Source organism: Nothobranchius furzeri, chromosome 6 (assembly GCF_043380555.1).
Source record: "Nothobranchius furzeri strain GRZ-AD chromosome 6, NfurGRZ-RIMD1, whole genome shotgun sequence".
NCBI lineage: Eukaryota > Metazoa > Chordata > Actinopteri > Cyprinodontiformes > Nothobranchiidae > Nothobranchius > Nothobranchius furzeri.
Genome location: NC_091746.1, coordinates 25,658,350 through 25,730,145, shown reverse-complemented (window position 1 = coordinate 25,730,145; position 71,796 = coordinate 25,658,350). Strand labels below are relative to the sequence as shown.

Below are 71,796 nucleotides of genomic sequence, written 5' to 3'. Positions count from 1 at the left end.
CACACTCACACACTTACTCACTCACTCACTCACTCACTTACTCACACTCACTCACTTACTCACACTCACTCACACTCACTCATTCACTCACTCACTCACTGTGAACTTGGTCCTTTGACCAGGTCTCACATACAATCTGACTGGGATATTTTGATGGCAGCATGAATCAATAGTAGAAATGTCGCTGCCCTGCTTGTCTGATGAGTTATTGGAACAACATTTCCCAGGTGCCCGGAGCGTTTAGCGCAAGCCCGAAGAGCTTGTTCAATTATTCAGCCTTTGTTATAATCATTTCATTTTTCCTTCCTTTCTCCAACAGAACTTGAGTTCATAGAAATAAATATTTGACCAAGTACAGTTTGAATTACAAGTTACTGTTCAGCAATTATGAAGAATTAACCTTTGTAAGAATTATTCACAAATGCAAATAACTTCCAGGAAAATCTCACACAGCCATTTGCAATTAAACACCGTGTTGTTAAAAATGATAAGTTTTTAAGCGCCTTCCATCCTTCGAGTTTCATTTGGAAAACTTTGATTTCTTTTAAATTTCAGTAGCAATCGTTGACAGTTTTTTAGTGTAAATGATCCTGGTGTTCATTTTCAGTCTGTTCACAAAAATCCCATTGAAGGCATTGAATATCGGGGTTCTATGTAATTTTTTATGGAGGGTATGGAGATGTTCACCATGTATTCATGCACAGATAAATACCTGTATGCCATAATTCATGCTGAATGCTGAATCTGGTTCCATTGTCTTTGTGAGTGAGTTTGGATCATCTTGACAGAGCAGGTGGTGAGAGGACATTTGAGTTTGCACTTAAAACAGGAGATAGGGTACTTGTGGAGGCCTATGAGACAGGAAACGTGAGAAAGAAGCTTGTTTGTGAATAACATGTGTAGCTACGTGTAGCTAGCCAGCTAACAGAATGTAGCTAACCAACAGAGTGTAGCTACGTGTAGCTAGCCAGCTAACAGAATGTAGCTAACAGAGTGTAGCTAGGTGTATCTAGCCAGCTAACAGCACATATCTATGTATAGTTAGCCAGCTAACAGAATGTAGCTAGGTGTAGCTAGCCAGCTAACAAACGACTAAAACTAAAACAAGAATCTTGCTTTTCTTATCTGTAGATCTTTATAAATGTTTTATCACCATGGCTGCAACAAACAGAAAAAGAAAAAAGACATTACTAACTAATACACGCGTCTTAGCATCAGGTTTAGGGGGAACGAGATTCAGCTGCGGTTGAAAATCTGCAGGATTTATTTGATGCATGAGGGGAAAGGCGTGTCCAGTAAGAAAAACCAGAAGCTGAGAGATGCAGTATGACTGTGGCGTCTGTTTTCCCTTCAAACAGCTCTCCTAAAAGGGAACAAGACCTCCCTGCCTGAGTCCTTTCTGGTTTCACTTCAACACACCAGCAGAACCTGCGAGGTAACAAGAGAAACCAGATTTTCCCTCTTATGTCTGTGGAGCCACTCCCGCAGGACTCAGAAAATAGATTTCTGTGGACAACGAGGCTCCTTGGAGGCCGGAGACATGCTGTGTCTGTGTGTTGCTGCTTACTTTGTGGTGTCAGTCCTGACTAACGCTCACTATTCACATTTGGCTCTGGTCAGTGGGAATGTCAGCCTCATATCAACGCTAAACACGCACTTATGGCTCAGAGCTGTATCTCCTCTGGAGCTGAAGAATGTCAACACCCGCACAAACCATCATATATGAGCCCAAGTGATCCTCATCCTTCCCTCTCCCACGCTCAGAATGGGCCGTTTGAGACCATCATGCTGCTAAGAACAGGTTAGCTACCTCTTTTGTCTTTCCCATTTCACCATCATCCATCTGGTTTCAGCTGATCTGTATTGTTACTCCTCCTCTCTCTGCACACAAAGCCGTGCCCTGAGGAAATAAATCTCCAAGCGAGGCTTTGCTTTCAAAATTAACGTCTTTTATTGAATCAAATGAAGCATAGACTCAGGGAGGATGGAAGGAAAGGTCAGCAGTCTGAGATTTAACAAATATTGAATGCACTGTTCCCTCTCACTTTTACACACACACACACACACACACACACACACACACACACACACACACACACACACACACACACTGAAGGCAGCAGATGTTTTAATCAGAAGAAATTTCCTCTCTCAGGATATGAGAATAGATAAAACCACTAATTGTGAGGCTGTAGTCGTTAAAACATCCACTTTTTTCCATTGAATGTTCCGTTTTCATCAGATTAATAAAATAGGTTGATCTAAAAGTGTAAAATATAAATGACATAATGTGTTAAGATAAATAAATAGATAAAGATAATGGAGTGGTGTGATTCAGCGTTATACCCAACACTGGCACTCCACAGGGATGGTTCCTGAGCCCCCCTCCTGTTCACATGACTCAAACCTAATTTATGCTTCTCAATCTGCAGGTTTACACACACACACACACACACACACACACACACATATACACAGAGATGTTTTTCTTTTCCGTTGGTGTGTCAGTGTTGTGAAGCAATTTTCCACCAGGACAGCAGAGGGCGTAGCGCTTTTCTAGGGTATCCTGCCATCAATGCAGTCATGTCTCTAGTGTGTTTATATATTTATTTATTTATGAGGCTTTTTAACTTGGACAAATTTGTCCCTCAATCTCCTCTATCTCTTCATGCAGTCACCACCTCCAAACCCACAGTTTTCTGTCTGTCTATGGTTGATGCTCTTTTCCGCTACCAGAGAGCTGTGAGATCTGCTTGAAATACCTATTTTTCAAACATCATCTCACAACACCATGGAGACCAGTCAAAACTGTATAGCAAAATTAATTCTGTACTATCTTTAACTGAGTCTTTTGGCCTTACTCCTACTGCTGAGTTATGCACTGACTTACAGATCTTTTTTTTTTAATAAGATCTGTGATATCAGACTCAGCCTCCAGCATCTAGGACAAATTGTCCGTGTAGATCCACCAAGTCCACCTAATTTCTCGGACTTTACTCCAGTTCAGCTTCCAGCCTTGGTGAAGTTAATCAGCTCCATGAAGCCAGCTGGCTCTCCGGTGGACTGCCTCCTGCCCAGATTGATACATGATTCAGTGTTTACACTGAGCCCAACTCTACTGAACATTTTTAATACTACTCTCAGTGCTGGAGTTTTTCCTACGGTTTTTAAAAATGCGGTTATACAGCCGATATTGAAGAAACCAGGTTTGGATCACTCCATTTACGATCATTTCCGTCCCATCTCGAAAGTCCCATTTCTTTCAAAGGTTTTGGAGAAAATTGTTCACATACAAATCTATGCTCACATGGACAGAAACTCATTGTTTGATTCAAATTCAATTCAAAATTAAAATTCAAAGATACTTTATTAATCCCAGAAGGAAATTTGAGTTTCAGTACACACAATTCAGAGATCAGACATACATGGGCAAGACACATGACAAGAATTGGTGACTGTGGTCATTCGCAACCCTGAGTCGCGCTACCTTAATAGAGATCAGAGGGTTACATCAGGATTGGTTCAGGTGGAGGGGGAAAAAGGCACTTCAGAGTTACCCTCCACCGGGAGGGCAGCTTTGCTGCTGAAAAAAAAAACACCTCAGACAGATATGCAACAGACTTCAGACATCACACAACATAAGTGTCCACTAGGTGGGGTGGTGGGTTTGGGACTATCCACACATCGGCTCCTGCAGCCACTACAAGCAGCGCATGTCACCTCAGTCTGAACAGGGGGAGGAGCATAGAGGGTTGGAGGGTTGCAGTGACCCTGCAACGTTTCAGCAGCCTTCCCGCAGTCCCGCCCAGGCTGGGATAGGAGACAGAGTTGAGCTGCCATAGCACGGCACATTCCACATATCTTCTGAGGGGGAAGTTTTCGTTGGAGCCTTGCAGGCTCAAGGGCACCAGATTCTGATTAGAAATTGTTTTGGGGCCAGACAGAGATAATTTCCTCTCTGTCTTACAGTTTGTTGGTCCTCAACCTCTCAAAATCCCAATAATGGGCATTAATCCATCCCAATCCGTGCTGATTTGTCCACTCTATCCTTGATGGCATCCATCTTTTGTGCCAAAGAATTAATCTCGGCCAAAGTTCCAAGCTTACGATTCATCTCAATAATTATGTGAGTCTGTGAATTCACAGCGCGGTGCAATCCATCTCTGAGCTCCGGGAGCAGGCCAATATTCCTCGACAGCTCGTTAATTTTCCGGTAAGCCAGGAAGCCTCCAAGGCCAATGAGCAGGAAACCCAACACCAACACCCAGAATATCCACACATCTTCAGAGTCCTCCACAGACAGCTGAGATAAACAAATCAAGTTCCACTGTTTCCAGGAGTCCATGATGTGTCCAACTGGGTCTGTCCCGAAGGGGCATCCGGGAGCCCATTCTCCTGTTCTCATCGTTGAAAAAATTGTATCAATCGCGTTGAGTGACCAACTGACGAGGTCCATTTTAATGATTTCAGTTTCCAGAAAAAATGCAGAAGCAGCTGTGCACCCAGCACACAGAGACAGACAAAGGGCCTTGAGGATAAGATATGGAGGAGAGGAGGAAAAAAGCGTCTGCACCCTCCGAGAGCCGGAAGAAAGGAAATGTGTTTCAGTCTGCTTTCAGACCACACCATAGTACTGAATCAGCCCTGATCAGGGTGCTAAATGATATCCTGGTGGCGTCAGACTCTGGGTCTAAGATATTACTGCTCTTGCTAGACCTTTCAGCAGCTTTTGATACTGTGGACCACCATATACTGCTGGACCGTCTTGAGTCTTGGGTTGGGGTAAAGGGGGTTGCACTTGAATGGTTTCACTCCTACTTATCCAACAGATCTATTGCTGTTCGGATTTGCGATTGTTATTCTTCCTCTCTCCCACTGCAATGGGGTGTACCGCAGGGCTCTGTTCTGGGGCCTCTTCTTTTTTTCTATATATCCCCTACCACTGGGCAAAATTCTAAATCGGCACAGTCTTAATTATCACATCTATGCTGACGATTGTCAAATTTACGTAGTACTAAAAAATGGAAATGTGGACTCTCGTCTTGCGGCATGTCTGGCAGACGTAAAGGGCTGGCTAGCGGCCAATTTCCTCAGGCTGAATGATTTAAAGACTGAGTCCATTGTCTTTGATACCCGCAATCCTTCTGGCTCTCATTCCACTTTTGATGGTTGAAACCCTAAGCAGTGTGTAAAAAGCATCGGGGTAAAAATGGATGTCAACCTCTCAATGACTCCACAGATTAACTCAGTGGTGAGGTCTTGTTTTTATCAGTTATGCCACCTATCTCGTTTAAGACCTATTTTAAAGAGGAAGCACTTGGAATCAGTCATCCGCGCTTTCGTCAACCCTCGTTTGGACTGCGCTAATGCACTATTAGTTGGAACTCCTGTCTCTGCCCTGAACCAGTCGCAGGTTGTCCACAATGCCGCTGCTAGGTTTTTAACAAACACAAGTCGACATTGCCATATTACACCAGTCCTAGAACGTCTTCACTGGCTCCCCATCACATTTCGTGTGCGTTTTAAGATCTTGATGTTTGTTTTTAAAGCCCTACACGACCTAGCTCCTCCTTATCTGTCTGACCTGCTGACTCCCTATGTACCTACTCATATGTTGAGGTCAGCTGGCCGTCCACTGCTTTGCTTTGCCTGGATGTCCGAGGTGAACGTGCGTTTGTCCATGCTGCCCCCATGCTCTGGAACTCATCGCCCATTACAGTTAGGCTGGCATCCTCTCTGCCTGTTTTTAAATCTCGTTTAAAAACCTACTTTTATGACTTGGCTTTTAGACAGTGATTAATGTTATCGTGTTATGATTTTGTAGATTAATTGTTGTGTTTTATCTTCTTATTGTTTTTACTTTTTTGTTTTAATTGATCCTGCCTGTCCAGCACTTTGGTCAGCTCTCACGCTGTGCCTTAAATTGTGCTATAGACATAAAGTTGGTATGGTATGGTAAAACTCTGCTGCGTTTCTTCGTACTCCTTCAGCCACGGGTGTATTAACGTTTATATCGTCTGACTTTGGTAAATGGCCTGTATTTGAAATAGCGCCTTCTCAAGTCCTGGAACCCCCCAAGGCGCTTTACAACACAATCAGTCATTCACCCATTCACACACACATTCACACGCTGGTGGTGATGAGCTACGATTTAGCCACAGCTGCCCTGAGGGCACACTGACAGAGGCGAGTCTGCCGTACACTGGCGCCACCGGTCCCTCCGAACGCCACCAGAAGGCAAGGTGGGTTAAGTGTCTTGCCCAAGGACATAACGACAGCAACAGACTGAGCGGAGCTCGAACCGGCAACCTTCCGATTATGGGGCAAGCACTTAACTCCTGTGCCACTGTCGCCCTTTTTCCGCTCAGGCCCACCCTACTGGCTGCACCAGAGAAGACCAATGTTCTTTAATGAGTCATATTAATGTTCACACAAACTATTAATTCTTAATATTTAATCTGACAGAAAGCCCAATAAGAAATATACAATTAAAGAGTAAAAAAGTAATGAGATTTTTAAGAAAGTATTTGTTTCTTCTGCTCACCAGTTTCAAAACAAAGGTTTAAATCTATAGTTTTTTTTAGATATTTTTAACAACATTCCAAAAAACAGTTTGAAATGTCTTTTTCTAAACAAAAATGTGTTCTCCAAATTTGAGATAAGCGTGTTGTTTTCTAATGAGAAAGAATAAAGGAGCATGCAATGCATTGCCACAGACGAGAGTTACCTAAATGTTCTCTGGCCCCATCTGGCTACCCCCCATGAAAATGATCTGGGGATGCCACTGCCGTCGTTTGTGATGGATATTTACAGAACAGGGCTGTACTTCGTCCGTCTTTGCATGCCTGTTGGAGAGCCCTTGCAACCACGGATAATGGCGTTGCGTATCTCAGCACTTCTGCAGACGGAGAAGTAGAGCACATGAACGATTCCTCTGCAATCCGTCCTGGTAGTCGTAGTGAAGTCGATGGATAGTGTGGCTACTGTTGGCTTCATCTCCAAAAGAGGGTCCAGAGGAGGGAGGTAGAGGAGCTGATTGATGCAAAGCTAAGCAGCAGAGAAAACAGGGATGATGGTGGACTCCAGAAACAGACAATCTTCCTCCCCTCATTGTTGGAAAACAGCACGTGACCTCTGACCCCCTGGGCCACTAACACCACCAGCATCATTAAAAGGAAGCTGTGAGGTGGAGCAAATCCTGATATCTTCTGTAATGAGCTGCAATGGCTGGGTGTCTATGATGTTTACATCAGCAGATGCAGAATCACAGCAAAGGTTGTTCTGATGGACCCAAGCGTCCAGCCACTGAACAACTCCAACCTCACAAACAGCTCAGCAAAGGATCCCATTTTCCTCAAAGACTGAGAAATGGATCTTAAACTCTGGAAACAAGTAAACAAAGATGCATTAAAAGTACTGTTAAATAAACAGTTGTTGGCTCTAATCGATTAACCACTAATTGAAATATTTCTCCAGGGCTTGTTGGTTTAATTGTGCCGGTTTGCGTTAGATAGAAAGTTACCAGGGTGAGCAACACACTAATTATCTCAGTTTCTGGTTTCTTGAACGTGTCCTACTGAACTCACTAAGGCACAGAGAAATGAAACCTCAGAGGTCAAAATCAGTAAAATAGTCAGAAGCAGGATATATTTTACCTTCTCCAATGTCAGATTTAGACTTCTCATATTAAAAAGTCAGATCTTTTTTATATCCATGCGACATCCGATACTGTTGCTAGGTGAAAACGTTGCTAGGTCAAAACACTAAAACTTTTTTGTTCAAAGAGGAATCAACTCGATCCAACCCGAACCCTCGTTTCACTAAAGACTTTTGCATTAATTAAAAATTTTACCTTTAATAAATAATCTAGTCTGACTCTAGATGACGTTTTAACATCTTGTTCTTTCTCCAGAGCTTTATTAACAGCTTTCTTTTGTCCCTGTTTTGTTTTCTGTTTGTTGCTGGGATTATTGCCTCTAGAGTGTGAAATCACACTCTTGTCTGTGGTCACTAGCTGGACATTTAAATGGTCCAAAAAACATAAATTGGCTCTACTTACTGCATTAAAAATTGGAATTGAGCTGCTGCAAAAGCTTTTGCCAATAATGATTTTTTTGCCCTTTACCTTGGCACACGTAAATGTCTGTTCGCGAGACACCGGAAACTAAGGTTGTCTTTCAAACGGTCTCTTCATGCAAATGGACAGCGCTACGACCAATCGGAACAACGAACGTGACGTATTCATCACTACAAATGTCAGTCGATATGGCAGTCCGCCATTCGCTGTCAAAGAAACAAATAAATCCTTTTCCTAAAGCAATAATTAAAGAGCAAGTCACCCCAAAATCAACTTTTTTTGCTGATAAACTAAGTAAATGTCTACTTCTGCTGTAGACAGGCGTAGTCAGTAAATTGACACTTTAGTGCATCTTAGTGAAAATTCAAATATTCAGTGTTGTGCTGTCTTCAGGTAAAAACTCTGCGCTGCATTTGAATTTAAATCTGCCATCGCTATTGGCTATGACGTTAGCTGGTACGATATGATGTCACAATGTCGTTGTAAGCCTGTGTGTGTGTGTATTTGTTAGCGGCTCCGCCTTCTTGGTCTGCCAGGCAACAGCGTTTGTTGCATTTTTCAAACAGGAAGTGGGAGTGGAGTAAGACTTTGATAGGGGGTGACTTGCTCTTTAAGTACCTCTATCTGCTCTTCATTCAACTCAAAAGAAAAGCCCAAGTCTAAATTATCCAAAGTTGATGTCAAAACCATTTCAAATCATTCCTGAGCCGACACCATATTTGTAGTTTTTTTCTATCACAGCTCTAGTGTTAAGTCCTCCATCTTGGAAAAGTCCTCCCACCCACCGCATTCCACTGTGGAGACCATGGACAGCTCCTTCGGAGGCAGACTGAGGGTGTTCCTCAATGCCAAGGAACCTTGCCTTGATGTCTTGGCCCCACCCCGGTTGCCTAGGAGATACGTCATCAGGAGCCGCCAAGACGTGTTCCAATGTCCATGTTCTACCGAGGCGTGTGTTCTCTGTTTATTAGCTGTTTAGCTAGCTGAGTGAGGATACACGGGAGGTGTCTTTTGGCCTAGCCTTGGTCAAAAATTACCCAGAATGCACCACAGTATTTTCAAAAGGACGGCGGATCAGAAGCCGGCAGCTACTTCAGGGACAAATTTCTAATTTAAAAGTAAGTCAGTTCTTTTTAAATGTTTTTTTTTAGATCCAAATAAGTTTTCTATGGTTGGTTAGTTGCTTAGTAGTTGCAGCTTCGTTGGCTAGCGGGTAGTAACTCACTTATATATTTAGTTTAATAAACATATACACAATTTAAAAAGTAAAAGGCTCATTATATATTTATATTGAAACTAATATGCATAAAATATAACGTTATCTCCCGTGTCATGTGACGTTACGTGACCGCCATGGAAGCCGCGGTCACTTGATGCGTCTGTTCCATTTAACCATTTTCTTTGACCAAGGAAGGACCGTGTCCTCGTAAGCAAGGCGCCTGGCCTTGCAAGACATCACCTCCCAAGGCCAGGCACCTTGACATTGAGAAACACACTGAGACATCCCAGATGTAAAACAGAACGCTACCGTAGGTCATTCATCCCCTCTGCAGTCAGAGGGTATAACTCCTCAGTTTAACTGGTACCAGCATTATCCTGGTACACAATAACATCAAAGCAATATTCAGTATTTGTTCAGTACTTGTACAATACCAGATGTACATTAGTATATCTGTGCTCCTTATGCTGCACAGCTCTGGAAACCCAAGTTTTCTTTTGTGCGTTGTTTTTAGTGGTCGAAGGTTACGATGATAGCTCACTGCCTTTTTTTAGTTTACCTGTTACTTTTGTTATTATTTTTCTTTTTCCTGTTTCTGCTGCTGTAGCAGGTGAATGTCCCCACTGTGGGATTAATGACGTCTATTCTATTCTGACAAACATAGAGCACAAAACTAACCAGACACAGAACCGTTTGGGCCAACGGTAGACCCGCTGCAGCTATGGAGCGTGGCTAGACCCACCTGCAGAGCTAAATGTTTTTCTACGGTCAGTCTAGTTTTCGAGGTTAGATTTTGTTTGCTTTTTTAAATTCTAAATGAGAAGAGGGGGGCTGCGCAGTGGCACAGTGGTTGGAGCTGTTGCCTTGCAGCAAGAAGGTCCTGGGTTCGCTTCCCAGCCTGTGATCTTTCTGCATGGAGCTTGCATGTTCTCCCTGTGCATGCGTGGGTTCTCTCCGGGTACTCCGGCTTCCTCCCACAGTCCAAAAACATGACTGTTAGGTTGACTGGTCTGTCTAAATGGTTCTTAGGTGTGTGTGTGTGTGTGTGTGTGTGTGTGTGTGTGTGTGTGTGTGTGTGTGTGTGTGTGTGTGTGTGTGTGTGTGTGTGTGTGTGTGTGTGTGTTGCTTTGCGATGGACTGGCTCTCTGTCCAGGGTGAACCCCCCCCCCCCACACACACACACACACACACACACCCCCGGCGCGACCCCAGGTGGACAAAGCGGGCTCGGACAATGGATGGATGGATGGATGGATGACGAGAGGGAATTAGGATTTTTACAGAAAATGGTGAGGATTTTTTTCCCCACAAATCACATTTGTTTTGTTTTAGCTGAAATATAGCTGGAACTGACCCATGCCATGGATGAATCAGAAAAACAACAGTTGGTGTTATATTCACTACTGCATAAATCTGTGAAAACAATCATGCAACTCAAAACGATTACAGAGAAAAGGTTAATTCAATTCAATTCAATTCAATTCAAAGATACTTTATTAATCCCAGAGGGAAATTAGAGTTTCAGTACCCACAATTCTGAGATCAGACATACATACATAGGCATAGACACATGACAAGAATTGGTGACTGTGGTCATTCGCAACCTGAGTCGCGCTACCTTAATAGAGATCAGAGGGTTTACATGAGGATTGGGTCAGGTAGAGGAAAAAAAAGTCACTTCAGAGTTACCCTCCACAGGGAGGGCAGCTTTGTTATGCAAAAAACACCTCAGACAGAAATGCACAGACTTCAGACATTACACAACATAAGTGTCCACTAGGTGGGGAGGTAGGGTTGGGGACTCTCCACACATCAGTGCATGCAGCCACGATAAGCAGCGCTCGTCACCTCCGTTTGGCCAGGGGAGGGAGGTAGTTGGGTTTAGAGAGCACAGTGACTCCTGGAAACGGTTTCACGGCATTCACCAGTCGCAGTCCCGCCCAGGCTGGGATAGGGAGACAGTGTTGCCATGGCGACAGCAGCATTCCACATTTTCCATTCCATTTATTTGATAGAGCACATTTAAAAACAGCATGTGAGCTGACCAAAGTGCTGTACAGGGTAAAAACATATAAGGTTAAAAGAATAATATAAAAGAATAAAACAGCTGGAGCATAGCACAAAGAACCACACAAGAGAAGTCAATAAACTCAGTAAAAGAACAGTGTAAATAAACCATTGATAAAATAGTTAGGCAGTAAAAGCAAGGGAATAAAAGTAAGTCTTTAAGTGAGACTTAAAACCCCCAATGGAGGGGCAGAGTCTGATATTCAGCGGGAGATCATTCCAGAGTTTCGGAGCGCAGACAGAAAAAGCTCGTTCACCACGGGTTTTGCAGCGTAGACGGGGAATCTAGTAGGTGTAGGTCACCTGAACGGAGAGTCCTGCCTGGCACATAAGGAGTGAGTAACTCAGATATGTAAGGTGGTGCTAAGCCATTCAAGGCCTTAAAAACAAACAATAAAATTTTAAAACATATACGATAGTGCACAGGAAGCCAGTGAAGTCTTGCTAAAATTGGAGTGATGTGCTGCCGACGGCCAGTATTAGTCAGAAATCTTGCTGTCGCATTTTGTATCAGCTGAAGGCGAGATAATGCGGCTTTTGAAATGCCAAACAGAATTGCATTGGGGTAATCCAACCTTGAGGTGATGAAAGCGTGAATGGTTGTCTCGAGGTGGCGCTGATTCAGAATGGGTTTTAGTTTGGAAAGACGTCTCAGCTGATAAAAACATGATTTAACCATGTGATTAACATGAGGGTCCATTTTTAGAGCCGCATCCATTTTAATTCCAAGATTAATAATTGTTTGACTAATTTTAAAAGGAAGAGCAGAAAAATCAGGAGCGGAGGAAGACGAGCCATTAGGAGTAAAAACAAACTCGGTTTTAAAACTATTCAGCAGCAGAAAATTTGCTGCCAGCCAGTCCTTAACCTCACTCAGGCAATCAAGGAGCGGCTGGATGGCGGTAAAAGTCTTCAATGGAACATAAATCTGGCAGTCGTCTGCATAAAGATGAAAGTTAATGTTAAACTTTCTAAAGATTAGTCCCAGTGGAAGAATATAAATGCTAAATAAAAGGGGGCCAAGGATAGAACCCTGTGGCACGCCTCAAAGAAGAGCAGCAGAGAGAGATGAACAGTCGTCCATTCTAACTCTAAAGCCCCCTTCAGACAGGCCATGAAAAACGGAAATGTTCCGGACTCTGTCCGTAAGACCTTTGTGTCTGAATACAAACATCCGGATAACGTGTTCCGGAATTTTACCGGACGAAGCCCCTAGTAACAGGTCCGGACTTGTTACGGACAGGGTGGCTGCTTCAGACTGGTGAGGGAAAGTTCCGGACAATGGGGAGGGGGAGGAGGAGGGGACCGGGGGACGCTGTGCGCACCCAGATAGCTCGCTGCTGTAGCATGCGAACCACGGCAGCTCGCCTCCTACGGTACCGCCTAGACGCGCGACGGAGCGCTTCACACCACTTCAGTGATTCCTTTAACCATTGAGCTTCATCATCCAGGTCTCTTATGCGTCTTCGTGTGCGCAGAATTATGCTTAAGCGCCTCGTGATTTTTATCTTGAGAGGCGCTATAGAAATGATATTTTCTTCTTCTTCTTCTTAACATGAGTCCGATCCTACACCCCACCCCACCCCCCGCCGCCGTCAGACATCTGGAACTTTTCCCTGCTGTGTGAACGCAGCCGAAAGGACAAGTTCCGGTACAAAAGTGGTGTGTCTGAAAACACAGTTCCGGTTAAAAACCGGATTGAATTGTCTGCAAATGTTCCAGAATGTCTGTCTGAAAAGGGTCTGTCTGAATAGACGTGTTGTCAAAGTAGGAGCAGAACCAGTCAAGCGCAGATCCCTTAATGCCGACCAAATTCTCAAGGCGGGACAATAAAATGTCATGGTCAACCGTGTCAAATGCAGCTGAGAGGTCCAACATCACCAGGGCAACATGGGAACCGGAATCAGTGGCTAAAATAATATCATTAAAAACCCTGATGTGAGCGGATTCTGTGCTGTGATATTGTCTAAAACCAGACTGAAATTTATCCAAGACCCCAAAATTGTTCAGATGTGGCATAATTTGATAATAAACAGCCTTTTTCCATCACTTTTGACAAGAAGGGGAGCTTTGAAATAGGGCGAAAGTTCCCGAGGACAGTTGGGTCTAGGCCAGATTTTTTCAGTAGTTGGTTCTTCTGAGGGGGAGTAATCACTTCAGCCTCACAGGCTCAAGGGCACCAGATTCAGATAAGAACTTGTTTTGGGGCCAGACAGAGATAATTTCCTCTCTGTCTTAAAGTTCTGTTGATCTCCAATCCCTCTGAATCCAATAATGGCGTAATTAATCTATCCCAATCAGTGCTGACCCGTCAACTCTATACTTGATGGCATCAACCTTCTGTGCTAGAGTCTAAATCTCAGCCAAAGTTCCAAGTATACGACTCATCTCGACAAGTACATGAGTTTGTGCATTCACAGTGCGGTGTATTCCATCCCTGAGCTCCGGGATTGAGCCAATATTCCTCGACAGCTCATTAATTTTCCGGTAAGCCAGGTAACCGCTCAGGCCAAACAGCACGAAACCTGACACCAACACCTCGAATATCCAGACGTCTTCAGAATCCTCTACAGACAGTTGAGAGAGGCAGATCAGGTTCCACTGTTTCCAGGAGTCCATGATATGCCCAACTGGATCTGTCCCAGAGGGGCACGCGGGAGCTCCTTCTCCCGTTCTCATTGTTGAAAAAATTGTGTCAATCGCGTTGAGAGACCAACTGACCAGGTCCATTTTAATAATTTCCAGTTTTCAGAAAAAATGCAGAAGCGCCGTACACCCAAAGACAGACAAAAAGCCTTGGGATAAGATAGGGAGGAGAGGAGGAAAAAAGTGTCTGCACTCTCCAAGAGCCGGAAGTCTGATGTTAAATGTCGGATGTTATAGCTTCATTAAGAAGGGGAAAGGCTCGGGTTAGAAGACATGTTGTCATTCGTGGACTCACTCATCTTGACTCAGAACGGGGAAGGCTGTTGTTGGTTTAGCACCCAGGAGCGAGTAGAGCACGTCTCGACTAACCTAAGCTAACAGTTAGCATTAGCAACTCCTCCACACAGCAGAACTCCTCCAGGCTTGTGTTATTTATGGAGATAAAACATCAACGTTGCAGAGCAAACAGAGTCAGTGGTAGAGTTGTGTTGCTGTTAGCCAATCAGAGGAGAGCTGTCCACATATCAGGAAAAAAAAGACTCCAAATCCTGTTGTCTGAAGCTCTCCTCTGATCTGGCAATCTTCTTGAATCCTAAAACAGGTGCACCTGGGCTTTTTGTACTTAGAGTATGACTTACAAGGCATTAGCTCCTACTAGAAACCACTGCTAATGTATTAAAAATATGAGTAAAGTACCTCTTTAATGGTTCATTGCAAATTACTACAGGCTCCTGGTTACATAAGTGACAAGTCAGGAGTGAGAACAGGTTATTGTGTTGTTTCCATAGTTACCTCACCCCGCAGCATACAGTATTCTGGGAAATCGTGGTCTTGTGAGAGCTGATGCAGGAATAGGGGGTGATTTGGCTTTACTCTTAGGGGAACACTAATGGTTTGCCTCCTGCTGTGATTTAGCAAAGGAACCAAATGTTACCAGCAAAGCTAATATCATCTCCCTTCATACATCTGTGCTCCGTAATGACATTACTCTGCTTCCTTCTTTGCTCCCATCATAATTACTGTCCCCATGAAGAAGCCTGAAAGCCTTTTTAAAAGCTTGATATGACTAGAAGTTTGGTTGCAGAGGGATGCGGTGAGTGAAAGCGTCCTTTTCTCCAACATGACAGACAAACACGTTACCAGCATCAAACCTCCATTTGCAATTAAAATGTTGCGATAAATGTTTCAGGAATTAATTTCCACATGTAGAACAGGTTGTATTTGTCACCATGTTTGGTCCTTTATCCCCTTCCTGATTTGATTAAAGCCAAGTATTTTTACATTTATTAATATTAACCACAGAGATGATCCCTGCCTGAAAAACGATCGTTTTAAGTTCCTCTAAACTGAAAAAAATTCATTTCACCTGACATTTCCGGCTAAACCCTCCATCAGAATGTCAAAACATCCCAGCAGATGGATTTAAAAAACCGGGAAAGTCATTTTGGCAAATATTAACCCGTAAAATGATCTAAACTTTTCCTTCCAGGATTTAAAGTACCATGAAATAGCTTTTGGGTGAATTTGATAAGTTTTATAAATCAGGAGCTAATCTGAGCCAGGATTGACTCTAAGTTAATGTGATTTCTGCTGCTGTTGTTCCCTACAATTGCATCAGCACGAATAATAAGATAATCGAAGCTGGTTTATTGCAATCACCTGGTCTTAATGACTGTGTTTGTTCGAGGTCAGTAATTGAATGAATCCTTCATTTCATTATGACTTTCCCAACACCCACGGGACAGCAAGTCCTCCAGATGAAACGAGCAGTTCCACTTTTCGTCCTCCTGTTGCAGCTCAACCCCAAAGTGATGCTGTTTTTAAATTTGGTTTGTGTCGGTTGTTCTAATCTAGTTACACAGCATGGTTAAGATGTTTCCCTGCTCACCTGATTTAAAGTGATGGCTAATTAACAGAACTTAATGAGATGTAATTAAATGAGGCGTGTTGGAGCTTCTGAAACATGCAGAATTGTGGGACCAGGGTGAGGAAGCAGTCAAGGTGGGCTTAGGTGACCTAATGCATTTTCATGTTATGAACAACGTGTCTCCCACCACTAGGGCTGGGCGATATGGACCAAAACTTATATCTCGATATCTTTAAGCTGAATTCCGATATACGATATATATCTCGATATTTTTATGTAATTATTCAGAGTCTCTGGTTGCTTTTTATGAGTGTTATTTTCGGGCTACTGTCGCCATAACCCACACCTTACAAACTCAACTTTTTCATCAGAATCACTCGTAACGGAGTATTTACTAGCATAGCAAACCAGAGCGGAGAAAAACGGAACCGGAACAACATTTCTCACCCGTTGAGTTCGCCTTCAAAATAAAACGGTAACCCTATAGTTTACTATTCAAACCCTTAAATATGTTTCAGGTCATTTGTCCACTCCGGCTTTCCGTTTCCTCATTACACAGGGGAGGGAGGCGTTTGGGCTCGTCTCTCCGCACAAGCAGGATGGAAAACAGAACTCCGTTGGCATTGAACGTCCCCAAATAATTAAAAACCAGGAGGCCAAATGCAAAGTTTAGATCAGTACATTTACCCAGAGGCTCTCAGACTGAGCAAACTTGTGAGAATACACGTAATAGCCGCTTAGAGACGGAGCAACATGTCGCTAGCATAGCGGCTAATCGCTAGCATAGCAGTTTGGCCAGTTATATCGATATAAAGATATAAAGTCATCTTATATCTTGTTTAAAAATTATACCGATATTTAAAGAATATCGATATATCGCCCAGCCCTACCCACCACCATGTGTTTTTGTAGCCCGAGTCTTTGGATTCAGGGTTTAAAGTCCCTCCTACTCAAACACATGAGGTCCCAAATCTTTGGTGTGAGTAAAACCAGGAACTGGATCTCACACCGGCTGATGGGAATTGTCTGGATCAACTGAAAATGTAGTAAAAATGTTCAAATTTAAAGAGCAAGTCACCCCCTAACAGAGTATTACTCCACTCCCACTTCCTGTTTGAAAAATGCAACAAATGCTGTTGCCTAGCTGACCGAGAGGGCGGAGCTGCTAACAAATAGACACACACACACACACACACACACACACACACACAGGCTCACAACGATATTGTGACATCATATGATACCAGCTAACGTTCTAGGGTACCTCTTAGCCAATAGCGATGGCGGATTTGAATTAAAATGCAGTGCAGAGTTTTTACCTGACAACGGCACAACACTGACAGTTTTAGGCAGAAAATTAAAATTTTAACTAAAATGCACTAAAGTGCTAAACTATTGACTACACGTGTCTGCAGCACGATTAGACTCGTGTTTATATAGTTTATCAGAAAAAAAGTTGATTTGGGAGTGACTTGCTTTTTCATAAGAAAATCCTTTCCTAGCCTGGCCAGCCAGCTCTTCTATTCAAATAACCCCGCCCACTGAGAATTCTAACCGAGCCAATCAGAGTGGAGCAGCGACATCACACACCACAACGCTCAGTTTCTCATAAACGGCAAAGTCGGCGTCTAGACGGCTCTTTCCCCTGTTCTAAATGACTTGGACACGTCTTTAAAACTACAAGAAGAAGCGCCAAAAGCCTTTTTTCTAAAGAAAGATGTTTGCAACGCTATTTTTGACTACAGCTAAAAAACTACTATGTCGCTCGGTACAGTTGGCATTTCCACCTGTTTTCCAATTGTTTGATTTGAGCTGGCTAGTCCCACCCCTCATGTGCCTCTCTGCCTGTGAGTAACCAGACAAGTTCTCTGTGTAGAATTAAACAGGACGAGTCTGAGGCCAGGCTAACCTTTCCCCAAGACAAATCTAAGATGTTTTGAGCTTTTTCTAGACATTTTCTAAACCAGTGTGGGGTGCAGTAAAGTTTAATCCCATGTAGACACAAAGTCCCATTGTAGTGAATTGGGGGGTTTAATTATGACCAATAAGACGTGATGGTTCTATATAAATATAGAATATCAACCTAATTGATCTTTGAATGTTTAACCAGAAGAATTTAGGATTGTTTGCTTATTCGGGGACCATAAACACACTTTGTATTAATTCAGACAGAGTCAAATATTTAATAAAAAATAAACTTTATTTTCTAGACTACGTAATTATAATACATGATAAGCTATGAATAATGATGTGTGGTGGAATGGTGATGTGTGATGATGGAATGTGATGTTTATCAGAACCTTTGTATCTGGAAGAAACTGTGAGTTCTGGGTGTAAAATAATTTGCTTTCTGCTATAAACTAGAGAGTTGATCATTTATAGACGGCATCAGACGTAATCTTTTTGCGTTTAAGAACCCTGATCAGAGACCCTCTTTTGGATCCGAGATGTCGGGGGGGTCGGGTGACCCCAAGGCATCGAAGTTCGTAGATTAACCGCAATGCGACCAGGTCAGTCCAGAGATGTCTCCAGGTCACAACAGACAGGTGGACTTGTTTTGCATCTCAAATAGATGGATTCTTAAGGAGTCATAGCTGTGCCAGCTTGCAGCGTGCAAACAGGTTTTGACTGTGTGTCAAAGAGATGTTTCAAAAGAGGCTGGTTCCGAATTGGCCACTTCGGAGTTCCGCTCGAAACTGAGTAACTCGGGAAGTCACTCTAGTTTTATAATCTAGAGTTTATCATTTCTGCAAATCAGAATTTGACATGTTACCAAACGTCCCTCAGAAAACCACACCTTCCAGATACAAGATGTTCTAGCTCAAATCAAATCAAATCAAATCAAAGATACTTTACTAATCCCAGAGGGAAATTAGAGTTTCAGTACACACAATTCAGAGATCAGACATACATGGGCAAGACACATGACAAGAATTGGTGACTGTGGTCATTTGCAACCCTGAGTCGCGCTACCTTAATGGAGATAAGATGGTTACATGAGGATTGGTTCAGGTGGAGGGAAAAAAAGGCACTTAAGAGTTACCCTCCACCAAGAGGGCAGCTTTGCTCTGCAAAAAACACCTCAGACAGATATGCAACAGACTTCAGACATCACACAACATAAGTGTCCACCAGTTCCTGCAGCCATGCTAAGCAGCGCATGTCACCTCAGTGTGGATAGGGGGAGGAGCATTGAGGGTTGGAGGGTTGCAGTGACCCTGGAACGTTTCAGCGGCCTTCCCACAGTCCCGCCCAGGCTGGGAAAGGAGACAGAGTTGAGTTGCCATAGCGACGGCGCATTCCATATATCTTCTGAAGGGGGAGTTTTTGTTGGAGCCTTGCAGGCTCAAGGGCGCCAGATTGTGATTAGGAATTGTTTTGGGGCCAGACAGAGATAATTTCCTCTCTGTCTTACAGTTTGTTGGTCCTCAACCTCTCAAAATCCCAATAATGGGCATTAATCTATCCCAATCCGTGCTGATTTGTCCACTCTATCCTCGATGGCATCCATCTTTTGTGCCAATGAATGAATCGCAGCCAAAGTCCCAAGCTTACGATTCATCTCGACAATTATGTGACTCTGTGAGCTCCAGGATCAGGCCAATATTCCTCGACATCTCATTAATTTTCCGGTAAGCCAGGTAGCCTCCAAGGCCAATGAGCAGGAAACCTGACACCAACACCACGAATATCCACACGTCTTCAGTGTCCTCCACAGACAGCTGAGTTAGACAAATCAAGTTCCACTGTTTCCAGGAGTCCATGATGTGTCCAACTGAGTCTGTCCCGGAGGGGCATCCGGGAGCCCCTTCTCCCGTTCTCCTCGTTGAAAATATTTTATCAATCGTGTTGAGAGACCAACTGACCGGGTCCATTTTAGTGATTTTCAGTTTCCAGAAAAATTCAAAGCAGCTGTGCACTCAGCACACACAGACAGACAAAGGCCTTGAGGATAAGATATGGAGGAGAGGAGGAAAAAAGTTTCTGCACCCTCCAAGAGCCTGAAAAAAGCTCAGTGGATAAAGAATCTTTAAACTTTATGTGAGATGGCCTTAACCTGAATTTGCATCTAATGAACATTGTGTATGAGTGTAGATAATGATTAACTTGTTAAATCAAACAGTCCTGATCATAAGGTATAAATAGATCATTGTAATAATAATATTCATTTAAACTTCTCTGAATTAGGCACAGATTATTCAAACATTATTATTATTATTATTATTATTATTATTATTATTATTATTATTATAACATCTGGTTCATTCAACCACATGATTATAAATGATTATTTAACTTATGAGTTGTAAAAATTCACTTTTCATTCAGAGTGTGGAATCCAGCAGTCTGAGATAAGTTCGACAATCTTGTCCTCATGGACTGTCAACAAGCACTGCAGAATATTCCGGGTGTTAGAAGATAGAGTAGCAGCTCCACCTAGACAGCGGAATTATGTCTGTAGGTGATCGGTCACTATGCAGGTCAATATATGGGTCAAAATTAGCCCTTTCCGGATGTTACACCATCAAATCACTTATGGTCTTAGAGCATCCAGATGGAATATTAGGATTAGTACCTTCATCAGAAACCCGTCATATCCAGCTTTATGGCTTACCTCCCTTCAGGCATGATCGCCCTTTACATGTTTCTGCAAATACTTCATAATTGTTGACACAAATGTACTCCTACAGATCTGTGAAGGACTTTGACAAAAGAGCTTAAATGTGATTGTCATGTCTGCTTACACGTGAACCGCACGAGTACCAGGCAGCTGTGAGGACACTGAAAATGTCTCGTCACGTTTTTGACTGAGTCTCAGAGCCGTGGACAAGGTCATGCTGCTGGCTGTCTTCATCGGCAGACACACATTCATTAAGCACAGCTCCATCGGAGGCAGCAAACTGGGAACGCCGCTCCTCATTAAAGCTGGAAACCCGTCGCATGAAGAGGAAGTAAATAAAGATGGAGCCAAAAACAGGAGAGGTGGATGAGTTTTTCAGGGACAAAAAGGTCAAGAAAGTTGTTTTTAAGTGGTTTTGTTTACAATGCTCCAAGGGCACACATGCACACCGGCTGGAATAACAAATAATTATAATAAATTCAGTTTAGTTTGGGTAAAGGGAGCTGTTTTATTCTAATATCAGAAAAGTTTTACAACATAAACTTAGTGAATGAGAATAAAATAAGTGTAGCGTCATGAATGTCCTGTTTTTGACCTAAGGGTCATGATCTGCTGCGTCTGCTCGAGCAGAGACATAGTCTCTGACAGCCTAATCTACGTGAGATAGTGGCCAAGGTCTTTCATGCACTCTGCTCATCTGAACTGCTTCACCTCTGTTACGACGAAGACGAAGAACTCCATTTTGATAAATACATAATCAACAACTTTGTAATTACCAATAATAATGTGAGCCCAATGTTCAATCTGTGAAATGACAATGTTATTACTTGATATCATAATCCTGTGATCAGTAGTATTTTACAAGTTATTATAATCCTGGACATTTGCACTAGACACTGATGACACGTAAGGCTAAAGTCACACGACACATTTCCTTTTGTCTGATCCAATCAGAACCTTCGTTTCTGGCGCTAGACGTGGTTATCTGTGGTGTTTGTATAAACCCTCTTTTTCATGTCAAATTCTGATTCGCCAGTAAACCAAAATATGACAATTATAAAAACTATCCCACGCCACCTTTTCTTTAGTTCGAGTGTTCTAGAGAAGTCTCGGACCGGCCATCTGGACTTCCTCTTCAGCCATAAAGAACCTCCACAAGCTGGATAAAATCAGTTGCAAGTTACACCTGACCGCAACGGTTCCTTCAGAATAAAAGCTGAACCTCACGACCCCTCCAGGGTCTCGGAGACGCCAGTGATAACCTGTCGTGACCTGGAAGCATTCCAAGACTAGTTTGGTCGGCACCGCTGCTTTTCTGCCGGCTTCGGTACCAAGGAGGGTCCACGAGGACCTCGACATTCTGGATCTAAACGGAGGCTTCCCCTGGGGTACGTAGACCGACAGATGGCGTTTCATGTGTGTTATAAATCTCCAACTAAAGTTTAGAGCGAAACATTCACTCCCACTCAAAACTAACTGCTTCTCCGGATCCGCTGGTTCTGAATAACATTCCACACACACACCATCATCATTCATCACGTCTCACTCCACCTTAGTCCATCAGTACACAGAGTGTTAAAGTTAGTCTTGTTTAAATTGTGTAGAAATAAATTTCTTAACTATTATAAACCTGACTCTCTCTCTTTCCTCGGAGTTAATACGAAGTGTCGCTTAATCCCTGCAATAAAAAGTTCTGATCTTCTGGTTAAACTATTCAAAGATCCATCAGATTTATATTTCATATTTCTATAGAATCTCACATTTTATGGTTCATAAGTAAGATATAAACGACCCATCCTTTACATAAGACATAAACGCAAAGGTTCTCTTTTCTCAACAATCACGGCGGCTCTTGTTTTCAATTCAAGTTCATTTATAAAGAGCCAAATAACAACAAGAGTCGTCTCAAAGACCTTCACACAGTAAACATTCCAGTACAGGTCAGGTCATTAAGCCAATCAGTAAAAAGTTTCCTATATAAGGAACCCAGCGGGTCACATCGAGTCACTGACTAGTGTCAGAGTCTTTACAGCAATCCTCATACTAAGTAAGCATGCAGCGACAGTGGAGAGGAAAACTCCCTTTTAACAGGAAGAAACCTCCAGAGGATCCTGGCTCGGTATAAGCAGCCATCCTCCATGAGTCACTGGGGGATCAAGAAGATAGAGCAGACACACACGCACACACACACACACACACACACACACACACACACACACCATATAAAGTAAATATTCTATTTGGTGAGAGATAAACTTTATTGTATTTTTCCTAGTGAATCTATAATTAAATGGGTAAACTAGTAGTAGCACATCCAACGTCAAGGAAACAAAAAGTTATTATCAGGAGAAGGAGAATGTTTAAGTGGTTAGCAGCAGTGTGCTAGACGATAGCCCCCTCCATGAGGCCACCACAGCTTAGCAGAACATCATTGTAGCTTCTTCTGGGGAGAAAAACACTTAGAGAGAAAATAAACAGCTGAAATAGCAGGAAATAATACAGTTAAAGAGCAGATTGTAGAAGAAAGTAGTCGAGTGTGGAAAGTGGTCAGTGTATCCTCCTTTGACTGTTTGACGTTAGCTTGTATGAAACCTTCATTAAAACATTAGCTGCTTTCTGACAGCATCGTTGTCCTAACGGTTTCTGTTCAAATCACATCATTTTAAATTAGTTTGGAGATTTTTGCTGTCAGCTTTGTTATGAAGGACGTGTGTGGTAAACAGTAAATGACTTATTTAAAACCACTTATACAGATTATGTCGTTTGTTTTGGTCGATCATTACGTCATTTAAGTGAATTGCTGCATGATTCTCCCGCACAGACCCATTATTCATTTACTCTCTCACGCGCGCACACACACACACACACACACGCACTTTATTTATTGTTTTTCATTTTTTGCTGCATTACATGTATGAAACAATTTAGTCAAGACAACAGAAAACAATATCATGTCTCTCTTTCTTACTGTTTTCTCTGACCTATTGAACTCTGAGTTTATTATCAGTGTTGCTGCACTGGCGTGTAAACCGTATAAGCAATCGTAAAAAAAAAACGTTTCTCTTATTTAGTCTCTTATTGAACGATCTACCTGGCTGTGTTGAATACAGGATGAGTAGTGTCGGTCACCAGTGAGTGTACTGGATTATCTGCTCTGTAAATCGAGGTTTGTGTCGGGTTTGCATCTTAAATCCTCTTTGCTGGAAACCGTTTCATGTGTCAAACATGAAACGTTAAAACATGTTACAAACACTTAAAAATTAAGGCTTCTTTGGATAATTTACAGACACAGGAGTTAAGTGCTCGCCCCGCAATCGGAAGGTTGCAGGTTCGAGCCCCGCTCAGTCTGTCGCTGTCGTTGTGTCCTTGGGCAAGACACTTAACCCACCTTGCCTGCTGGTGGTGGTCGGAGGGACCGGTGGCGCCAGTGCTCGGCAGCCTCGCCTCTGTCAGTGCGCCCCAGGGCAGCTGTGGCTACATTGTAGCTCATCCCCACCAGTGTGTGAATGTGTGTGTGAATGGGTGAATGACTGATTGTGTTGTAAAGCGCCTTGGGGGGTTCCAGGACTCTAGATGGCGCTATATCAAATACAGGCCATTTACCATTTTACCATAACATTGTCTCTGGCACATTAACAATAACATTCTTACCCAAATGGAAATATTTCTTGTCCCTCTTTTATGAGGTGCTAATTATAAAAGTGATATATTTTTACTAATTACCAGCCACATTTTTGTCATGTAACTACTCGCCAAAATAAAAGTGGTGTATGAATTTTCTAAGTCCCCTTTCTCACCAAACAGCTTTAGTAAATGTTAATTCTAAATGTTAAAGAGACAATGTGTAGTTTTTACCATTAAACTCTGGAAATATCCATGAAAATGTTGTTGAAAATGAATGAAATGATGCCCAGTTGTTGAAAAATATTGGCAGCTTTGTAACATATAACCATAAAAATTTGATCTAAAATACATGGGAGCGGGTCGAAGTCTCTGGTCGACGCCATTTTCGACGTCATGTTTCCTTCTACGGGAGCCCATGAGGACAAAATGCATGTACTGATGTGTAACAAACTTTGGTCATTCTTAATTGTTGCTGTTTTACATATTTACCTCTTCATTTGGTGCCAGGGAGTCTGATGTGCTTGTTATTTTGCTGAAGTTTGCACTCCCCAGGGCTTTTTGACCCTAATGGGCATCTGTTGGTAAGGCCTTACTCCAACACAAAAATACTGCTTGCTTGCAAAGATTTAGGTATCTACTGCCCCCTATCACCAGGAGAAATACATACTGTCACTTTAAACATATAAATACTGTAAAACTATTTTAATCAAATCTAAAACTATTTTAATGCTAAGTTATATTTAAATGTCATTTTTAATGTAAATGGGGTGGTGTTTCACTGCAGTGATACGGGCATTGAACAGGTGTAAACTGTGCTTAATAAGCAAGGTCGTGTGAAGTAGAATTGCTGAGGGTGCTGCAGCACCCCCTTGTGGATGACAAATTATATGCATGTTGATGTTCTGCAAGCAAAAGTCAAAGTATTTTATTAGATTTTGAGTTTAACTGAACACAACTACCAAGAATAATTAATTACTATTACACATCAATATCTATAAACATGTTAAACACGTGTGCGATTTTTTTATATGTGGCTGATCACAGCACCCCCCTTAGGAAAATATGTTCTCACGGCACTGTTAATAAGTGTGTCATGGATTTTATCAATATGTTTATCAATACCCCATTTCCTATAGTGAAGAGAGAAGGAGACAACGAGCAGACAAGTCAAACAGTTATAACTGTGGCACATGCACGAGGCAAAATGCCCCGAACATCTAATCACAGAGTTTATTTAGAGAGAGAGAGAGAGAGAGAGAGAGAGAGAGAGAGAGAGAGAGAGAGAGAGAGAGAGAGAGAGAGAGAGAGAGATGTGTGTGTGTGTGTGGCGTGTGTGTGTGTGTGTGTGTGTGTGGCGTGTGTGTGTGTGTGTGTGGCATGTGTAGGTGTGTCTGAATGAGTGAGCATGATCAAAGAGGCATAGAGCAATAAATTTACATTCAATTGATTGAGTCAATGATCAAGAATTAATAAACATAAATTTTCCATAACAAAGTGTATTACTATGCTGTAAGCAGGAGTGAAACTGTCGTAACAAGCTGCGGTGGGAATATTCGACGAGGAAACACTGATAGAACACCGGTCTGCCTTGGTGAAGAGAGAGCTGAGCTGGAAACGGGCCCGGATGTAGACATGGGCGAGGAGGGGCAATGCCCCCCTAAAAATAGTAAACCCCCCCCCCCCCCCCCCCCCCCCCAAATGTGATGGCATGTAGAAATCCCAAATTTGAAAAGATTTGATGAAAAAGGGTCAGAGTGCTCTCCTCTCTCTCTCGCTTTCAAAGCAGCTGCTGATTGGTAGATGCATAGGGAGGGTGTGGCCAGCCACTGCACTTCGTTCTGTCCGTCGTGTCAGTCGCTTCACACACCCAGACAGTCAGCAGCAGAACACAGAGATGCACCGTTGTTATCTGAGCTCAGCCACTGGTTGAAGTTTTCTTCTGCTGTCGGTCACTGGAATAATCAGGTTACACTTTCTCTTAGTTTGCCTCGTTCTCTTCTTTCTTTTGTTTTTGAAGTGAACCGAGTCGACATGCGCAGGTTTCTAAACCTAGCAACAGTGCTACGGCACTAGCGGCAGAAGCCGCTCGTCGGCCGCTGCTTCTCAACTCGAAAAAAACAGATACTACGTAAAAACTACTGGAGAAGTAGTTCAGTTCCTAGCAGTAAATGAACTAGTGTGGAAAACTCCAGTGGTGATGGTTTCTCTGCAGGACTCTTCTTAAAAATGGTCGACTACACGCTGGCCAAAGACTCCAAATTTAACGAAATAAACAAACACATCCCAGAAAATGCTAAACACACATCTCACAACATACAAAATGAAATTAATGAAACACTGGCAAAATGTGGTATTAAAAAATATCAAAGATAATTTTGACTAAGCAGATTATGCTGGGTTTTGCATTAAAAGCGATGGAACTAGGGACAGATGCGATGTGGAGTGTTACGTCCCCGACATGTGTTGTTAACATGTGAAGGAGGGGGTAACAAGAAATGTGACAGTGGATTTAAAATGGGTTTAATTACCTTAAAAGGTTTTAAAAACAAGCGAGCAAGCAGATGGAGAGCATTATTAAAATACTGCCTAACAAACATCAAGACTAAAAGGTTCACATTTAAAGGACCACTTATCAACATTTAAACACCAACTTCGTTCAAAGTTCTACCAAAACAGAAGGTGTCATAGAAAACACAAGTTGATGATAAAAACGACGCACTACGAACACACTGAGTGTTTTAAAATCCCAAAGTCGGTAAACTACGATGTTAACCTTAAAATCAATACATAGACCACAAAGATCACATGGATCTTCTAAAACATACAAAAGGGGTTTAAAACAAAGCGTAAGGCCTGGAGGACAGCAGAACCCCTAGAGTGCTGAAGGCACGGCCTCTTTATCCCAGGTGTGGGTCGTCAGAGATTCATCTCAGCTGTGCTCCTCAGCAGCCTGGAGGAGAGGAGGAGGAGGGGCGGAGTCAGGCTGATCCCCAGGTCTGGGTGATCCTGGCTCCTTCATCCAAAGTGGCCAGGCTGGTGGCGTAACATGGAGAATCATTCTTTCATGGTTATATTTGTCTGTAACGGCATTCCAGAAGAACACCTGATCGGTCTGCTTGACCTCAGTTAGTTAAATGCTGAATTTATTACCACCAAAACCCTTGAGCATCTCTCTGACTCAGGCTATGGTGCAGCTGAAATGATCAGTCAGTGCTATGATGGAGCTTCTGTCATGAGTGGGATCAGGGGTGGGGTTCAGGCCTTACTGCAGAAGAAGGTAGGGTAGGATGTTCCCTACATCCACTGCTACAACCACCAGCTGCACTTGGCAGTGGTCCATGCAATGCAGACAGAGCCATGTGCAAAAACCTCTTTTGATCTTTCAGGATCTCTACACTCATTTTCCACCATCATTATGTTTCACAGAACTACGACGTTCCCTCCCTGAAACGACTGTTGGAGATCAGGTGGACAAGCCACCATGATGGGACCAAGCGCCTTGTGGAGAATCAGGATTCTGTCATGAGTATCCTGTCAGAGGTTACAGAGGACAGAGCTGCTGCTGCTGCTGATATCTGTACAGAGGCATCAGGACTGCTGATGATGTTAAGGAGGCACAATTTCTTTGAAATAGGAAAATTCCTCCTAAAAGTTCTGGGTTCCTTGAAGTCTGCAAATTCTGTGCTGCAGTCTCACTCTGTTGGCCTGTGCTGTGCTTCAGAGGTAGTCAGTGCATCTCTGCAGGCTTTGAGGCAGATGAGAGATGAGGAAAGTGAGACAGCACACCTGCACCAGCTGCTAAAGACAAAAAAAAAAACAAGCTCACTGCTAACAGGTGGTGTTGTAATGTCCACTGTGGGCCACGCAGAAGACTCCACGACTCCTGCAGGCTCTGAAGAGAGCTCTTAAACATTTTGGACATAGTCGTTGTAGAGATGGAGACAAGATTCTCCAAAAGCAATCTTGATCTCATGAAAGCCGTTAACTGCCTTCAGCCTCAGTCTCCCTCTCTTCTGGATCCTGACATGTTACGTCCTCTGCAGAAAATGACAGGAAGTGACAGTGACAAACTTTCCAATGAGATTCTTGTTGCAAAAATAATGTTGGAGAAAGAATTCAAAAAGACTGATGATGATAACAGTGTAGAGTTTGTAGATCTCTCCACCGTTTGCGCATATCTACACGGGTATAAGAATGCCTTTCCTCAGCTCCATCGCATGTATGTGACCTCCCTTGTGATGGGAATATCAGCAGCATCATGCAAGAGCTCTTTTTCCACTTTGTCTCGTGCCCTTACCCCGTTCCGCCGTACTACGCTACACGAGAGGAAAAGAAATGTAGTCATTCTGGCTCACGAGAAGGCCATAACAACAGGCCTGGATATGGATGGATTTGTTAGGACTTTAGCACAGAAAAGCAGACGGCTGATGCTGTAATGACTGATAAAAGCCATAAAGAAATAAAAACAACAAGAATTCTAAAAAAATAAATAAATAATATATGAGTTAAATAAAGGATAGACAGATAAGATAGATAAACACATAAAAAAGACATAAAAAAACATAGATAGATAGATAGATAGATAGATAGATAGATAGATAGATAGATAGATAGATAGAGAGATAGAGAGATAGAGAGATAGAGAGATAGATAGAGAGATAGATAGATAGATAGATAGATAGATAGATAGATAGATAGATAGATAGATAGATAGATAGATAGATAGATAGATAGATAGATAGATAGATAGATAGATAGATAGATAGAAGACAAAAAAAATTAAAGGACAGACAGTAGTGTAAGGAATGGATCAAAGGAAAAGATAGATGTATGGATAAAAGAACTGTAATGATGATGGATAGTTTTCTATGAATTTAGGGATTTGGGGGTATGCGACACCCGAAAAATTATTTCCCAGACTTGACCCCCCGATAATCTACCTACCCCCCTTTGTAGGGCTGGCTAAATCCGGCCCTGGCTGGAAAGCAAAGCTGTAGTGAAGTTTAGACATGGGAACACATTACCACGAACAGCTTTAATACACTATTTTAATTGTTTTGTTGTGTTTATAGAGAAATTATTTTAACCACTGTTTTTATTGTAAACACCAAGCTTCTTACAGTGTCAATTTAAATGTAACAGAAACAAAATGCTGAACAAAAATTAAGAAAAAAACAACAAACTAAAGGGGATGAGTTCCAGCCATTTATTCGTTTAAATAAAATATGTGCAGTTTTTTTCATTGAGAATGTGTAAAAGTAAAGAAATAACCTTTAACTGGAATAATGGGACGTGATTAAACCCGCGTGGACGCTTCCTATTCGCTCAGCTTTAGCAATTTAGTTGCTAGTGAACCACGCTGCGTGGCATTTGGGGAATTGTAGTTCAACAAACAGCACGTTCGTCCAAGTGGCTGAAAGATAAAACTACAGTTCCCATTATGCTGTTGTCACCCAAACCCCGCCCTCTGCTGAGCGTGTGACTCTCAGCCTTAATAACAAACCGTTCGTCGTAGAGCATCTTGTTGCTAACTGGGTTCGTGTGCAGCTAATTTCAAAATGAAGTTGCAGTGTTTGGTCGCGACTCTGTGTCTCGGTGTGGGCGCCATTGCTGGGAAATACTCTCGGGAAGTGAACGAGCCCAAACCGAGCGGCAGCGATGAGCAAACGGTGGAGTTCAGAATTTCCAAACTCAACCAGGTTTGGGAGAAAGCTAAACGGGTATGTACGAGAGCCTGCCGGACAAACATCAGCAAATGTAGCTGGAACAGCCGTTAGTTTCAGTGCGACAGTTAGCTTTATTTAGGCTAGCTAGTTGTCCAATCCTGGTCCTCGAGGGCCACCGTCCAGCATCTTTGGGTTGTTGTTTCCCTGCTCTAACTCACCTGAAGCCTGTTAATCACATACGGATATAAATCATGTGTTAAGCAGAAACATCTCAAACATGCAGAAATGGTTGTAGACCAAGATGGGCCGCACTGGTTTCTTACTAATAAACTTCTGACTGTTCAAGAATCAAACCCATCTGCTGTCATGTACAAAGATATGTAGTGTTTATGAAGTTATGCTGGTCTTTAACTGGGGTGGACGATGAGAGTTTGTAGCTAAGGAGGCAAATCAGAACTTGGTACTGTCTTAAAATTCTTACTAATTTTAAATGATAGCAAAAAAGTATTGGGCCTGATAAGCAAACCCTTACTACTGTCATACCAGGAAGGTTAGGAGCACAATTGAAAATGTGTGTGCTTGTTTAAAAGTCACATGATCGTTTGTTGCTCTGCATTCAAAGCATCACTAATGTTGGAAAAACGCTTGTTTCCCTTTGATCTGGGTACAGTTAAATGTAACTTTATAAGAAATCATGCAACTCACACCAGGTTCACCGCAAGGTCAGACTATGAAGGACTCGTAGGTTCAGCCAAATAATCCAGTTACGTCTCACTCTCTGCAGGTCTGAGTTCATATGTTAAAGTTCGCTAGAATAAAATGAGAAAATAAAACTGAACAGTTTTGGGTTGGTTAGTAAAGCTAACCAGTCTAACCTTTGGAAAGTTGCCTGAAAACAAGCCACATGACATTAAAATATTTTGTACATGTGAGACTAAAGTGGACATGTTGTTCAGCCATATTACTAACAATACATTTATGTTAATAAAATACTCCACATCAGCACAATCACCTCACAGCTGTTAGGCATGGAGGCAGAGGGCTGATGATTTGGGCTGGCTTTGCAGGAACTTAGTGGTACCCATACATTCATTTAACAACCTCCGTAATAAACCGGAGAATCTGAAGTCCAGTTGGAGTTTTATTATCTAAAACTTTGGCCAGGTTTTTTGTCTTGTAAAACAGTCCATTAATGTTCAGAAAAACTGGTGTCAAAGTCTGCACTCTAGCCTGGTTAATTTATAGCAAGACCTCAAGTAAAACGTTCATAAAGCTGCTTTTAGCCTCAGTTAACTGCAGCAACATGAAGAACAGTCAGACGTTTCTTCTCCAGGGTGAGTTTGTGATGCAGAAGATGATTTCTGTATGTAATTCGGGGCTTTTACGGTGCTTCTTAAGCTACTGAATCGTTGTGTCCAGTTGGATAAAGCCTTAGAATGGTGGTGACACCCCCCACCCAAAATAGGGTGTTCCCAAAGTTATCTGTGCTGAAATTGTGAAGTTACAAAGACTATAGTAGTAAAAATTACATTTATAAATTCCCAACAGTCAGTCATACTCTGTGTGTGTGTGTGTGTGTGTGTGTGTGTGTGTGTGTGTGTGTGTGTGTGTGTGTGTGTGTGTGTGTGTGTGTGTGTGTGTGTGTGATGGGGTTGGGGACCACAGCCTCAGAAAACAGAATTATTGTTTTTTTTTTATTAAAAAAAGAATGAAAATGATTTTTTTATTTAGTGTCTCTCAGGGTAAAAATCATGAAGCGCTTCACAAGAACAAACATTTAAAATATAAAAAAGATTATTAAAGCATTAGAAGAAATTACAAATTTTGAATTAAAAAAATACGAGGAAAGAGAAAAATAAAATGAATAAGAAAGAAGTAATCAGTGGATCCCGGGATAGGAGGTCCAGAGTCTGGGGGCTACAGCAGCAAATGATCTGTCACCTTTGGTCTTTAGCCTGGTGCTGCACAACCAGTAGGCTTTGATCACTGGACCTCAGGGACCTGCTGGGGGTGTAGGGACTAAGAAGATCACCAATGTAAGATGGTGCTTGTCCATGTAAGGCCCTATAGACCAGAACCAGGATCTTGAAATGAACCCTGAAGTTGACTGGCAGTCAGTGAAGCTGGAGGAGAAGCGGGGTGATGTGGGTGTGTTTGGAGGACTTGGTCAGAAGCCGAGCACAGGCGTTCTGAACCACCTGTAGACGGTTCAGGGAGGTTCTGCTCAGACACGTGAAAAGAGAGTTACAGTAGTCTAAGCGTGAGGAGATGAAGGTGTGGAGAACTGTCTCAAGTTCAGAGCGAGACAGAATGGGACTCAGCTTAGCAACGTTCCTGAGATGGAAGAAGGAAGAGCGAACAAGAGAACTGACATGAGAATCCAGGGTGAGAGCTGGGTCAAAGGTCACACCAAGATTCCTGACAGAAGGTTTGGCGTGAGAAGCAAGCTGACCAAGAGAGTCTCTGACTCCAAAATCAGAAAATAAACTTTAATCTGACTTTATGGATTAGATGTTTTTGTTTCTGCTCGTCACTTTCCCACCTAAATGTTTATATATCTAACTCTTTCTCCACGTCCTGCTCTTATTGGTCGGACAGATGCAGCTGCCCCCCGTCCGCCAGGCCGAGCTGCACAGTGACCTGAAGATCCAGGAGAAAAACGAGCTGCAGTGGAAGAAAATGAAGGTGGAAGGCTTGGATGAGAACGGGGAGAAAGAAGCTCAACTCAGACGCAACTTCAACGGTGAGAGGGTGTCCGGGTTTTTTCTGGGTTCCACACCCGCAGTGATCCTAGAGCCTCGTTCCAGAGACGAACATCTGTCAGGGTAATATTCATCAGTACCAACGCTGAAATCTGGAGCTGCTCTGTGAACACCTCCGTAGCGGCAGGCGAGGAGCCATCCACCCACACGGCTTCCTGCCACGAGCAGCAGGTCGTCGCCCTCGTTCCTGCAGCTCTGGCAGCAGATCGTTGCACCAAAGCTGCTTCATCATCATCATCTCTGAACAAGTCGGTTAACACGGGCCACGCAACGTTTAAAGCCTCCGATACTGAGCTGGTCTAACTCCTTATTTCCTCTGTGGTTGTTTAATCAGATTTATTTTGTATCGTCTGAAAGGTTTTTTGTTAAGAAGTCGAACTGAAGGCTTGGCTCAAAAGAAGGACCAGAACATCCTTTCCCTCTGAGTTTACGGAGACATTAAAATGGAAGGATGGCTGTGAGTTAAATGTGTGATGCAGGTGCTGCTGCAGAGCAATAAACCGGGACAGGAGCGTTTCTCTAGAGATCCGTTTTCAGATCAGAGGCTGCAGGAAAATCCAGCGTTGGCTGATCTTACCCCTTCTTTCCACCGGAGCCGTCAGCAGCACGTCACAGCTGCTGATAGGAACCGCTGTAGTCAACAGAACCTTTTCCACCGGAGCCGTCAGCAGCACGTTACTGCAGCAGCACGTCTTGCTCGCGTAAGCTGCTGCTTGGCCCTTCCCACGAGACGCGAAGCAGCAGGGGAGCAGCTGTCACCGACCGAGCACGAAGTCACACGAGTGACTTCGTCAGTAAACACAACAACAAGCAGGAGAAAACTACAACATGGTTTGTGTTTTATGTTCTGTCCGTTTTATAATCACCAATACGGACCTGAAAAACAAAGGAGACCGCTAGCTAGGTGATAACTTCTCACGGGGACGCACAGTTAGTAACTTTAAGTAAAGCAACCGGAAGGCAGTACGTTTCTTTATTCTGAAAATCTCAGGAGCTTCGCTCCGTTTCCGCGTCCGATTTCCTGTCTTTCCTTCCCCAAAAATGTCGAACTTGACCCGTTTCAGAGGCGTCGCGCGTAGAAAATAGAACCTGAGACACGGCCGACTCGCGCTGCTGACGGCTCCGGTGGAAATCCGGGGTTAGACCCAAAAACAGCCCCTGCTGTGCTGCTCGGCTCAGCTGTTCTCTGTGAAACACGCCGGGACGAGAGTTAATGATGAATGTGCCTCTCTGCTGTCGTGTAACAGGTTCATGTCACGGTTGTTCACCACAGCGTTGTTTAAAGCGCAGTGATCGTGTTTTGCAGTGATCCTGGCCAAGTATGGGATGGATGGAAAAAGGGACGCTCGGTCGCTGGAGAGCAACTCTCTGAAAGATCACGAAAGCAAAGATGGCGACGTGTTTGATGATCCCAAACTGGACAAGCTCTGGAACAAGGTCTGTGTGGAGAATGCAGATGAGTGATGTTTGGATGTGCTGCTTCTGCCCTTTAAAGCTGCAAACCTCAAACCAGCTAAAACATCACCGATGGAGTGCAGCGAAGGTCACGTTGCATCCAGAAGACCTTCACCCTGTGGCTTTTACATCAGCTGTTGTGAGATGAGGAAACATTTTAAGAGCTTCGTTTATATCATTTATCTGATGTTCCCCTCCTGATGCGCGCGGCGCCTAATGATGGAAATAAGAGGAGCACTAACGTTACCGGGTCGTTTGGGGCCGGAGGGGTTTAAATGTAGTCATTAAACCTCCACACAGCTGAAAAGGAAATGCGTTATTAAAGAGCAAGTCACCCCCTACCAGAGTATTACTCCACTCCCACTTCCTGTTTGAAAAATTCAAATGCTGTTGCCTAGCAGACTGAGTGGGCGGAGCCGCTACCAAATACACACTCACAGGCTGACAATGACATTGTGACATCATATGGTACCAGCTCTTAGCCAATAGCGATGGCAGATTTAAATTCAAATGCAGTGCCGAGTTTTTACCTGACAACGGCACAACACTGACAGTTTTAGGCAGAAAATTTAAATTTTAACTAAAATGCACTAAAGTGCAAAACTATTGACGACACGTGTCTGCAGCACGATTAGACACACATTTATATAGTTTATCAGAAAAAATAGTTGATTTGGGGGTGACTTGCTCTTTAAAGAAGATCCGTTATAAAAGCTGATGGTGGTTGTTGGGGAGGCGCGTCACCGTCTCCGCAGCAGGCCTGGTTGGAACATGTGGGTGAGACCGGGCGTCTTCTCATGGGGTGAACCGGTGGTGGGTTTACGGTTTTTAGCCATCGTCCCCGAGGACAGCTCAGATCGCCTGTCAGCTGCTTGTAGACGTTTATTTTTCTTCTTTGTGGGTTTAGATGAATTCAGCCACATAAACTCTTAAAGTGGCAGCTCCTGAACGAGGATGCTGATTGTTCCAAGCGCGTCTTCGTCTGTAGGGTTGGACGTCGTTTAATTTAGAACGATTCCGATTTCAATTCCTCGTTTCGATTTCCGATTCTTTCAAGACGTGACATGTTTAACATGAGCCAGCCAACCACAGGTCCTACTTGATGAAATAATCTCAACTTAAACATGAATTTTAACTCTATGAACAACAACATCACCTTCATTTAGACAAAAACATGTTTTGGAGAAAAAAATAAAAAAGACTTGCAGCACAACCAGTGTGTTTGTTTCTGACCACAACCAAAGTGTGGAAGAAGCCTCTGGGATGAGAGGCTAAATGTCTCCAACATATCCAGAAACGTCCAGCTGTTTTCAGCTAAAACTCTCAGGATGATCATGTCCAGGATGACTGAGAACTACACCTCCATGCTGCAGCAGCATTCAGTCAGAACAGGAAGTGAATCTTAAATGTAGCTGCTGTCAGTAACAATCTAACAGATTTTAAACATTAAAACTCAACAGAAATAGTTCAGAAAGGAAATTAAAATGTTATTTATTATTATTATTATTATTATTTATTGTGGCCGAAGCTGGTGTGGTCCACCACAGAGAAGCTGCTCTAGCATGATGACTTTAATTATTCTACAGGTTATTGTTCAGCCTTCTGACACACACACACACACACACACACACACACACGAGTGTTGGTGAGCGGCTGCGTCTGACTGCTGACGCTCCGTGTGTGTTTTTATTTCTGCAGTGAGACAAACTCACCTCACACCGTCCAGAGTTTGTTCTTTAAAGCTTCTATTAAATCCACCGTGTTGACGTATTTAACACGTTTCCTCTACGCTGCAGGAGTTAACGTTTACATCACGCAGTAAAAGTTCGGCAGACACGTTTGTTTATATCTGGGTGGGGGAGGGGGGGCTTGTGCTGCACACAGACAGCTGGTGTGATCAGCTCTGAAAAGCCTTGATCACAATTTGCAGATCACGTTTATTTTTCACGGAGATCGGCCGCGGATTCCACTTCCGGTCGGCGTTCTAGGAATCGAAATAAAAAACTTTGAACAATTCCAGGAAAAATGAACTGTTGGTCCCGGTTCCAGTCGATGCCCAACCCTACTCGTCTGTAGCTGAAAACAAACATGGACGGGTCAGGACGGATCTCTGTTTGTGGCGCGCTGAGTTCAGCTCAAAACGGGCTGGCGTGATTGGTGTTGGAGCCTTTTGAAGGACGCACAGCTACCCGACACGCTGCTGAAGTTGACACATGTTAGGTTTGTTAGGATTTTATTACGGCGAGCGGTTGTCATAAATGTCTTTGTTCCTCTTTGTCCACCAACAGGCCCAAATCTCTGGGAAGTTCTCCAGTGATGAGCTGCAGAGCCTGAAGAGGGAGTTCCAGCACCACAAGGACAAAATCCACGAGTACAACATCCTGATGGACACCGTCAGCAGGACTGAAGGTGAAACTTCACCACTCCACCCTGAGGAGTCTGCTCCAGAGGGACTATTAGCTTAAAGCTGCTATATTAGGCTGAAGTGTCACGGTCACCGTGGTAACATGCAATCTGCTTGATGCTCACAGTCACAACGACCACTTATTCACTCTTACTCACAGCCAGGTAGGAACAGGCTGAAGCTGCGTGTTTTAGTTTAGAAGTCTGGCTCCGACCCGGGGTCGGGTACGTAAGAGGCAGCTCGCCTCCCATGATGGGGAGTCTCTGTTTACCATCACACCTCCTCCTCCCGTCTGGGTTTCTCCTTTTTCATTTAGTTTGCTTTCTGCCTTCTGATCCAAATGTCAGCTGATCCGATTCGGAGTTCTGCCGCTTTCAGCCTTTTGTTTGTTTTTCTTCTTGACTTTCTGGAGGAGACTCAGAAATCTCATAACCTGCCGGTGTTACCGGCTAAGCCCCGGCTCACGGACCGCTCCGGGATGTGATGAGGGAAGAGATTTCATATTTGGGGATAAATCTGATCTTTCTCGGGTTATTTTACAGCAGCTACTAAACGCTTTAGCTCTTCCTCCTCTTCTGCCGCTTTAATTTCCTTCTCCTGTCGTATCTCCCTCTTCTCCTCCTGGCCTCGCTCCCATTTAACCCGACCACCCACTGAACCCTGCTGGCTCCTCATCACCTCCCAACAGAAATCCACAAGAACGTGATCTCCCCCCTGGAGGGCGATGCCAAAGAGGACGCGCTGCAGCGGAAGCACACGGAGCTGAAGGAGAAAATGAGAGACCTCAACCACGGCTTTGAGCGCCTTCGCAAGATCAGCCACGAGGGTTTCACCGAAGACAGCGGTGAGGCACACACCCGGTTTGTCGCTATAGCAACGCTGCTGGATCACCAGTAGAAGTGATGTGATGACGCCGCTGCTGTCAGTTTTAATTGAGCACGTCTCTAGGAGGACAGTGGAGATAATTTAAGGAGCTCCTGATTCCTTTTTACAGGGTCCTTAAAAAGTCTTAAATTTGCTTTTCCAAATTTAAGGCCTTGAAATTCCTTAAAAATGACAAACAATCCTTAAAGGGGCATTATGGAAGTGTGACAGCCAAAACATGTATAGAAATAATAAATGTCTTCTTCATACATTCTCCTGCAATGCCCTGGTCCTGTAGAATGAGCCCTGGCATTTTTACTGTGATTGCCTGTTTTTCTGTAAAATCACAGAAAAAGAGAGATGCTCGGGTCGAGCAGGCTGCTTCATGCGCGTTCACGCTCAGGCATCGCCCGTAGCATTTGCTATCCGTAGCTTTAGCAGCAGAGAGCGAGGTAGTGCTCCTAACGCCTAGTGACAAAGCTAGCTACATTTCTGAGGACCCTTAGCTACTTTCTGTAGAACTTTCTTCTAGATATTTCCTGCAAATTAGCAACAAAACAGCCATTTTCACTCCGAATTGTTCTTTGAACGTTGTTTCAGCTGTCATCAATGATATAAATGTTACCGATACTGTGAATGTTACTAGAGTGTAGCTCACCTAGTAAGACGTTGGACTCTCATGCAGGAGACCTGGGTTTGATTCTGGGTGTGAACATAGTTTATTTAGAGTTTCTTTTTTACATTATTGGTATATTTTTTTTACAGTAAAATGCCCAAATTTTTATTTGAGACTCGCCGAACGGCATTGAATTCACAGATAAAAAAGATGTGGGTTCAACTTTCATTTTGGAACAATTTTTCAAGCAAGGGAAGGGAATGATCTGAGCATGCAGGAGGACTGACCCATCATAAACCTTTGTCTGCTGTGCTGAAGAGAAAGGTACAGAACCACATTATTTAATTAGCTGCGTGTTCTCCTGTCCTCCGGGCCACACACACTCACACACACACACTCACACACGGGACTGTTGTCGTTAAGGAGTGTGCACGTACAGCATGCGCGCCTCGTGCACAAGCCTACTATTGAAGCTGCCGGTACGCTTTTGGCCTGAGGGGGCAATCGCGAGCATAAAAATTCTAAACTCCGTAAAGTTCCTTTAAATACAGTTTCCAAAGGTCTTAAATTACCAAAGACCCAATAAGAGATTATTTTATTTTATTATTATTTAATTTTTATATTTTTATTATTAAAATTTTATTTCTATAAAATTTTTGTGAATTTCTAGTTAGTGTTCAGCATTTTTTGTGTATCATATTTGCATAAGCGGAACCGTACACACTCAGCTGGTTGTGACAGGGGGCTATTTTTAGATGAGCACATTAGCTGGTTAAGCTAGTGGGAGCTTGCGCCATGGGGAAGTGCAAGTTTAATGGTAACTGGATGGCTAATCCCACGTTTGCGACGTGGTTAGCACCGGTTCCAGGCAATAGCTGGAAATTATCTTAAATTTAAAAAAATTGCTTAAATTTGGTCAAAATGGCCTTAAAAAAGGTCTTAACTTTGGCTCCCTTAATTCTGCAGATACCCTGTTTTTACCCGTTCCCTCAGAAACTGTGGCAGCTGCACAGGTGACAGGTGTGTTTACCTGGAGGTCACGTGGCTTTTGTTTACGTTGCCCTCTCCGTGCCAGACTTCATCACATAATGTCCTTTTTTATTTCAGACGTGTTTAACCGCATCATCCTGAAATAACAGATGTTCATCCGTTTGGTTCTCATGCTCCGGCAGCTCATCGGCGTTTCCTTCGTCACAGACAGACAGACGGTTTTTAGACAAACACTTATTGTGGGTTTAAGACAGGAGGTGGTGACCCATAATTCATTCTGTCGGGGTGGTTAGGGTTAGGGTTAGGAAGCCTGATCGGGTTAAAGACCTGCTGCTCATTACCGTTGAACTTGTTTTTTGATTGAAGAGCCTTATAAACTTATCTCTTCATAATTCTCCGTCTCTTGTTGTCGTGCAGAGTTTCGGGAGCCTCGCGTGATCGAACTGTGGGAAGCTGCCAAGAGGACCAACCTCAGCGACGACGAGCTGGACTCCCTAAAGGTCAGAGGGCAGTTTGATGGATCGTTAACGGGAGCTTCACAGTGATGTTTTTCCAGGATTGTAAGGTTAAAATGATAAAAGGTGTGCTTCACTGGAAACACCTTTAATGATTTCTGATTCTAACGGGTCACTCCGAGTGTTTCATGCAGGCTGAACATGAAAATAGTCTCCTACACCGATCTCCTGCATCAGCTTCTGATAGAAAAGAGACCAGGAGAGCATGTATCAAGCATGTTTTAATGGTTTCTCTGCTCAAACACTCGATTAAAGCTTCGTTCCGGAGTATTTCTCTTATCTGATGGCACCATCTAGTGGCTGACAAGCGTGTCACACTCCTTCCGTTTTTTAAAGATGGCGACTTCATGTTTCTAGTTATAAATGTGCTACAGTAGCCGACAAACCGCTAAAACACTTTTTATGAGTGTTATGTTGTGTTCTCATATTTATATTTTAGAGACATTCTTGTCTGTGAAAAGTTCATCAACTCTGCATCAGCTGGGGTAGTCCTTAAACTTGGAGCATGTAAGCTGGAGTCTAACGCTATTGGTTAGTTCTGGTTGGCGCTCAGCTCTGTGGGGTGGGGGGCGTGCTTAGTTATATCACACAGTACCTGATGAGATCATCTTTCTACGGATGTTTTGACAAATCAAACGTCATTTCTGAAAGGGGAAAACTCTTCAAGTTGTTGAAACTAAAACCTGCTGGGTACCAGCGCTCCAGGACCGGGGAAACAGACGGTGAAACTCTAGGATAGAAAATCCTGACAGACCTACGTCGCACTGTCGCCAACATTCATGGACTCATGACGGGGAAGGCGGTTGTTGGGTTAGCATCCAGGAAACTGCAGAGAACGTCTCGGCTAGTTAGCATTAGCAACTCCACCACACAGCAGAAGCTCCTCCAGGCTTCACAGTTGTATTGATTAAATCAGTGAATCACACTTTAGTTGTTTTTAACAACATTTAATGTACTGTTTGCCGTCTGTGATGGAGTTGGTAATGAAGAGCAGCTCCAACATGAAGCGTGAAAGTCCTGCTGAGCTTCTCCATCCAGTTTACAGGCATTGAGCTGCTTTCAGGTCAGGTGGATCACAGGGAGGCATTCAGTTTGAATTTTCTCCTCCATTCACCCCTGAAGTGTTTATCTGAACCACTCTGTTAATCCAGGAGGAGCTGCGTCACTTCGAGACCAAGGTGGAGAAGCACAGCCATTACCAGGAGCAGCTGGAGCTGTCCCACCAGAAGCTGAGACACGTGGAGACTTTAGGAGATGAAGAGCATATCAAGAGGAACCAGGAGAAGTACAACACGCTCGCTGAGAAGACCAGAGAGATGGGCTACAAGGTACGGACTAGTAGAAATAGTTTATAGCATGATGTTTTGGAGAAGAGGATGCTTGTATATAAACAATGTTTAAATATCGGTTTTTGGGAGCAACCATGTTTGTTTGATTGCAGATGAAGAAGCATCTGCAGGACCTGTCCCAGAAGATCTCCCGTCAGGGTCTCCAACACAACGAGCTCTGAGCCTCGACCCCTGATCCCACAGAGGTGGAGTTTTTCTACTGCTGGAACAAAGAAATCCTTTTAGTGTAAAAATCATTCTGGGTTCATTATAAAAGACTTTAATCACAAACTTAATGAGCAGGAAGAGGCGACCGGACGGCAGCTAGGTTCGATAAAGTAGATGATGTTTCCTCCCGGGACCATGGACCTCCTCTGTTCCAAGATGTCAGAACTGGAGTGTGAAAGTCTAACATTTGCATTCATCAGTCGCCGTCACCTTGGCGACCAGAAACATCCTGCTTGAGCCGCCATGTTTAAACCAGAGCTCTGATGTGGAATGATGGCACGGCGGCGTAAGTGTCACTGAAACACCATATCTTCTGAAAGTGGAATGGATTCATGGTGGGGGGCGTGTCCATGAGAACACTCTGAAGTCAGCTGTTGCAGGGTCAGCTCAGTGGCCGCCTGTCCTTCCTGCCCCCAACAGGCTCCGCCCACACTCTCTGCGCTGTTACCATGGCAGCCATGTCGAGGTGGGCGTACCTGATGGCATCTTCTGCTGGAGGAGACGGGTTTTTGTCAGCCTGATTCAACATGTAATAAAAGTTTTATAAAAGTGAAAGATGCATTTAAGTGTTATGAAACAAATTAAACTAAATCTTGAACATTTATCGACGTTTAATTATTAAACCATTAAAAGGTCCTTAAATGATCTTAATGTCCGTGTTTCCTAATTCTGACCCAGCAGGGTTAATGACATTTGCCGACGGAGAAAAATGAATATACTTTAAAACAAATTCAACTCTAGTCCTCTTACTGGGTTTGCGGAGCTGCAGGGATCCTCCGTGAGAGCAGCTGGGCGTCGGAGCGGAGTCGTGCCTGTGCAGCTTCCTCTCTGAAGCTTTTGGGATGTTCTCATAATCGACACGAGGCCCAGAGGGCGGAAACGGACCAGCTTCCTGGGGCGGCGCTAACTTGGCTGCAGAAGGAACAAGAATCCTTGTTACTGTAAAACATTTCAGAATAAAACATTCAGCTGTCTTATTATTTATTTATTTACCACAGGCTGAAGTTGGCCCGGGGGCGCACGGCGGAGGAGGAGAGAGGAGCATCCTCAGAGCTTTTAGTTCACAAACATCCTCAAGTTTCTCCTTTTCGCAGCATTTAGGACCTGCTGACAGAAGCTTTTCTTATTTAAAATGTAGGAACTTTGAGATTATTTGTCATGGATTTGCAAACATTTCAGGTAGAAAACGACATTTTTTTATTGTAATTTCATAAAAAACCTGGTGTCGATGCAGTGGAGTTGGGAGGAAAGTTTGTGAAGAACAAGGTTTGAACCTAGAAAATAAAAACAGAATTTTAATACTTTTATTTTAAAGCATTAATGATTTTACGAATTAGGCACACATTTATGTTGCAGATCAATTGAAAAAGACCAATAACACACACACACACACACACACTATTGAATGGTCCTACACTATTTTTGAGCTGCACAGATTCTGGTTTTGAGAGCTGATGCAGATTTTCTCCAGCCACACTGACCTGACCCGCCTGTAGCTATTTTCACCAATTCTGCTTCATCTAAATGTATATATACATATATATATAATCTATATATATATAGATATATAATCTCTATCACGCTCATATATATTATATATATATATATAATGTCTATCACTCATATATATTATATATAATCTCTATCACTCATATATATAATATATATATATATATATATATATATATATATATATATATATATATATATATATAAAATCCCCAAATACTTAAAGGAGCAACAAGTAAGAATTTTACAACGAAATAATCAAAAACTGATGTCTCAGTCATGTTCGAAGGAAGTTCTACTGAAACAGATCTAATTCTCAGCTGTCTGGGGGGGTTGTCAGTTTTCCTGTTTAAAAAAACAAACAAAAGGGATGCAGCTACAGTTTTTGAGGTTGCCATGTCTCCTGCGAGCTAATGCAGCAGCAAAAAGTCCCAGAGTTGTTTAGAGAACCAAAGCCAGTGAACAGGAGCGACCCAGGAGTTACTTCTTGTATCCCTAAAAAGCTCCGGCATCTTTGTTTTTACTCTAATATCAGGTGAAGCTTGCTAGAGGCTAACACTGAGCTAACAATGCTAATGGTGAATTACAAATATATGTTCCAAAAGGGTTCAGATGAAGGCGAATGGACTTCTTTGGTTTCTTGAATACGTCTCAAGAAACCAAAGAAGTCCAGCTGCCTTCATTTGAACACTTTTGGATGACCGAGAACCTTCACCAGACTAAAAATATCTCTGGGTAGTTTTTCAATTACCAACAACTGGATGCTACAGTGACACGTGTGTGTGTGTGTGTGTGTGTGTGTGTGTGTGTGTGTGTGTGTGTGTGTGTGTGTGTGTGACGTGAATGATGTTCAGACCTATGCAAGACGGCCAACAATCACACATCCTAGTTCAGACATATTACCGTAATAATTATAGTAAATGCTCCCTACCATAAACACCCAAGAGTGCTAGCTCCAGATGCTGTCGGCCATCTAGAGTCTCCTGGCGCTGATTCGTAACCAACGGGGGAACGGGAGTGAGGAAGCTACTTTTTGTTAATAAAATGGTCTCCAGTAACCGAATTTGATCACAGGATATCACTCTTGCATTGATTTGGAAGATCTTGACTTAGGAACAAAAAGATTTTCCGGTTAGCCCGAATGAACCCTCAGTAATGGTGAGCTTACGAACCAGCTGCAAAAATCTGATTTTTGAGTTTCAGACCTGCTGATCCCAGATGAAGCCATCTGAGTTTTGATGCCTCTAGTATATTTTCTACCCTCACAAACATCTCATCATATGTGTGATGTCGACACTGATCTGGTGTCAGAGCTGATGTCGCTGAGCAGGAAAACAACCTTCCTAAAGGTTTCCACAGCAACATTTACCTGGTAAACCAGAGTGGCTTCACACTCACTGTCTCTGCAGGTCTGACGTCTTCAGAGGTGGCAGACATGAGACAAGAGGTGGATCTGAGCTGAGAAATCTGGCAGGAAGCCAATTTATCCATTTGCGCTCCACACAGCTGCTAATAACCAGCCAGCTGGGGGCCGAGCGACTCACACAGTTCATCTCCGCCGACGTGGTGCCGCTCCTGGAGTCGGCTTCGGTTTCTGTGGATTAAACCGCAGACACCCGAGGAACGATGAGGAAAACTCATCTAAGTGTCATGGTGCCGGACGCTCCTCTCTGAGGGTTTCATCACTGCTCGTTCACCTCGTCACCTTTGGCTCCCTCATGCTGCCCCCCCCCCCTCACACACACACACACACACCAGGAGACATGCCAGCTCGTCTCCTCTCTGATGAGGATTTTCCCACCACGACAGAAAACGAAACACCATGTGACTCGGTGTGAGGTCTTCAGAAAGCTTCTCAGGTTTCAGACAAACATGTCAGAGAAAACAACAGCGGCTCCTTGGCAGGCTTCTGATGGATGTCTGGAGTCATTACTGGATCCAATGCCAGTTTGGGCTACCTGGCAGTGTCCAAACCCCCCCACCCCCATCTTCAGCCAAGACTGAGAACATCAACAAGCCGCAGCATCAGTTCAGTAAGCTGGAGTCCAACATTCAAGCCATAATAAAAGAACCGTAACGTACCCTGAAACAGGCAGCCAGCGAACGCACCGCGCTCAAGGTCGCACGGAGAGACTCAACAACTTGGTGTTAGCAGCGGAGTCACGCAGGTGGGAGTTTAACTTGCCACCGCAGAGATCAGTAGAGACCCACATGGCAGCACAGAAGGATGTAAAAGGTTCTGTCCTCAGAACTCAGCCGGGAACATCTCTGCAGATCTTCTTTGCTCTGGACAACATCTGTCCTGTCAGAATCAGATCAGTTCCTGCAGTGAACCCTACTCCCTGGTTTAATGACGGCCTTCGCAGCCTGAAGCGCCAGTGCAGGAAAATTGAGCGCTTGTGGAAGAAAACCCATCTCCACGTCCATCTTCTGCACCTAAAGGATCTTCTGACATCCTTTAACTCTGCAGTCAGAGACGCTAGGGTTTCCTATTTCTCCAACCTGGTGTCCCAGAGCAAAGGGAACCCCAAGGTGCTGTTTAACACCATCAGCAGCATCGTCTCTCCTGCCTCTCCTACAGCCTCCATCCACTCTGTTGCAGACTGTGAGAACTTTCTGTCTTTCTTTGTGGACAAAGTCAATAAGGTCAGATCTAGCATCTCTCCTTCAGCCTTATCGCTGCCTCTGCCGACTCCAACCAGGCCCATCATCCTAGATAGCTTTGCTCCTGTTTCTTTGCCTGTTAACCAAACTAGTTAACTCTATGAAGACCTCTGCATGCTCCCTCCACATTTTACCCTACACTGACCTGATCTTACCCTTTATGCAGATGACATCCAACTGTACATCTTCTTTAAGCCCCATGAGATGTCTAAGCTGCAGCTGTTACACACCTGCTTAGACTCTATCAAAACCTGGATGGTGGGAGCTTTCTTCAGCTGAATGAAGATAAGACTCAGATCCTCATCCATGCCCCAGACAAGCTGGTTCCCAAAGTCAGAGGCTCTCTTGGTCAGCTTGCTTCTCACACCAAACCTTCTGTCAGGAATCTTGGCGTGACCTTTGACCCAGCTCTCACCCTGGATTCTCATGTCAGTTCTCTTGTTCGCTCTTCCTTCTTCCATCTCAGGAACGTTGCTAAGCTGAGTCCCATTCTGTCTCGCTCTGAACTTGAGACAGTTCTCCACACCTTCATCTCCTCACACTTAGACTACTGTAACTCTCTTTCCACGTGTCTGAGCAGAACCTCCCTGAACCGTCTACAGGAGGTTCAGAACGCCTGTGCTCGGCTTCTGACCAAGTCCTCCAAACACACCCACATCACCCCGCTTCTCCTCCAGCTTCACTGGCTGCCAGTCAACTTCAGGGTTCATTTCAAGATCCTGGTTCTGGTCCATAGGGCCTTACATGGACAAGCACCATCTTACATTGGTGATCTTCTTAGTCCCTACACCCCCAGCAGGTCCCTGAGGTCCAGTGATCAAAGCCTACTGGTTGTGCAGCACCAGGCTAAAGGTCAAAGGTGACAGATCATCTGCTGCTGTGGCCCCCAGACTCTGGACCTCTCTCCCCCTGAGCCTGAGATCAGTGGACTCAGTGGTCTCCTTTAAAAAGCAGCTGAAGACTCACTTGTTCAAGCTGGCTTTTGTATGACCTTCTTCACCTCTCTCTCTTTATTCTGCTCTCCCCACCTATTCCACCTTCCTCAGGATCCACTGATTTCCCTCTTTCCTGTTCACTCTCTCTCTTTCTTTACATTTTTTCTTTTCAATCCCAATTGCCTATTTTTGCTCATTTTAAATATATTTTTAAACATTTTCCAAGTAATTTTTCATATTTTTACATTTTTTTGTTTTGTGAAGCGCCTCGTGATTTTTATCTTGAGAGGCGCTATAGAAATGATATTTTCTTCTTCTTCTTCTTCTTTATTCATTTACTAGTAAATAAAAACATCTAAAAAGGTTCTGTCCTCAGAACCCAGCCAGGAGCATCTCTGCAGATCTTCTATATTCGTTTACTAATAAATAAAAACATCTAAAACTGTCACGCTGCACGTCACGGAGCTCATTTTGTCTCTTTCTGTCAGTAACTGGAACAAAAACAAATCTAAGTGTGTTTCAGAAAGAGGATCGGAGACATGTGACGACCTGTGTTTGTTTGTAGGCGGGGCTTCCAGGGACTGGGTCGGGTCTGGGTGTGGACATCTGGTCAGCGTCCCCAGAGGGAGTCTTCTCACTGCCCCAGGAGAGAGAGCGCTGTATTGCTCCCAGATGTTCAGCCTTCACTCCCCTGCAGATCATCTGTTCCTGACCACCTCCTCTGGGTCTGCTGCTCGGATCGGACGGGGCTCCCCGAGGAGACGGTCCCCTGAGGGACAGGGCCTGAAGAAGGCTCCTGGGAGTGTCATACCACCGTCGGAGCAGGCTGGGGATCTGGTACTCCTGGCTGTGTCTACTAGATGCTCGGGAAGCACCTCTGGAAGGGTGGGGCTGTGAGGAGGATACAGGTGATGACGGGGGGCTCCGAGGGGGAGCAGAGGGAGGTGAACAGGGAAGGTCAGGAGGAGCAGCCAGACTGACCACTGAGCCAAAACCCTCCCGTCCTCCCGGAGTGGCCATGTCCAGACTCCCAGTGCAGGAAGAATAACTCCCAGAGTGAGACGACTGGCTGCCCGTAGCGATCCCGATCCCACTGTCCAGTGAGCTCTGCCTCCCGCTGTCATGGAGGCCTCGAGGAAGGAGCTGGGCGGAGGACGGGCGACTCCTGGAGCCGCCCATCAGAGAACCATAGAGCCGGTCGTCTGATCGGGTCAGAGCTTTCAGGGCGGAGGAGCTGGCCGCCGTCTCCATGGAGGGGCGAAGGCTGGCTGACGGCTCCACCCAAAACGGAAATATGCTCCCAAAGCTGGAGTTGGACTGGCTGGACGAGGAGCTGGAGATGCTGCGGTTGTCCTCGGCAACAGAGGTGCTGCAGCTGTAGGTGGAGGCTGGAGAGGAGGAGAGTAAAGTGATCAGTCTTTTAGGTTGACGGTTTCAAAACTTCAGTTTCTGCAAAGTCTGAGTCTGGGAGGCGTGATTCACGGGACCTCTGACCTCAGCGTCATGCGTCTGAGTCAGAATGATGTCATAAACCGTCTCTGAAGGTCAGAGATGTGATTCCTCAGCACCAGGAGCAAACTTCTGATGACATCATCTCCAGTTGAAGCTAAACCACTAAAAGCAACAAAGTGAGGAGTCATTTTTACCCGAGATGCTCGCCAGGCTGCAGCTAGACAACAAGCTGAGTCTTTTCTCCAGCTCTGTGGTCTCCTGGCTGATCCGTTCTTCTGCCGACGCATCAGGACCTCCTGTTTGTAGGAAAAACAGAAGCCGAAGGAACGATGGTGGTTTTGTGTTTTAACACTAAAAACTCAGCTGATTTATTAACAGATGATTAGCTTGAATACAGTTATCCAACTTTTCTTCATGATCTTCTGCCTGGAACACGACTGGAAGCTTCAATTCAAGGAGGTCAGTGATGTCAAAAGTGTAAAAACCACATAAAGATTGGTTTTGCTTATTTATCTCTGATGGACCTGTGCCTCAGCGTCGGTTTTCCATGTCTCGTTACCATAGCAACACTTATCTTAAAGAGCAAGTCACCACCAAATAAACTTTTTTTGCTGATAAACTAAATAAGTGTCTAATTGTGCTGCAGACACGTGTCGTCAATAATTTGGCACTTCAGTGCATCTTAATTAAAATTTAAATATTCTGCCTAAAACTGGCAGCGTTGTGCCGTTGTCAGGTAAAAACTCTGCACTGCATTTGAATTTAAATCTGCCACCGCTATTGGCTAAGAAGTATGCTATGATGTAAACTGGTACATTATGATTTCACAATGCTGTCGTGAGCCTGAATGTGTGTGTATTTGTTAGCGGCTCCGCCCCCTCGGTCTGCCAGGCAACAGCATTTGTTGCATTTTTCAAACATGAAGTGGGAGTGGAGTTAGACTCTGATAGGGGTTGACTTGCTCTTTAAGTCCTAAATCAGTTTAAAGAGCAAGTCACCCCCAAATCAACTTTTTTTTCTGATAAACTATATAAATGTGTGTCTAATCGTGCTGCAGACACATGTAGTCAATAGTTTTGCACTTTAGTGCATTTTAGTAATCTTCTGCCTAAAACTGTCAGTGTTGTGCCGTTGTCAGGTAAAAACTCTGCACTGTATTTGAATTTAAATCTGCCATCGCTATTGGCTAAGAGGTACCCTAGAACGTTAGCTGGTACCATATGATGTCACAATGTCGTTGTGAGCCTGTGTGTGTGTGTATTTGTTAGCGGCTCCGCCCTCTCGGTCTGCTAGGCAACAGCATTTGTTGCATTTTTCAAACAGGAAGTGGGAGTGGAGTAATACTCTGGTAAGGGGTGACTTGCTCTTTGTCATGAATAAAGCTTAGAAAGAAGAAAAATCATAAATATACTCGAGGATTCTAAGTAATGCCTTTTTAACGCTGAAAACTAAAAATGGAACGTCAAACATTCCCACCAGGAAGTTGTTTCACAACCACCGCTGATTTAGTCATTCTTCCATGCACTTTTCACCAATCACCAGCATTTCTGCAAAACTGACCAATCACTGCTACCCGTTCCCCCTACTGGGGAGAAAGCAGAGTTACAACCTTACAAAATGCAACAAATGCTGTTGCCTTTGGGCTGCATGGTGGCACAGTGGTTAGCACTGTTGCCTCGCAGCACGAAGGTTGCAGGTTCGAAACTCGGCTGTGGCCTTTCTGCATGGAGTGGCGTGTTCTCCCCATGCATGCGTGGGTTTCCTCCGGGTACTCCGGTTTCCCCCACAGATCACAACACGCCCTATAGGTTATAAATTGTAAGTCGCTTTGGATAAAAGCTTCCGCCAAATAAATAAACATAAACATAACAAACAACCTGCCTCGGGCTTTGCAGACATACTTGTCGTCAGTGACACCGTTTCTGCATGTTTTTATGATTATTGGTGGTTCAGAAACAAAATAATGAAGACTTTGCTAGTTTTTAGATGGTTTGAATCTGAAACAAGTGTAGGTCGCGCCTTTGCTTCGCCTACAGAGACATTACTCTCTAACCTCTAACCTTTCTATGCTGTATAGAAGGTAGAGACCTCTCTAGTGTTCCTGCAGCTTCTGGCCAGCTCAGCTCTGTCCCATGTGAAGCTGTGCATGTCTGTAGCTCAACAACCACGGAAACCAGTTTGAAAGCAGTAGCTTAAAAACTCTTGAAGCCTAGTTTATGTTTCTGCGTCAGCTCCGCGAGTGAGAGACGCACACGTGTTGACGGACATTTTGCTCTCGGACGTCTCCGTCTCCTGGGGTGCTTTGCAAAGCAATTCCCCACCAGGCCAGCAGAGGGCGTAGCGCTGTCCTGTCATGTTTAGATTGTATTTTGTTCTCTTCTGTCTCTAAATTAACGTTTCCCGTCGTTTCCATCAACGAATAAAGAAGATATTTTCTACAGCGCCTCTCAAGACAAAATCACTAGGCGTTTCACAAAAACTAAAACTTTTAAGTATAAAATGATTTTAAAAATGGTTAAAAATATGTTTAAAAGGAGAAAATAAAATAATGTAAAGACAAGGAGGGAGAAAATGAACAGGAAAGAGGGAAATCAGTGGATCCCGGGAACAGAGCAACGTGTAATCCTTGTAGGTTTGTGAAGAGTGCGGTTCTACCTGCACTAGAACATTCCCGACTCTCCACTCGGCCACGCCCAGATTCCTCAACAAGCTGAGGGACGGCCTGGAGTTATTTTTGTGTTTAGAGTAACTAAAAAAGCTCCTGAGCACATCTGTTACAGGTAAGCAAATGTCTTCTTGAACTTTACAAACAATTTCTATAAAATCTTTCTTTGCAAATTTGAGATGTTCAGCCAGATTTTGCGGATTCAGTGAGGAGAGTTGATGCTAACGTGGAAATCTTTAGCAGTTTGACCGTTTTTCAGGACTCCGTGTGTGTATTTGTATTTTGGGTGTTGTTTTAAGAAAGTAATGTGTGTGTGTGTATTAGCTTACTGGTGTGTGTGTGTATGCATTCGCTTACTGGTGTGTGTGTATGCATTAGCTTACTGGTGTGTGTGTGTGTGTGTGTGTGTGTGTGTGTGTGTGTGTGTGTGTGTGTGTGTGTGTGTGTGTGTGTGTGTGTGTGTGTGTGTGTGTGTGTGTGTGTGTGTGTGTGTGTGTGTGTGTGTGTGTGTGTGTGTGTGTGTGTGTGTGTGTGTGTGTGTGTGTGTGTGTGTGTGTGTGTGTGTGTGTGTGTGTGTGTGTGTGTGTGTGTGTGTGTGTGTGTGTGTGTGTGTGTGTGTGTGTGTGTGTGTGTGTGTGTGTGTGTGTGTGTGTGTGTGTGTGTGTGTGTGTGTGTGTGTGTGTGGGGCTCCGGGACTGCAGCTATGCGAAGTGCCGGCTAACATTGTAAATTGGGAATAGACAAAATTTTTAATGATGACCATAAAAACACTTCAGTGTTTGTAAATGTAAACAAGTATATTTCACATGTTGCATGTGAACCGCTGCAGCCTGATCAACATGACGCTGCGTCTGCGTCCTCGTGGAGCTGCACGTTTCTCTCCCCAGCTGCTCCTGAAACAGCAGCGTGACCTCCTAATCTGTAGGGTGACCCGGCAGCATGTCGTTTCCGTTAGCATGTTGTAGGTCACATACGAGCACTAAACACGTCGTAAACTCTCGTTATGGGAGCTACACCCATAGAGGGTGAAGGATGGCAAACCTTATCACGCATATTTTTTAAATTTTCAATGGAAATGTCCAGAAAACAAAACGTCCATAAGCTGGCTTCACGGAGAACCGTTCCATTTGCTCTGGCTTGTGAAAGCAGGGAACAGAATTTGACCAAAACTGGGAATGATCACCTGGAAAACGCTGGGATCGATGTGGAAAATAATAAAGCTGTTTGGACCTCAAGCAGACTTCCTAGAAATGGTTTCAAAGTCAAATGTGTCACAGAAAGTGGAGCTTTGAGTGTTTAAATTGGCTTTCACACAATCATCATTTATTTAATGATCTTGTGCCGTTTTCCACCAACTTGGTGAATTTAACAAACGCCTCATCCTCCTCCCACCAACGTCACTTTAAAAGGACCTCCGGCTATGAGGGCGTGTGTGCCCGACTAAGCCGCAAGTTTTCTGTTGTACCAAACTATGTCGTTAGAAACACACAAAATATTGCTGTTTATTTATAAATCTGTAATATTTAGTACATTTTCGGACATAAGTAGGACGCCATGTTTTCCGCACCAATGCACTCTGGGGGCGATGACGTATATTGGTTGCACTTGGAGGAATAGCTATTGACGCCAGTGTTTGTTTACGTGCTCACCGTATTAACAATGAAGTAAAATGCCGCCTTGTGCTGCTTTTGGATGTAATTTCCAGTCAGAGGGCAACAAGGGGAGTGATGTGAGTTTACAGCTTTCCCACTGGCAAGAAGAGGAGAAAGCAGTGGGAAGATGCCTGTGGACGGACACAACTTCCCAAAGATCCGCGGCTGTGTTCCCAACATTTTTCTCCTGATGCGTTTGAGGCTTATAGTCGACCACAACGACTTAAAGAGCACACCAGAGCGGCTGGGTATAAGAGGAGGCAGAAAATAAATGCTTTAGCGACCATTTTCCCACACAAGGAGCCTAAACGCCCTCGGAGAGACGAGAGACGCTGGACGCTCTCCTGAGCCGACAACCCGCTCCTGCAGCCGCCGCTTCTGTCACGTTCAGCCAACCATCGGACACGCCGCTCGTCACGGATGAAGCTGAACGTTCACCTCTCCCGTCAGTAAAACAAGCAGAAAGTGTAGCAACAGTGTTCTTCACATATATAATATCTGCAACAATGATTAAAGTCATTTCACAGAATATCCTAATCAGCTATGAAGCACACGAAAGCTCTGGATGCTAATATTCTCTCGGTTACCATGGAGACGCATTTGCCGCACACGCACCAGCGGTTTTGTCCTGCTCTTGCTTCATCCCGCCCTTCTTGCTCTTCATGTTGACGCTCGTTTTGTGAAACATGGTCAGTGATGTCATCATTAATGTTTCGCTGTGGTTCAAAGTGAAAAGGATGAACAGATGACATGTTGATGTCGCTGAACAGTCACTACAGAAGAAGAAGAAAATATCATTTCTATAGCGCCTCTCATGAAAAAAATCACGAGGCGCTTCACAAAAACAAAGAATGTAAAAATATAAAAAAAGAATTAAGAAAATGTTTAAAAAATATATTAAAAATGAGCAAAAATAGACAATTGTGATTAAAAAATGTAAAGAAAGAGAGAGAGTGAACAGGAAAGGGAAATCAGTGGATCCTGAGGAAGGTGGAATAGGTGGGGAGAGCAGAATAAAGAGAGAGAGGTGAAGAAGTCTTCAGCTGCTTTTTAAAGGAGACCACTGAGTCCACTGATCTCAGGCTCAGGGGGGTGAGGCCCAAAGTCTGGGGGCCAAAGCAGCAAATGATCTGTCACCTTTGACCTTTAGCCTGGCGCTGCACAACCAGTAGGCTTTGACCACTGGACCTCAGGGACCTGCTGGGGGTGTAGGGACTAAGAAGATCACCAATGTAAGATGGTGCTTGTCCATGTAAGGCCCTATAGACCAGAACCAGGATCTTGAAACGAATCCTGAAGTTGACTGGCAGCCAGTGAAGCTGGAGGAGAAGCGGGGTGATGTGGGTGTGTTTGGAGGACTTGGTCAGAAGCCGAGCACAGGCGTTCTGAACCACCTGTAGACGGTTCAGGGAGGTTCTGCTCAGCCATGTGAAAAGAGAGTTACAGTAGTCTAAGCGTGAGGAGATGAAGGTGTGGAGAACTGTCTCAAGTTCAGAGCGGGACAGAATGGGACTCAGCTTAGCAACGTTCCTGAGATGGAAGAAGGAAGAGCGAACAAGAGAACTGACATGAGAATCCAGGGCGAGAGCTGGGTCAAAGGTCACGCCAAGATTCCTGACAGAAGGTCTGGTGTGAGAAGCAAGCTGACCAAGAGAGTCTCTGACTTTGGGAACCAGCTTGTCTGGGGCACATATGAGGATTTCAGTCTTATCTTCATTCAGCTGAAGAAAGCTCCCAGCCATCCAGGTTTTGATAGAGTCTAAGCAGGTGTGTAACAGCTGCAGCTCAGACATCTCATGAGGCTTAAAGGAGATGTACAGTTGGATGTCATCTGCATAAAGATGGTAGGAGATTCCCTTGAAGGAGCTCAGGATGTGCTGAAGAGGAAGCAGATAGAGGAGGAAGAGCAGAGGCCCCAGCACAGAACCTTGTGGGACACCATGGGTAAGAGAGGTGGTGGAGGACCTAAACTTGGAGACGGCCACAGAAAAGGAGCGCTCAGAGAGATAAGAGGAGAACCACTCCAGAGCAGTTCCTGATAGGCCTACCCGGTCTCTCAGCCTCTCCAGTAGCAGGTGATGGTCAACAGTGTCAAAGGCTGCAGTCAGGTCCAGCAGGACCAGAACAGAACAGGGTCCCAAAGCCGCCGGTGCAACCGAGGTACAACCATGTTACATCACTACCCAACGCTAAAAACAATGGCGATCTACGAGTTAAACTAAGAAGGTTTTTTACACCATTTTAACATAACTGATACTAACATTTATCTTTTAAGACCACAAAGTTTTGTAAACTGGGTTCCTTTTCAATCAATCAATCAAATTTTATTTGTATAGCACCTTCTACAACATTATCGGAAGCCCAAGGTGCTGAACAACATCATTAAAAGAAAAACATTCCCAGTACATGGGCATAAAAGCACGATAAAAACATAAAATTATAAAATATCTAGCAAACACTATTACAGATAAGAGATATCGGAATAAGACTAATCGATAAAAAAACAAATGTCGGACAAAATAAAATCAAGCATCTGGGTTAAAAAGAAGAATAGTTAAAACCATAATGTTAGGGCAATTCAAATGACCCTAGCGCTAAAATGCAATCAGATAAAAATGAGTCTTTAAACAAGACTTAAAGACTTGAAGGGATGGTGCCTGCCTAATGCTCAGTGGAAATTCGTTCCACAGAGTTGGAGCCAAAACAGAAAAAGCACGACAACCCCTCGATCGAAATTTCGACCGGGAGACCACCAGAAGTTCCTGCTCGGCTGAGCGAAGAGACCGAGATGGAGCATACCTGTTCAAAAGCGCAGTAATGTATGAGGGGGCACTGCCCTGGAGGGCCTTATAAACGAGAGTTAAGATTTTAAACTGAGCTCGATATTTTACCGGGAGCCAGTGCAGAGCTTACAGCACTGGGGTAATGTGCTCTCGACATCTAGTGCCTGTCAGGAACCTAGCCACAGAGTTCTGCACAAACTGGAGCCGTGCAACCGTGCACTGGGCCAGACCAGCATACAGAGCGTTGCAGTAGTCCAGCCGGGACAGGACGAAGGCATGCAACACAGACTCCAGACACTTTTAACATCTGCCGTCAACCAGAGGACGGGTGATGTTAGTGAACAGCATTCTGGGTAAAGATGAGGAACAGTGCCAGATTTTCACCATGTCATTCATACACTTAGAAACGTCAACGTTCCAAACTAAATATTAAGTTAGAAAGTGAATTATTCCCCTGGGAGCAAAATGTTTAATTTCTAAACAAAAATTATGTTTAAACTAAATATTTATTTGTTATTAAAAATGTAATGTTTATTTAATAAATGAGTCCAAGTGAAATATTTACTTTGGGATGAGTGACAGGGTGAAACGATGACGGGGTCATACTGGTTTCACTGGAATTACAGGCAGGACTTTTCCTGTTTACGTGAGAACAGGTGTGCTCACCTGGCTGGCTGGGTCGAAGGCCACACAGGGTGCTGCTGGGGGAGACCCCCCTCACAACGCAGTCAATCAGGAAACTGATCTGCTCTCCTTCTGAGCAGGACAGGAAGTAAACCCCAGCCCCTGAAGGACAGAAGAAACAGACACGGATGGAAGGAATCACACGATGGACGACCAGAAAACAAGAGCTGCTGGAACGAGTGAAGAAATGCGAAAAAACGTTGAGTAAAAGTTCCTTTCCTTAAGAGGGCCGACTGATTCACTGACGTTCAAAACCCGAGGACTCTTTTGGGCCATTCCCATCTCTACCGGGTCGGGCCGGGCCGGGTAGCCCCAGTCGGCCCCAGCCTGGCCCGGTTGATTCCACACATCCTTGCCTTAAGCCCATGTGGGCTGATTCTACCCACCAATCAGAGGCTTGCTCTAATGGAAGGTGTGAATTTGCTGTCAGCAGTGGGTGTGTTGGCCCTGGTCGGCCTGAAGCAGACCCCCTCGAGAAGAGGGCTGAGAATGAGCCTTGGTTGGCCCGGAAAAATACCAGGCCACCCAGATATGTAAACAACCTACGCTACCCGGCCCGGGCCGACCCGGTACAGATGGGAATGGCCCATTTGAGTCTTTCTTCTAGAAGTTACGGCTCCCTCTCTTTCCACCGCCCACAGCGGAGCGCCAGAATAAAGCGAATAATAAAACGACGAGTAAGAAAGTCTCACACCAGGGAGACAAACTAACTTCACACAGTTGTTTATAATAGTCTGAAAAAGGAACGTTTATTATGTGCAATAAAAATCACAGCCAGTCCAAATGTCATTAAAGGTTCATTTGAGGGGATAAAATGATGCTTCCAGAACTCCAGCGGTCCTCTAACCCTAACCCTCTACGACGTAAACCAACACGCGTGTCTTAATGACGGCTCCTAACCTCCGTGGGTCATTCACACGTTTCTATCCGAGCTGCTCTGTCGGATCTCCGATCTAAATATAAAACACACGAGTGAAACATTCTCACACAGGAAGTTTGTATATTTATACCCGAGTGCCAGCTTAGTGTGAGAGCTGCAAACGACTTTTATCTGTGGCAGAGAGTCGGATGGCTGTCCGAACGTGTCACCGAGTCAGTCGTGTCACAGAGAGTATGACACGGTAAGTCCAAACTGCAGCTAATTTTCTGATTCTAGCGGTAGAATAAAGCGGTGAGAGGCTTCCTTCCCGGCTGCAGGAGCAAATAACGCTCCAGGAGGGAGGAAGCTGCTGCTAAAGCAACAGGGAGAGTTAAAAATGCTAATAAAGAACTGTTATTCTCTCCATTTCTGCAGGGTTGCATCAGTGGTTTAATATTCTGAATAATTTATGATAATTAACGATGAAAAATGTGTTGTAGAACTGCTGGATGGAGATCGATGGAGACGGGAAGCGTGGGTTAAAGCTGAGATATGCTGAGCAGTTCTGGGTTCATATTTCATAACTTCCATCTCGAGTTACACCTGCTCACTTAATACGAGTCAACTAACATGCTGCTTTACAGTCATGAACAGACCGACTCGGAGACGCTGCCCCTGTGCCTGCTGGGTAATACGCTGATGACAGGAAGAAGGACCCCTGCGGTCGTACATGAAGCCACCAGGCTCGCTGTGATTGGCCGAGTGTCCGTTTCTGGTATTTATAGACAAACTCCCATGAGAGCATTGTAACCAGAGACTGAAAACCGGCCGGCTGTTCCTGCTCTCACTCACACGAGCTCTCTTCGGGAAAGAGATGGGAACTTGGGTAAAACTGATCAGCTGTTAGCAGCAGAGCGTTAACCTTGGTCTCCACCCAAAAGCACGGAGCTGCTCGTCATTCTTCACATTCATCTGCTCCAGATGGTCCCTCCACCCTGGTGGATGCGTGAATGATGTTGCAGTAAATCCGGGTTCATTTTGGTCTGTTTGTGTTGGAGTGGCAGCTCTGAGAGCTCTAAAGAGACGATTAAAACCAGCATTTATTTTGACCGCAGTGAAGCAGTGCGCTTAAAGAGCAAGTCACCCCCAAATCAACTTTTTTTCCTCATAAACTATATAAATGTGTGTCTAATCGTGCTGCAGACACGTGTAGTCAATAGTTTTGCACTTTAGTGCATTTTAGTTAAAATGTGAATTTTCTGCCTAATACTGTCAGTGTTGTGCCGTTGTCAGGTAAAAACTGCACTGCATTTGAATTTAAATCTGCCATCACTATTGGCTAAGAGGTACCCTAGAACGTTAGCTGGTACCATATGATGTCACAATGTCGCTGTGAGCCTGTGTGTGTGTATTTGTTAGAGGCTCCGCCCTCTCGGTCTGCTAGGCAACAGCATTTGTTGCATTTTTCAAACAGGAAGTGGGAGTTGAGTAATACTCTGGTAGAGGGTGACTTGCTCTTTAAAGCTGCAATAGCATATTAGTTTTAAACATTTTTATCGTGCCTGTTAACGTTCTAACGGCACGGCTGTGAAATATGTTGTGGAAAAAATATTGTCTATAAACCGAAATAACTCGACTCGGTTCGAAACCGACCATGTGCCCGAACCGCCGCACTCCCCTGGCTCCTCCACTCATCACGCTCACGTGTTCGGCACCAGAACACTGGTGTGAGAGGTTCTCCGCTCAGTGACATCAGAGGAGGAGAAACAGCCGGCTGCTACCACTTCAGCTTTAGGACAAACTACCAGAGTCCCAAAAAGTAAAGCACCATCTAAAGTCACGCTCAGTTGAGACGAGTGGGATGAGAACGGTGGAAACATAAAATGACGTCGACGTCATTTTATTCTTGGTGCAGGACTCCGCCTCTTTTTGAGGAAGAAACTCGATGCAGGAAGTTAAAAGTTAAAAGAGCCTGGCTGCCAGCTGTTCATTTGGGTTCAGCCGGGCGCCTGACTGTGACACTACTTTACGTGCACATCACCAGACCAATCAGAGGCTCCCATTACGTAGGTAGGCGTGACTAGGACTGGGCATCGATTGAATCTGAACGATTCCGGTTCCTATCGATTCCCGATTCCGAAGTTTTAAGTGAGCCAGCTGACCACAGGTCTTACCTGATGAAATAATCTGAACTTCAACATAATTTTTTTATTCTATGAACAATAACGTCACCTTCATTTAGACTGAAAAGGTTTCTGACCACAACCAAACTCTGGGAACTGAAGAAGGCTCTGGGATGAGAGGCTAAACGTCTCCAACACAACCAGAGACGTCCCGCTGCTTTCAGCTAAAACTCAGGATGATCGCGTCCGGGACGTCTACCTGCCGCAGCAGCGACTCCGTCAGAAGGTAGCTGCTGTTAGTAACAAACCAACAGATTTAAAACGGTAAAACTCTGTTATAAATAGCTGTGAGATTTTTTATTATTATATTTATTTATTTATGATCCCCATCGGCTCCTAGTGGCAGAACCTTGTGTGGTCCGCTGACAAAGGCTGATCTAGAATAATTATTTCCCAGCCTTCTGACGCTCACACAGATGAGTGTTGGTGAATTTGATCGTTTTTATTTCTGCAGTGAGACAAACTCAAGGGTGCCCCCAAGGGGTGGCCAGAGGTGGCCATGGCCACCCCTAGAAAATTGCTGGCACCCCCCAGGAAAACCCAGTGTTAACAAATCCTATTAATGTTCAATCAAACCATAAATTAATCTTGTTTGTGCAAGACATTATTGTAAAACTAAATGATATTAGAATTAATGAGTAAAGAAATAATCAGAATAAAAAAATATACATACGTTTCTGCTGCTCACCATTTTTAAAAAGTTTTTATCTCCACAGTTTTTTTGTGCGAACACAGCAACAGGTGAGTTCACATAAAAAAATTGAAATTTAATTTGGAATAACATTTTAAATAAATGAAATGTATTTTTCTAAAATGTTTGTGTCTGTAAAATGTAAGTTAAATGTTTTGGATACGTACTTTATTTCAATAAAAATTAATAAAGGAGCAATGCAGCACATCGCCACAGACTAAACTCTCCCAGAGTTACCACAAGGACCAATTTGGTGTACCACCCCAAAAATGTCTTTGGCCCCATCTGGCCACCCCTATCTAAATTTTCTGGAGGCGCCCCTGGACAAACTCACTTCACACCACCCGGAGTTTGTTTTTTAAACTTCTATTAAATCCACCATGTTGGCACATTTTAGCGAGGCAGACGGACACGATGCTGCTCTCAGAGTCTCTGTGGGCTGCAGAGACGCAGCGGCAGACAGCTGGTGTGATCGGCTCTGAAAGGCGTTGATCCGAATTTGTTGATCACGTTTTTTTCACAGAGATCGGCCACAGATTCCTTTTCCAGTTGACATACTGGGAATCGAAACTAGGAATCAAAATGAAAACCTTTGAACGATTCTGGTAAAAACTGACAGTCCCAATCGATGCTCGATGCCAACCCTAGGTGTGAGAGTGACATCACTTCAGCCGGCCAATCAGTCCATAGGTGGGTGTGTAGCGTCGGCTCAGCACGGAACGAACAGCAGCAACGTTAGTGTCGACCTACCAGGGCCAGGCCGAGCTGACCCTAGTGAAACGTAACAGGAGTGCACCACGACAGCTGAACTGGTAATGCAGAATGTCCACTTCCTGTTTCCGAGAGCTGCCTGGTGAGCCCCGAGCCTCCTGCTCATCGTTATCTGATCATGAACGCTCGACCCCAAAGGCAGCTCCTACTCACACAAACCGCAGCGAGTCCCCCCCTCAAACACGAAGCCATTCGGCACGGCTCCGTATCGGCGCAGCGCCGACAACTTCCAGCTCCCGATCACGACGGGAGGGAGGCTCCGGGTCAGGACCAACAGGTTGTTGCACAGGTGGAGGGAGGCGGGGCCACTTTCCAGTTTGGTGCCTGGTTCGACGCCAACGCTGAACCGGTGGACTGAAAAGGAGCGAGAGAAGCAGAGAGGAGTTAAATTGTTAGAAAACTGATGCTCCACATTCCCGTTAGTTTACTAAAACAACCAGAGAGTCATTAATCAGAAAGGTAATCAGCCCCAACAGGTGGAGGTGGAGCTGAACACACGCAAACATGAGAGCTGGGATAACGGTGACTTCCTGGGCTCTAACTGGTTCCTGCTCGGTTTGTGTGGATGGTGCGTCTCCGTCTGCCGCCATCTAAAGTTTGGGAGTTTTCTGCGTTTTGTTTTGCTGTTTCAGCAAAGAGCAATCTGCGCCGGATCTTTGTTTTTTTTACAGAAATACCTGAATTACAGTTTCCAATTAGCTTAAAGGGTTAAAAAGTCTTTAGTGTTGCTTTAAAGACATCAGGACAATCCGGCGTGCATCACTCTGACTCAGCTCACTGATGCTCGTCTCACGGGGCTGCAGCTGTCGGTGGCAAAACAGGAAGCACATTTACATCAACGCGAGAAATCAAAACATACCCAGATAAAGGGAGATTACGCAGACAGATCCATATTTAATCTGGATTACACAAGGAAAATATTCATAAAATACTCAAATATTCAAATTCTAATTTTTGTGGCTCTTGAGGATCGTTAACTTTAGCTTGTTGCCAGGAAACGTTTGGACGCCTGTGTCGCGGTGTTGCAGGATCTGTCAGAACTCGAGAGTGTTGGGGATAATAAGCCGTGATGAACACGTCTGTTAATCTGTTACTGACATGTGTAAGAACGACTTCCTGGCATTTTCATCCAAATCAACACGGTCTCCATGTTTTAGATCCACATGGTCCTAACCCACCTACCTTCGCCCAGACTGTAGCGGATCCGGGTGTCCCAGGCAAGCAGAGCGTCTCGGCTGCTGAAGCCCAGGACCAGTGTGTGAGCCAGACAGAGGACGGAGAGTGTGTAGGAAACACCGTCATAGCCAGCGCCTGGCTCCACCCCACAAATGCCCTGAAGAAGTAGCAGAATCATTTACATACGATGTGTGAATTTATTTATTCATTCTTTTTTTTTGGAGAAAAGGGTGGCTTGCCAACTCCGGGTCGGGGGAGAGGTCCTACCTCAAGTGGAGGAGTTTAAGTATCTCGGGGTCTTGTTCACGAGTGAGGGTAGGAGGGATCGGGAGATCGACAGGCGGATTGGTTCGGCGTCTGCAGTGATGCGGACGCTGAGCCGATCTGTCGTGGGGAAGAGGGAGCTGAGCCAGAAAGCCAGGCTCTCGATTTACCGGTCGATCTACGTCCCAATCCTCACCTATGGTCATGAGCTTTGGGTAATGACCGAAAGAACGAGATCGTGGATACAAGCGGCCGAAATGAGTTTCCTCCGTAGGGTGGCCGGGCTCAGCCTTAGAGATAAGGTGAGGAGCTCGGACATTCGGGAGGGACTCGGAGTAGAACCGCTGCTCCTCCGGATCGAAAGGAGTCAGTTGAGGTGGTTTGGGCATCTGGTCAGGATGCCTCCTGGACGCCTCCCTGGGGAGGTGTTTCGGGCATGACCTGCCGGCAGCAGGCCCCCGGGTCGACCCAGGACACGTTGGAGAGGTTACATCTCCAATCTGGTCCGGGAACGCCTTGGGGTCCTGCCGGAGGAGCTGGTGGAGGTGGCCGGGGAGAGGACGGTCTGGAGCTCCCTAGTTGGGATGCTGCCCCCGCGACCCGGATAAGCGGAAGAAGACGACAACGACGACATTCTTTTGTTTGTTTGCTTCTATCCAAACCAACCTGACACTCTTGTTAAACAGCTAACGTAGCCACCAGGTTTGATCACAATCGCTGTCTGACAGCATGAAGAAGGCTAAAAAATCATCAAAAGCAACACTTCTTGGTCCTTTTTGAAGAAATTCAGGAACAAAGAATTAAGAAAACATCTAAAGATCTGTAGGCCTCATTTGGTTCATGTTGTGTCAAAGGCAGGGGCGCCTCCAGAAAATTTTGATATGGGTGGCCAGGTGGGGCCAAAGAAGTTTTTGGGGTTGCACACCAAATTGGTCCTCGGGGTAACTCTGGAAGAGTTTAGCTTGTGGTGATGTGCCGCATTGCTCCTTTATCTGTTTTAAATAAAAAAAATAGTTTGTATCCAAAACATTTAACTTATATTTTATTAACACAAACATTTCAGAAAAAGTACATTCCGTTATTTAAAACGTTATCCCAAGTTTCATTTAAAAATGTAATTTTTTTAGATTAATTCACCTGTTGTTGTGTTCACAAAAAATTATGGAGACAAAAACTTTTTTTAAATGGTGAGCCGCAGGAACGTGTGTTTTTTTGTTCTGATTATTTCTTTACTCATTAATTGTATTATTATTCTTTTTTTTTACAGTTATGTCTTGAATAAATAAGATCAATTTATGGTTTGACTGAACATTAATATGATTTATTAACACAGGCTTTTCCTGGGGGAGGGGCAGCAATTTTCTAGGGGTGGCCATGGCCACCTCTGGCCACCCCTTGGGGGCGCCCTTGATCTAAGGTCATGACACAAATGGCCTTCAAGTGAGAGCTCCAAGACCCAAAACAAAGGAAAATTAAAATAAAAACGTCTTGATGATCCAAATATTTTTAGGAAAATGTTCTGTGGGTGAGGAAGAAGTTACAAGTGTGCGTTTCGTTTCATCTGGAGTAAAACCTGCACTTGTACTGGATCGCTGCTTTGAGTTACAAAAAAAGCTAAAACTAGAGAAATGCGAGGAAAGAAAAACTTTCCATAAAAGGCTTATGTGAAAAAATGGCGATTTGCTGCCGGACTCACCTCCAGCGTGATGTTCAGCCTGTCTTTGTGTCCCAAGATTTTCCCTTTCTTCTTCTCTTTACACACCAGCAAAGTCAGGCAGTCTACGGCAACAGACAAAAGTTTGTGGCTGATGGACTTTTATCTCAACTCTGTGGTAAGTATCAGAACAGACCGATTTGTTTAGTTTAACCGTCTGCAGGAACCCAAACAAGGAAGTCATCATGGACACAGCTGTAGGTCACATATCATGACTTCTCCCGCCTGACCCCAAATCCCAGATTATGTGATCTGGTGTTATGATAGGTAGGACGGAATCATCCTTAATATTCCCTCAGGGGGGAATGTTGGTGTAATAGCAGCACAAAAACAGCTGTCCAGTAAATAAAAATATATAAAAAGAGAAATTTAATTATCACATTTCTTCATAATTGAGACAAAACAAATGAGATTTCTGCTTTTTTAATGAAATCCCTCTCAGATTTTAAAACTCTTGTGCAGTTGCCCTCGGTGGCCGAGTTACGGCGAGGTCAGCAACAGTCAGTGTTGAGCAAGTTACTTCAAAACTGTAATGCATTATTTATTACTTGTTACCCTCATTTTAAAGTCATTCATTACAATACAATATTACTGATTTAAAATGTAAGGCATTACACTACTTTTGCATTACTTTAAGTTACTTTTACCAATACAACTTCAGTATGAATCTGGTAATGTGACGCTCAGTGAGCTCATGACATACAGGTGCTGGCCAGTAAATTAGAATATCATCAAAAGGTTGAAAATATTTCAGTAATTCCATTCAAAACGTGAAACTTGTACATTATATTCATGCAATGCACACAGACCAATGTATTTCCGATGTTTATTACGTTTAATTTTGATATTTATAGGTGACAACCAATGAAAACATCAAATCTGGTATCTCAGAAAATTAGAATATTCTAAAGGCCAATGAAAAAATGTTTGTTTCTCTAATGTTGGCCAACTGAAAAGAATGAACATGAAAAGAATGTGCATGTATAGCACTCAATACTTAGTCGGGGCTCCTTTTGCCTCAATAACTGCAGTAATGCGGCGTGGCATGGACTCGATCAGTCTGTGGCACTGCTCAGGTGTTATGAGAGCCCAGGTTGCTCTGATAGTCGTCTTCAGCTCCTCTGCATTGTTGGGTCTAGCGTATTGCATCCTCCGCTTCACAATACCCCATAGATTTTCTATGGGGTTAAGGTCAGGCGAGTTTGCTGGCCAATCAAGGACAGGGATACCATGGTCCTTGAACCAGGTGCTGGTGGTTTTGGCACTGTGTGCAGGTGCCAAGTCCTGTTGAAAGGTGAAGTCTGCATCCCCATAAAGTTGGTCAGCAGCAGGAAGCATGAAGTGCTCTAAAACTTCCTGGTAGACGGCTGCATTGACCCTGGACCTCAGGAAACAGAGTGGGCCAACACCGGCAGATGACATGGCACCCCACACCATCACTGACGGTGGAAACTTTACACTGGACCTCATGCAACGTGGATTCTGTGCTTCTCCGCTCTTCCTCCAGACTCTGGGTCCTTGATTTCCAAAGGAAATGCAGAACTTGCTTTCATCAGAAAACATAACTTTGGACCACTCAGCATCAGTCCAGTCCTTTTTGTCCTTGGCCCAGGCGAGACGCTTCTTGCGCTGTTTCATGTTCAAGAGTGGCTTGACACACGGAATGCGACACCTGAATCCCATGTCTTTCATGAGTCTCCTCGTGGTGGTTCTTGAAGCGCTGACTCCAGCTGCAGTCCACTCTTTGTGGATCTCCCCCACATTTTTGAATGGGTTTGTCGTCACAATTCTCTGCAGGGTGCGGTTATCCCTAGAGCTTGTACACTTTTTTCTACCACATTTTTTCCGTCCCTTCGCCTGTCTGTTAATGTGCTTGGACACAGAGCTCTGCGAACAGCCAGCTTCTTTAGCAATCACCTTTTGTGTCTTGCCCTCCTTGTGCAAGGTGTCAATGATTGTCTTTTGGACAGCTGTTAAGTCAGAAGTCTTCCCCATGATTGTGGTGCCTTCAAAACAAGACTGAGGGACCTTTTAAAGGCCTTTGCAGGTGTTTTGAGTAAATCAGCTGATTAGAGTGGCAGCAGGTGTCTTCTATATTCAGCCTTTTCAGAATATTCTAATTTTTTGAGATACCAAATTTGGAGTTTTCATTAGTTGTCACTTATGAATATCAAATTTAAATGTAATGAACATTGGAAATACATTGGTCTGTGTGCATTGCATGAATATAATGTACAAGTTTCACGTTTTGAATGGAATTACTGAAATATTTTCAACCTTTTGATGATATTCTAATTTACTGGCCAGCACCTGTATGTGTGGAAGGTGATGTGGTGTCTGAGCTAGGATTGCTGTTAAAAACAGTCAGATGTAATAAAAGTGCTTTAAAATGATTGTTTATTAAATAAAAGCAACAATAATCTGTACCCTCAGCACGCTGCCATCTTAGATTAACTGAGCAGGGAGTGAGGTGGTGGGGGCTCCAAGCCTATATTAGCCTTGGTCCCCAAATGCCTTGATACGGCCCTGGATGTGGGACTGACTTCTGGGGTGATCTGATTCTATCACATGTATAAATACTAAATGTTTATATATTATTACTTTTCACTGGTAAACATGTGTGTTGGGGATAAATCTACCTACTTTTTTTCTTTTCAAGCACTTTGTTTTGTTTTCTTGATTTTATTTGAATAATTTCCGGCCCTTTCTCTCTCTAACCTTCCTGCATGCTGCATGTTTTCTCCGTCTTCCAGAAAAAGTTTCCTAGATTTCCTACTTTCTAACTGATCAGCCAAAGGGATCTACAGAACACAAAAAAGTAGCTTAAAATGCGCTGCGCTCCAGCAGCAATGAGTTGAAATCACTGGGACACAGATTATGAACTCAGCTGAAAAGTACATGAAGTACCAGAGAATATGGGCGGATATAAACAATAGCAAACGAATGACTTTGTTTTGGTGGAGCGGTTTTGTGAATATAACAGCGGCCGCGCGCAGGACGCAGCTGGAGTATTCGAGCCGTTACCGCTGCGTCCGCTCTGCTCATAGGATGCCCACAAAGCTGAGTCCATAAATGACGTCATTAATGTGGATACTGGATCTTTTTTCAGGCTTCCCGCAATTTGACTTTTTAGGAAACCCACATCTTGATTCTGGGTTTAAAAATGCATTGTAATTACCGCGTTACTGACAATTGTACCGAGTAAATATTACCATTTTCGTTCCCTGTAATGCCTTACATTACCACATTACAGCAAAAAGCAATGCATTACAGTAATTAATTACTTTTGTACCGCATTACTCCCAACACTGGCAACAGAGAAGGTGCAGATCTTACCGGGTGAGTTTCAGGATGAGGCGGTATAAATAGGAGCTGTGGAGACATACCTGCAACGGGAGAGGGCTTCTGAAGAACAACCCAGCGACTCTTCCACTGCGGAAAAGTTTGTTAAGACACATTAAATCACAAAGATTTATTCCTGGGATGAACCTGGGATGAAGGGCTTGTTTGGAGGAATCAAGTAGAAAGAAATGTTTTTTGAATGAACCTTTTTTCCATCCCTAAACTTGACTTGTCCTTCTGCGACGACCGTCTCCGTCATCTTCAGTCATGATTCTGAGCAGCTGTGTGTGTGTGAGTGTGTGAGAGAGAGAGAGAGAGAGAGAGAGAGAGAGACAGAGAGAGAGAGAGAGAGAGAAAGAGAGAGAGAGAGAGAGAGAGAGAGAGATGGGTTCAATTTTCAAAATAGCCTTTGAGGTCCCGGTCTCCGACACTTTCTCTGCCCTCTGAGGCTGGGTGTTGGGGGGGGGGGGGGGGGTGCCGCCATGTTGGTACAGCTGTCATCACGCTTCAGGCTCTTGTTGTTTGTCCCGTAGCTAATTCGATTAAAAGGGCATAGCTTTCATTCCTCTCACTTAGCTCCTACAACGTTCTGTTAGCCGGGGACCCATCGGGCCTCGGCTCCGTCTGTGTAAATAAAGCAGGCGGGAGAACGAGACGTGTTAAGACCTTATAAATAAATAAATATACTCTAAAGTTATCATCAACATCAAAAGGATTATGAGATTCAGACTGATGGAATGTTTTACACCAGCGAGACAATTTATTTACATATTTGGCATCAAAGATTTTAAAAGCGAGGAAAAACAAGATAACAGCCCAGCTGGCTCGCCGGTCTAAGGCGTTCTGATGCTGATCCTGGCTCAGCCCGTTTTTTAAAGCCTTCACTTTAATTATCGGGGGATGAACTGTCCCCTGAAACGTTTAATCATCATAGATAAGTTACTTATTTAGGGTTTTCTTTTCAATACATAAAAAAGCACGATGATGACCTAGCCTCTCATTAGTCCCTAAGGTGCTCTTCTCTGACAATCTGCAACATAATTTTTCTCTAATAAAGAAAAATCTAGAAGATTGTAGAATAAAATCTGGGTCTTTTCTTGATGACTTGTCTCAAAACTTAAAAAGCTGTTGTTAGGATTATGTATTATATTATTATATACAAGCAAAACACCAATAAAATCCATTAGTGGGCTTTAAAATACAAAGTGAGCCAAAACTTGGAGATTTTAAAAATTTAACACAGCATAATAGATGATTAATGTTGAGCTGTTTATCTCATTTGGATTTCTCACAGCTGTTTAAGGTCAAATTAATTTTAATAAGTCACATGTAAACAGTATTTTAATATTAAATCAGTTACTATGATATCAGCTAAATACTGTTTGTTTGAATGACTGATAAGCACACTCATCAGGAAACTGTGTAACCATAGCAACTGTATCAGCCCGAGTCTCCTCCCTTTCTGGTCGGCTCATGGGTCTCTGAACGGGGCTAAAAGTTATCGTCTAATCCACCTGGCCTTACGCCCCGGATCACACGTTTTACTTCAGTTTTTAAGGAAAAATAATGACGTGTTTCGACTACGCCTGTCACGTACTTTGAGATTTATCAGCTTGCAAAAATTCTTACGTCGTATGTATGACGTCACCACAGAATCTCCTCTCCCCTAGCGTAGCTGCTATACCGCGTGACCAGATTTATGGCGGTTCTTTCCTCCTGAAGGAAGGATTTGAGGCTTGCTAAACTTTTACTGACATTTATCTACTGCTCTTCTACGTGTCTGGATCAATGACGTCAATTTAGTGGTGCGCATTTGTAGTCCTGGACTTATTTTCACACAAAACCTAAAATAACTTTGGCCCCATTCAAAATTAAGCGCGTTCTTGGCATCAGAACACGTCTTTAAACATCACGGACGTCATATGTGAAATCCACGGCACACACCAAACGGGATTAGAAAATAGCTTTTATAGCCCCGTTGACGTGCATTCACTTTTTCCTTCTTCCGGGACCGTGGTCCGGAAGTAGACGGGCGTGACTTAAGACTCCCTATGGTTAACACACCGGTAGCGATCAGCTAATGATTTGGGAAATTATCCGATTGTGGTTTTGAAGAATTTTTTTCTTTTTGGATAAAATTACTTCTTTCCTTTTATTTTTTCAGCTTTCTGTTTATCATGAAGTTTAAAATTAAACGTGTAAAACTTATGTGTCGCGTGTAATTGATGTCAAACTTATAGCTAATTTCTAAATCTAAACCAGCATTCATTGCTGGGGTTTTTCAAACGGCAGAGCGCATTTTCAGAGCAGATTAAATTTACAAATGCATCCAATTAATATAGTGTTCGTAAATTTCATCTGCCGCTCGAAAAATATGCTGTTAGAAAAAAAAGCTGCATTGATGCTGATTTTCTTTCTTTTTTCTTTTATTTATTTATTTATTTATTTATTTTTTACTGCAGAATGCTTCCCACAGAAAATTAGAATGCGGAGCATTCTATCATGCTAAAACATTATGAAAGGTTAAAAAAAAAAGTCGGGCTCGGGTCGGGCCAGAGAATCCGGAAAACCTTCTCGGACCGGGTCGGGCTGGGGCTCCACCCCCTTGGGCTGGGCCGGACACGGGCTCAGATTTTAGGCCGGTGCAGGGCTCTAGTCCTTTTACTTTCTGCAGCTAATGCAGACACAGTGATGTGGTTCAGCATGCATATAATGCCTCCTCAGCTGGTTCCTCCCTTAAGCTTGGTTTATGCTTGACGCGTCCGCGAGGCCCGCACGGCTCCGCGCGGCAAAATTGCATCATTTTAACAACCACGCCTCTCCACCGCGCCTCCGCACGGCCCAAACTTTCCGCACTGCGCACCTAGGAAATTTTCTAACCACGCGGACGGTTGGACGCGGAAAAACATGGCGGACTGGCAAGAACTAGTATGGCAGAGGTTCGTAAATACTGTGATGAACAGAAGACGGGAGCTGCCGAGCTCCGAGGGTGTGGTGATTGGACACCAGCTGGTCCTCGTTATGGATAACGAGGCCAGGGAGGATAAAAGGGTGACAGACCTACTGAGAGGTGTGCGTGGTCGACCTGTCATTGTGGCATCGGACTTTGGGGGGTGGGGTCGTTCGCAGCTGGTTAGGGCTGCCGGCGACGAAGATAGCTAAACAGGTGGTTAGAGTTCCAGCGTCAGGAGGGAAGGCTGGTCGCCTTCTTTAGACAGCTAGGGCTGGGCTTAGGTGGTGCCAAGACCACGCCGACATCTGCCGCTACGGACTCTGGCAGTGGATTTACTTGTGGATTTACCCGCCGTCCTCGCAAGCTACATCCCGGGGCGTTGGACGGTGCTGGAAGCTCAGACCCCGGGGAGGGGGGGTCTCACCATCCGTGACAGCTAAGTACCGCTGCTTGTGTGTCTTATGCCGGACTGTGATTTTAGGAGTGGAGACTTTGGCCACAGTATTTTAGTATAGGTTTTATGATTGGGGTTGATTTGTGTGTTTTAGTAGATTGTATAATAAAGTATATCCTTTTATAAATCAGTGCCTATTGGTGGTGTGTTCAGGTTCTGACTGGAGGGCAAGATATTCTGCCCGTGCTGCCCACGGCTACTTTTATTACACTGGTGTCAGAAGTGGGATTTAGCAATCCAAAATGTCAGAACCTGGAAATAACACACCTCCTCCGTCAGGACTAGCTGAAAATCAGCCCGTAAGCACAGCAGCTCGGCCGATTTTTATGCCGGAGAGCTTTTCCGGTGTTGGCCGGGAATGGACAGACTGGGTTGAACAATTTGAAATGGCAGCCGATATAAATAACTGGGATGAGCCCCTTAAGTTGAAGTTTTTGTGTCTCCTGTTGTCTGACAAAGCTCGAGAGTTTTATAATGGCTTGTCAGGGAGTGTTAAAGCAAATTATGCCATGTTGAAGGAGCAAATGGGCAAGTGTTTGGATCCGTGCGACAGCGCCGACTGGAATAGAGCTGTTTTCTCCGCTCGACGTAGATGGCATAATGAAAGTGTCCGAGAATTTGGGATGGCATTACGACGATCTGCTGTTAAAGCTTACCCGACAGCGGATCCCAACACACAAGATTTGTTGGCTAAAGATCAGTTCATAGCTCATGTGGGGAACGGGGACATGAGAGTGTGTTTACGGAGTGCCAAACCCGTGTCACTTGAGGAGGCCATCAACCTAGCGGCGGAGCTTGAGCTCATTAAGGGTTTGGAGACCAGCTCAGTATCTGACACAAGAGTGAGAGGGATAACCGAGAAAGATGTTGATGATGGACGCATTGCTTCGCTAGTGGGGGTGGTTGAGAGCTTGAGGCAGGAGGTGAAATCCCTCCAGAATGTGGTGCACACACTTTCTGTACCTGTTGCATCGGGTCCCCACCATGACACTCAGAATACGAACTCGCAGCCTAGGCAAGAATATTCCCGGAAAAAGGGAAATGGGAGGTTGGGAGGCTGCTGGGAGTGTGGCTGTAACCGGCATTTACGTCGGGACTGCCCTTACGTGCAGGGAAACTAGAGGGGGCGTGTACAGTGGGTCAAATGCCCGCCCCCCTCTCTGTTGTTGAGACCCCTGTAAGAAGAGGAAATGCTGGGTACTTGAAAGCCAGGATAGGTGGGTGTGACTGCCGGGTTCTGGTAGATACAGGAGCCTCCCGTTCTGTGATTTCGCGAAAGCTGTGGTTGTCCTTCACTCGAGGGGTGGGTGAACTAACTCCATACGAGGGTAATGTTACAGCTGCGAATGGGGGAGGAATGTGCATTATGGGATGTTGGCAAACAACGTGTCAGCTGGGCCCCCTGGCTTTCGTGGCGGAATTCTTGGTATCAGACATCCCCTCAGATGAGGTGTTATTAGGATTTGATTTTCTGTCCAAACATGGCATGGTGGTCGATCTGGGCACCAAAACGTGTAAGATCATGGGCAGAGTGTTCCCACTGCTCGACTTGGAACCTTCTTTAAACCCACAGGTCGTAGTGGTGCAAACGGATACCGTAGTTCCGCCGCGGAGCGAAGCTATAATACCAGGACAAATTAAGGACAGCTGGGGTAATTATGCCCAGGGGTTGCTAGAGCCGTCTGAACACCTTTCTAAGCGCTGTGACTTGCTTGTGGCGAGAGTTATTTGCAAGGTTGACCAGGGCCAACTCCCAGTGCGGGTGATAAATGTGAGCGATGACCCACTAATGTTAAAAGGCGGCATGAGAGTGGGCACGCTTTTCACTGATGTTGAGGTGGAAGACGAGCGGACAGATCGGGTGAATAAGGAGCAAGGCTCTCAGCCTTGGACCGTAGAATCTTTGATGACCCAGTTTAAAGTTGGTGAGAAAGGATTCGCCCCTGCGGAAGTTGCAGCAGTTAGACAGCTGCTCCTACAAAATCTGTCTCTATTTAGTCAAGGGGAAACAGACTTAGGAAGAACACAGATCATCTCGCATGAAATTGACACTGGGGAGGCTGCACCCATAAAAATGCACCCCCGAAGGATTCCAC

General features: G+C 44.2%; 2 protein-coding genes across 3 annotated transcripts; one reads left to right on the top strand and one right to left on the bottom strand.

The window, feature by feature from the left end:
• The first annotated feature begins 29,585 nt into the window (after window positions 1–29,585).
• lrpap1 (low density lipoprotein receptor-related protein associated protein 1) lies at window positions 29,586–41,553 on the top strand. Its single transcript, XM_015971508.3, has 8 exons — window positions 29,586–29,841; window positions 32,386–32,530; window positions 33,856–33,986; window positions 36,293–36,413; window positions 37,097–37,252; window positions 39,296–39,378; window positions 40,545–40,721; window positions 40,835–41,553. The coding sequence occupies exons 1-8, from the start codon at window positions 29,680–29,682 to the stop codon at window positions 40,901–40,903; spliced, it is 1,044 nt and encodes a 347-aa protein (XP_015826994.3). The 5' UTR covers window positions 29,586–29,679; the 3' UTR covers window positions 40,904–41,553.
• dok7b (docking protein 7b) lies at window positions 41,303–66,653 on the bottom strand. 2 transcript variants are annotated; one of them, XM_015971520.3, is made up of 12 exons: window positions 66,499–66,653; window positions 66,338–66,383; window positions 62,934–63,016; window positions 60,980–61,130; window positions 59,951–60,151; window positions 55,276–55,395; window positions 47,704–47,805; window positions 46,607–47,445; window positions 42,169–42,223; window positions 41,943–42,056; window positions 41,700–41,861; window positions 41,303–41,441 (listed from the first exon to the last, which is right to left on the bottom strand). In XM_015971520.3, exons 1-12 carry the CDS (start codon window positions 66,550–66,552, stop codon window positions 41,332–41,334), a joined length of 2,037 nt encoding a protein of 678 aa, XP_015827006.3. In that variant the 5' UTR covers window positions 66,553–66,653; the 3' UTR covers window positions 41,303–41,331. The 2 variants fall into 2 exon arrangements, with proteins under 2 accessions (XP_015827006.3, XP_054599915.2); XM_054743940.2 differs by having other exon boundaries at window positions 41,943–42,053.
• Window positions 66,654–71,796: the final 5,143 nt, after the last annotated feature.

Coding starts and splice junctions, on each gene's coding strand:
- dok7b (XM_015971520.3), bottom strand. CDS start 66,552: ATGACGGAGACGGTCGTCGCAGAAGGACAAGTCAAGTTTAGGGATGGA. Junction 42,057..42,168: donor CTCCACTGCATCGACACCAG/GTTTTTTATGAA, acceptor AGCTTCTGTCAG/CAGGTCCTAAATGCTGCGAA. Junction 41,442..41,699: donor CCTGCAGCTCCGCAAACCCA/GTAAGAGGACTA, acceptor CGTCTCCTCCAG/CAGAAGATGCCATCAGGTAC.
- lrpap1 (XM_015971508.3), top strand. CDS start 29,680: ATGAAGTTGCAGTGTTTGGTCGCGACTCTGTGTCTCGGTGTGGGCGCC. Junction 37,253..39,295: donor GGGTTTCACCGAAGACAGCG/GTGAGGCACACA, acceptor GTTGTCGTGCAG/AGTTTCGGGAGCCTCGCGTG. Junction 40,722..40,834: donor CCAGAGAGATGGGCTACAAG/GTACGGACTAGT, acceptor GTTTGATTGCAG/ATGAAGAAGCATCTGCAGGA.